The sequence below is a fragment of the Chiroxiphia lanceolata genome, chromosome 8 (genome assembly GCF_009829145.1).
Source record: "Chiroxiphia lanceolata isolate bChiLan1 chromosome 8, bChiLan1.pri, whole genome shotgun sequence".
NCBI lineage: Eukaryota > Metazoa > Chordata > Aves > Passeriformes > Pipridae > Chiroxiphia > Chiroxiphia lanceolata.
In genome coordinates, this window is record NC_045644.1 from 10,295,164 (window position 1) to 10,367,252 (window position 72,089).

Here is a 72,089-nt window from a genome sequence, read left to right on the forward strand (position 1 = left end):
TGCATTCTTTAAATATTTAGTACAAGTGTGTCTTTACATCACTCTGACTGAGCTTTACTTCCTCCCAGGAGCTCTGGATAGTGGCAACGGAGGTGAGCCGGAGGTGAGCCAGAGAGAAGGCCAGAGAGCGGGAAAGGTCCCTGTACAGCTGGGGGCACACCAGGGAGGACGGTCTGCTGAAAAGAACAAAAACCAGCAAAGGCAGAGGGAGAGCACAGGGAAACAGAGTAATTGGGCAAACAGGGGACTTAGGTTGAGATGAGATGGAGAAAGTGCCTGGCTGGGGAAGATTTTATATGGCGCTTTCAGAAGGCTGAGAAGATAGCCTGGATGGAGACAGAGAAAAGCCAGTGGGGACAGACAGCTTGCCCAGTTCAGTCACAAATTAAGAGAAAAAGGGAAGTAAGGACATATCTAGAGGGACAGGAGTGGGTAATAACAGTTAATAATAATTACAGAGTGAACCACTGAGATGTGTTCACTTCAACTTCAGCACCAGATGATGGCAATCACTCTCAGTCTGTACAGTGGGAGCTGCCTGCTAAGAACCACAACTTGTAGAAATTATACTTAAAAGCAAACCTTTTGTCCCCTTGCTTCCTTCTTACCCCCCAAACTATCTTTAATTCATTTACAATTTTTAATAGATCCCTTGGGAAGCTAGAAGTTGTTGCTGGGACAACTGCCCACCAATGTATATGCTTTATTATTCTCTTTATTAAAATCTTTCTTTTTAAGAAACACAAACTGAAACACTTTGCAATCAGTTACACAGATCAGTTAATACTGGTGACAGTTCCTACATAATTAAACAAGTACTAACAAATTCCAACTGTTTACAAGCCAAAACTTAAATTAACAAGATTATATAAGCTCAATAAATAGTACATCTGGTCCAGTTCAAGTATAATTCAACAAATCACAGCCTTAATCCTTAGAGAATAGAAAAAACCCTGAATATAACCAGCCTAACACTAATTTAGTGTTAAAGCCAATATGAAACTTTGTCTAATCTTATGGGGCAAATGTTAAATTCTTTCAATTTTTACTTCAAAGAAAGTAAGTTGCAGATTGACATTAAAGACTATTTGAGATCAATACAGATTTCACAAAGTTGAAAAACACAGTCCCTATTAAAAAAGTGCAATCTTTGGTTGAGATGTGTTGAAATGGTTTGTATATATTAAGGAAGCTCCTTATTAAATATCAATATTTGTTTGGCTAGACCTGAGCCTTCTTTGTGCTATATATATAGATATATAGATATATAAATAAACAGCGTGGATTATAGTGATGAAGAATTATGCCAACTAAAAAAAGTCAAGATTTTAAATATAATAAACCAAAAGAAACAACACATTTTTACACAAGCTGAGGAAGGTAAGGGGCTGCCTACAGCAGCCTTCTTCCTCAGCAAAATAGGTAGTAGAGAGAAGTTGAGGAGTTGAGTGCCTGTCAGCATTGCATGATGGCCTGTTGGAGAGGGAAGGAGATTATCTCCACGTTCTCAAAGTGCATCGGGCTGAAAACTGAACATGGGGATCGTTAGAAGCTCGTTGAGATTTGGGATTGCTTTTAACTGCTTTCAAATGCTGAGGTTTAGGGGGAGAAAGGACCTTCTCAGAAAGAAGAATTGCCTGTTTGGCCATTCCCAGGATTTTAAAGATTGCTGTTGTATCAGGGCAGAACTCAAAGGGACAGGGTGTCCAATCTATTTCTACAAATGTCTGGGTCTGATCACGTCTTCAGGACTGGGCTCTGCTTCTGCATCACTCATCTGAGTCATCTACCTCCAGCAGAGGAAACTGCACAGGGCGTAGATGCCATCTAGAGCCTCCTCCTTCCTCAGTGACAAGCAAGGGCCTGTACCCGTGACCCCAGCAGGGGATCTGGAGACCTGACAGTTCCTGGTGAGCTTGGTCAAGACTCCAGCTTTTGGAGCTCCAGATGGAGACCAAAACTGAAGTGACCCTAACAGCAACTCTAACCCTAAGGATAGGGAAGGTTTCTAAGACCCACTATATCAAGATGGGATTTTGCACTTCTAATGCAACTGTCCAGGAAAAAAAAGGAGGTTAAATGCAAGCTGTGAATAATGGGAATGAACCTGGTTCAGAACTAGAGAAGGGGAAAAGTAGTTTGAATCATCTCTTGTAAATCCAAAAATAAGCCCCTGGGTAAACACTCATTTTAATTATTCTTCTGCTGCCAGTCAAAATCTCATGGTTACCTGCTGCTTTCCCTGCCTGCCTGTATCCACCTGTTGTCTGCTTTCAGAAAGTGTGATTTAAAGCTCTTTGGCCTGGGAAAGTCTTTGTTGTGGATTTGTGCCTTGCCTATAATAAAGGCAGTGGACCTGTAGCTTCTACTGCAATACAAATAAAGAATAATAACAGTGATACTTTTCTCATTTGAGGTTACCTGGGGATAAAGTTGCTGGAGGCATATGACTTTGATATACAGTCAGCTATGTCTCACGTCCAATTAAGCTTAACCACATGGTCTAACAAGCTCCCATTAGGCCGGTGAGAGCCCCAGTTTGATAGCAGGGTTAGCTTCAAAGTTTTGATGCTTGCATTTGTAGTGATTTCCTTCCCTGGTGCTCAGTTTGTGCTGAAGGGCATGAAGGGAACTTCATATTCAGATGATACATGAGAGCTGCACTTTAGAAGACAATTGCACAATCTTTACTGCCATTTTCATCATCTTACAGCCTGCAATACAAGCTCTTGTCCTAACAGCCCTGCGCTCAAGTTTCACTGCAATGTGAAAAACAAACAGTCAAACTAAAACCCAACCCTTGAAGGAAAAATACCTGGTTTGCAATATTGGTTTGGTTTGGTTTGTTATTTTTTTTTTCCCCCATGGGGGAAACAACAAAAAATGTAGGTTGTTTTAAATGACAGATGGACCCAAGTCTTCACATACTTTGAGTTGGGACAAAGGAGGATTTAGGCTGTAACGTTTTTCATTTCCCCTTTTCTTTTGGATTGGCCCTGTCTGAATCTGGGATGCAAAGAATCCCTCAACTTGCAAGAAGCAGGAATTCCAAATATGAAATCTGAACCTACCTCTGGTAAAAACGAGTGGAAAGCACAGGCCATGAAATGGAGCAGGGCTTCAGGCAACAACACCAGGCACCTCTGAGACACACTGCCTGGCTACAGGGTACCTCAGAGAACGAGCATGGCACAAGATATAAGGGCACAAATACTTTGGTGAAAGCAGTTTTGGCAATTTAGCCACTTTGCAATATTTTGCAACATCCATGTCATTCTTAGGGATAGAATGATTAGAGAGGGATAGAATTTGTTTCCTCTGCACAACATCTAAACAGGACATCCAGCACCAGCAAATTTTACAGAACATACTGTGATGATTATTAGAGTAAGGCAGAGAATGGAAATGCGCCTGCAAATCCCCATCTGCCCAGATTGCATGGGACATTTTATAAACTCTGAGATCAATTCTGGCAATGGTTTGCATGAGTATTCACTTTAGTACACAAAGCCCTATTGAAATGAACCAGAAACTTGTACAGTGCATTTCAAAGGGACTTCGCAAAATACTAAGCAACAACTGTGCAGGAACAATAGCTCATAATAATGCCAGAGCTGCTGGTGCATCCTGTGTTCTCAGTGCAGCACTCTGTGAGCCATCAGTAGTTGTATTCACCTTAAAAAATTCAGGGAAATAAAATACAAAAACAATATTAAAATTCTGGCATCTTTCCATGAAAATCAGGAAAATTCAGTGTTGCCAAGCTGAGGAAAAGCAAGCTTTAAAGAAAACAAAAAGACCCCAAAAGCAAGGATCTTGAGTAAAATGTCTAAAAGAGACATGGTCCAAACATGTGGCACTTTAAAAAGCCTCTCATGAGAGTTTCAAGTCTGTAAGACTCAAAGTTGGCACCCTTTAGAATTATCAAAAACAAGAGTTTCAAACACAGTGGTACCTGGAGAACATCCTGACCACACTATGGAAAATGCTGAAACCAGAGCAGGCTGGCTGTCAGCATGTGCATTCAAACTGCGTGGTACTGGGTTCAGGCTGTGAGGTCCCTGGGACAGACTGTGGCTCCCTCAGTGTTCACAATACCTGCATTGTACAGTCAATACTTAACAACACAAACATTTTATCATTTCACCAAGCTCTAAGACATGGAGGTGGATGCTGATGGGGTTTACATTATGCCATCTACTGACTAGTTTTAACACAATGGCTTTAAATGTCCTATGCAAATCCTACTTCTCACTGGAGCAATGAGTGAAATGGCTGAAGATATTTTAAGCAACATTAAAGCCTATTTATTTCACATCTCCTTTCCTTCCAGCGTCCACTGGAGGATGCTGAGTGCTTCTAAGTACTCCGCCTGACCTGATGTGTTACATCAGAATTAAAACTTTAAGAATCCCTGAGAATTCTGATTTAATCTAGGAAACCACTCCCAGCACACAGAGTGTGAGAAAGAATTGCTCCACTTCTTACAGATATGCCAGCATTGCTTCACCGTGGGAAACAGTTTCAGGCATTTTGGTTTTTAATGGCACTCTGGGCATAGATGCATGGAAACATGCTTTATTTCCCCTCCTCTGTACAGTGCAAATTGACAGTTATATCATAGAAATTAAAAAAAAATAAAACATCAGCATTCACTCATTATAGCTCTTCCAGTTCATCTGCATCATAGTTTTTTCTTTGCAAAGTGAGGAACAATGCCAGTGTCGTCCTGAGGCAGATGGCTGCCTTCTTCCTTCATTTTCAGGCTCTCTTCTGCAAGTTGGGATAGATACTTCTGCAATCACAAAAAAAAAAAAACCAAAGCATTGTTACCAAAACTGAAAATATTCAACGTGGAATTCTTTATGCCTTTTCAGAGCTCTCCCTCTTCCAGCATGTCAAAAGGGAAGAAAGCACACAGAAGCCCCACTTTGGTGAAAGCTCAAGCCAGGAAATATGGCTGTGTCAAGCAAACTACGTGAATACACTCAGAGCCTCAGAAATTCAGTGGTTCACTCTGCGCCACAAGGGGAAGTAGTGACAGAACTAGGAGGACCTCTGCTCCCATCAGTCTGTGTAACTTGACCTTACCTATTCTGTACTCCCATGTGCTATAGAGCAGGAACTAACTCCACTGAGTCAACTGAATTATGCTAGGAAAGTACTGGTATGTCAGAAAACGGATGCAATTTCAGTCACAATTTAAAGCATATATATTACATTTTCAGTGTGTCCAGTTCAGAAATACGCCTTTTGTACATTTTGTTTTAAGGGAATAATCACACTCAGTAATAACTAACACAATTTAGCAGCTTGGCTGGAGTATTTACATTTATTGTGTTTTCAAAGATAAAGCCTTTCACTGCTTTAAGTACTCAGTGAGGTTTAAAAAGCAGACATGGCCAGTGAGGCTTTCAGCCTTTTGGCAGTGCTCTTAGTTGGCAGAGCTGCACACAAAATGGATGATGAATGGGTGTGGGTCTGAAAATGGTGCTCAAAGTATTTATTCATGGTCAGCAGACATAGAAATGGATGGAAAGAAGCTTCTTCAGCAGCAGCTAGTGTAGGGACACGTGGGAAATTCCCGCATAATCATGCAGAGATATTCTTATTAATGACTTACACATTTATCACATGCAAGAATAACTGACCTGCACATTATTAGGATCATAAACTCCCTTTTCTGCTAATTACCCATTCTGATTTGTTTTGAAAAGACCATCCCACATCACTGCAAAATTTTATCTACTTGTAGGATTCCCCCAGACTACAGTTTGCTTTTTGGCATTCAAGGGGAAGAGGTGAAATGTAAAATGGATGTAAAAACACTAAAAGCTGTGTTAGGACTGCCAGGTTCTGTCACGTAAATACAAGTTTTGAAGGTAAGAGGTACATCTGAAAGGGTCTCAGTGCTGTTAATGAATGGACATATCCGTGACAAAGTGACAACTGCGTCCTTGTTATTCAGTATGTAGAGGTTTGGCTGTGGAAACTACACAACCCTCATTCTTGATCTCTGGGTGCAAAATTCCATGTGGCAGAAAGCCAGAGTAAATATTACAATATTCTGCAGAGATATAGGGTCCATAAAGGCGGGAAGACATGTTCTGTACACCATGAACTGTAATAAATCACTAACGCTTGTCATTGGATTAGATAACCCATGCATTTTTGGTTTTTAATGATTACCAATCAAAATAAGACTGAGTTTTATACACCATGTTTATCTATCATGAGTACTACAAACACCAGTTTTGAAGTTTACAGATTCAGATTAATTTGTAGCAAAATGGCAGTCAAGCAAAAATTGTGCCTTTTTTTTCACTGAAATACAAGTTCTGATGAATGCCTGGAAAACAGGATAAAATGCTGCACTGAGTTGTCAAGGTAGCTTCCACCAGATGAATCTGACAGCTTTTTGTGGTAGTGATGGCCAATGATGGATTTTTTTGTACATGGAAACACAGTGGATCTATGAATATAAACACTGACTGGGAAAATCATTTATTAAGCTGAAGAGAACTGAAAATTGCAAAAAGTCTGCAAGGCTGACAAAGAAACATTTGATTTTTTGTCAGCAATTGCTATTCTTCAAGGGACATTATACTCAGATCAAGACAAAATTGTCATCATATAAAAAAGACTTTTAGAAGAAAACTGACAAACCAGCTGTTTAGTTTTGCATTCAAATCCAAACACTGAATATACGTTTTGCATGTGGCTCAAGGAGATCACATGAAAGACAACAAGTAGCAAATCAGCTATAAAAGACTCAAAGCCGTGACAGCATTTGTAACGTTGTTGTCACTGGAAGGGGTATTTGGATGAAGGCAAGAGAACAGAAACACAGTCTGCAGCAGCACTCTCATAGCTTCACATACAGTCATAGTTCCGAGTTCCTATATTGGTGGATACACTCATTAACTTGCATCATCACAGGAGAAGACTGACATTTCTTGCAAAGTGCATAAGTGAGCATTATTGCAACTAAAAGGGTTCTAGTAACACAGAACAATTATTTAAATTTGCTAAGTTTCCACTTGAGCAGGCAAAAGTTGGCCGACATATTTACTTCCTGTATTTAGTAAGATAAGAGGTAGGCCTCGACAGAACAGTCTGTTTTCATTACCACATTTGACAGATTTATTTTTAACAGCTTTTACAGTCTTTGTTTTTTTATCTCCACTCAGTGTTAGTTATCAACCACAGCACTCAAGGGAAATGTCATAACAGGGAGAAAAAGAGGTTATTTTCACACTAAGTCAGTTTTAGTTGGACTTTTTTCTTATGACTTAAACGAAATAACTTAGAAAATTAAAAAAAAATTCCTCTTCTTCCATGGAACCGGTTTCCAGGGGAAGGGGCTGGAGTTGCTACCTTTGCTTTATTATGAGTTTCTTCAGGACAAACTTGCATGGGATGCACAGCCTGCACTGAGTGGTGCCACCTCTGGTGCATCCCTCTGGATTTTTTTGTATGAAGCATCAAAAAGGCATGCAAACCGGGCACCTGCTTTTCAAGCTTGCACTTGGAGGATCCATTATGAGCAAGCATCACAGCGCTGCAGGCCCAGTCTTTGTAAGCTAGAGGCATTTGTATGATTACAGTTATGGAACTTCTGGAAAGTCATGAAGAAAATTCTCCCAGAGAAATTATTTGACTCTGAGCATCACTGGAAAACTCAATGCCTACTAGCCAGCTAAGGAAAGAGAGCTATTACTTGAAGAGAAGCAGAGTTACAGCATTTACTGTGGGCAGAGGGAAGGAACAGAGAAAGGAGGAGCAGCTGTGCTTTGCTCTTCATGACTTTTTGCTAAGAGTATGAAAATGCCAACACAAGTGAGAATGCCAACACAAGTGTCTTCTGCACTGTACACCTCCTGCTCACAGGCAGGGACTGGAGTTGAGAGGCAGAGCCACCTTCTCTGAGGAGTCCTCAGCATGGGGCAGTGAATGCTCATGACTGATCCTATACACAGTGCATCAGAAAGCGATAAAGGCAGGGTCTTTTCATTGAACTGCAGGCACACGTGGTCTCTGTGTGCTAGTGTCAACTGCTGACGTGCTCATGTTATTCTTATGGAAACCGTACAAGTAATGACATGCTTGTGCATGTCTTTATAGAAATTATTCAGCAGTGGTGCTCTGTGTGGCTGCTCTGCAGCGCAGGGGGGTGATTTCAGCGGGTCACAGGAAATGCCTGTGCGTCACGGAGCACTGCGTGCTGAAACACGCTGCACAAATTCACACCAGGGCAAAAATAAGTCTGGCAACACTATTGAACAAGTGACATGTTTAGTGCTCCTGAAATTAAGACATAATAAAGATTGCTGCAGGGCTCATCCTGGCGACAGAAACGTCTGGGACCTCCAAGAACAGAGAATTAAAGATCTGAGTTGCATGCTGTGCTAGTGACAAGGGTCAAATGTAGATAGAAGACCAAACTATCACCTGACCCCATTTTACTTATGATTCAGAAGTTCATTTCAAGGATCTGTGAGTGAGAAATTAGTGTGCTAACGTTTGGAACTACTGAAAAGTTTGCTTATTTGAATTTCACTTCATCTGAATTCTGTCCACAGAGTAAAAGCTAGTTTTTTGTTGCATCCTCTACCTTACACACAATCCACTCCATGAGCTTGTTGTAGTAGCTTCAAGTCTGTTTTTACCTGAAGATTTTTGTAGTGAACAGTACTCCTGCAGTGACTTGTCTTTGCTGTCTCTTCATTTGTGTAGAGAGTCCACAGAGCTTGCAGTAAAAGCCAGTTCTAGGCACCACAAATTCCACACCTATTGAGAAATTCTGAATTACATTAAAGTGTCAGTTGAAACCCTTACCCCTCCCACAATAACTTGTTTTCAAAGAAAAAGGTGCTGTTTAGTTAAATGACAGGGACAGGAAGACTTAATCCTGGATTCACTTCTGTAATTTCCCTAATTTTGCAATACTGAGCTGCAGTTTAAAATCCTGTGCATTGCAAATACAGCTTTCTTTTCTCTCTTAGATATACATTTTAAAATGTGCTTTCTCACACATAATATTGACTGGAAACTTCATTCTGTAACCTCAAGGGCTAGAAAAGCAATAGTATTTATGAGCAGTAAATTCATGCTTAAATTACAAAATTGCTTTTTAGGATGTACTTCTTCCAGATGTTTTACTCATAATCAGTATTTACACAGTAAACCCAATACTTTTGCTTATATTGAAAGGATAGTCAATAATTTTATGACAAAGACTTTTAAATTACTAAGTACTTTTTCATATATTTCATATATCATTCAAAGGAACTTATTTCACCTCACCAGTGACATTAACAGCTACATTTTACCATTCATTTGGAATGAAATTAGCAATGATCTATAATCAAAAGACCCTTTCTTTCAACAGCTATCCCTCTGTCATATACCCTGTTCCTTCACTCTCCTCACATCTGTTCCGAAAATAAATATAGCAAGTAGCCTTAAAGTGACATCTTGTTGTAAGCCCTGGGTATTGCAGTGGGCGGCCCAACGTACCCAGGGGAATGCTGAGCTCGGTGAAGACGTCCTCTTGTTCCCAGCCTGGTGGAGAGTGCCTTTGTTTAGATTCCACCTCCGGGTATTCCAGAGATCTCATTTCCAGGTACCTAGAATTTGCTTAACAATGAATAAATATATTGAATGACAGCAGTTTATTAAAGAGACTTTTGTAAACTTCTTGGGAGCACTTTCTGGGTGGATCCGTAAATGAAGTAAAATTTGGAGAGAAAAAAAATGAAGTAAATTTTGGGAAAAAATTTTCCATTCAAATCAGAGGCCTATTTAGTGCAACTCCAACAGCTGTACTACACTGTGCAGTCACCCCTATTTCTCTGAGTACACCATTTTTCTATTTCTAATTTCTTGTTACGTTTGGGTATTTTTTTCCTATTTTAATCTCTAAGGAGAGCTCTAACATTACACGTGTCTCGGCACAAGCACGGTCTGACTGCAGCTCTGTAACCACATGAGATAGTGCTTGACCAGTGATGGAGCCGGGCTGACAAAGTGGCTCCTGAGATGGTGAGGGCAGCAGGACCTGGTGACAGCAAATTCCCAAACCTGCCTCTTGTAGGATCCCTGCAGCATTGTCATCTTCTCCCTGGATCCATTCTTCTCCCATCCTCAGCCCTCCAAAGGACAGTTTCTGCTGTATGGCTCCTAGCCACTAAAGATTTTGGTTCCTGGCTAGAAGGATTGGGATGGTTGGTCCCTGCTGACCAACATTAATGGATGCAGCAGGAGATTCAAGGTGTGTAAAACACTGGATTGATTTGCTAAGGCAGATATAGCCAGTGAAAAGAACTGATGCTCTCCCTTCCTGTGATTCTCAACATATGAATTACTTTTATTTTAAAAAAGAGAAATTTGTTATCACAGAGCAACAGAATTACAGATAAACTGATCTGATACCTATTCTTCAGTTCTTAGACCAAGAATTAGTTCCCTCACCCTGACAAAATTTCTATTGCATTGCAAATTTCACCTAGATAAGGGATATTTTCTCATAAACAAACATTTTTCCCAAAACAAACCCTTCCTGTCTTTCAGGTCCATAGTTCAAAGATCTGCAGTTTCTGGCTATGAGAAAGAATTTTTCTTCAGTGTTTTAAATATGTCTATTAATGATTTTAAAAGAAAATAATTTAAAATCCCAACTGGTTGGCTTTCAAGTTAATTTTAAGCCCATCCCAGATTTCCAAATCTGCAGCAGAGAACTGGAAAACCTCCAGTAAGCTCTTAAGACATCCAGGGCCTTTGTGGAAACCTAAGTCCCACTTAAGTTGATTTCAGTGCTTCTGAGCCGGCAGCTGCATTTGCAGAGGGCTCAGAGTCTTGGACTGCAGATCCCAGATATCAAGTCCATGTCAGAAACCTGGGAAGCATGAGATGCCCTGGAGCTTCCAGGCTCCCTGCTGACAAGCTGGAAGCTGAGATGCTGAAAACACTAAAGTAACTATGCTCCTGAGATATCCAACTCCTTCATCAGCCGGCTGCCTGGGCAGCCCAGGGTAGCCAGCTTTGCCATGCCCAGTCCCAGGGAGTTTGCATGGCAATGTTATCGCCAAATACACCAAGTCTGGCAAGGTGTCTTCAGGCAAAACAGGTAAGTATTGAAAACCAAGTGAGTTTGAAATTTATCCTGGAGGAAGAAATTCGTTCAAAATCAGACATTCACATTAAATGTTTCCAGCACTGCACCCTCAAAATCTTCCATCAGCTTTTCACAACCCCTTGTCCTCACATGGGCTCTGGCAGCAATAACAAAAGAGCATTCCTGGCCAACACAGTCTGTTGTTTTCTACTTCATGTCACTGTACACAGCCCATTCACTCAAGTATCATTTGAAAGTGTGACGAGGAACTGAACTCACTTTCAGACACTCAAGATCCCTCTTTTCTTGACAGCTAAAACATTAATATGTAGTTACGATTATATTTATTGACACTACCTCACAGCATGTCCTATTAGTTATATTAAAGGTAGAATGCAGTAGATAAGAGATGATAAGGCAAGTCCTGACAAAAGGTATTTATTTGTGTTGAACAGGGCCTGAGAAGTAACAATCTACAGATGATTTCCATGTTACTAATGCTTCAGTACAGTGTGTAAGAATACCCACCTTGTCCAGGAGCCAGCCAGACATTACAGATACTTTTCTGTTGACCTTCAGAGACTGTCACTCATTTCATTGACAATTCAAAATAAATTTAGCAAGGCACTGAAAGACTTCAGCTAAACTCATGTGAACCTTGACATGACAATTATAGCAGCTTATGCCTTTTAGAAAGCTTGCAAGCTGCTTATCATATTTCCTTTACACTATTCAGCTAAGAGGCTCTAATGGTTTAGCTTGGCCAAAGCCACTGGGGTTCTTTTACTGAGCGGCTCCAAGGACAAGTCCTGATACTATTAGCAACACTTATTCTCGTTAGCAATAAATTTCAGTCTACTGTCAGAGAAAATATGCAAGGCTCTCTGCGGGCTGAAGAGAAAAAAAGCAGTAGTTACCCTTGGCCTCTGGACACTCTTGGCTTCCATGTCTTGTTTCTTCACTGGTGTTTTTAACAAGCGTTTCCGTAACTTGTCTGCTCTCATCCTTGTGATCCCATCTGTTTGTAATCATCTATAAATGCATCAGAGAGCTGGAGAGTCTCTTCTTTCAGATGAGCAGAAGGTATATGGTGATCTTCAGGCTCTAAATGTGTGTCAGAGCTCTTATCAATTTTTCCTTCCTTCTGCTGGGGATCAGGCTCCTTAGCAGATTGGTCTTCTTTCCATTCCTCTGGCTTCTGTTCAGGGTCCAGATTTAGGCTTGATGCTTCAGTTACAGCATCATCATTACCATCATCCTCATCATCATCCTGACAGCCGCTAGAAGCTGCACTGCCTTTTGCTGTTCTCAAATTTGTTTCTAAAGCTTTATGGGCAAATTTGTCTTCACTCCTGGATAAGTGGCTGTGATTGTTTTTCAGTTCTAACACAGTTGACATACAGGGGCACATTTCTGAAGCAGCTTTATTTTTTGATCAACTGGTACTATTTCTTCAAGCTCAGTTATATCAGGCTCCATAATTAAATCATCTTCTCCCACTTCATCTACTGTCACTAATTCCTCCATGTTAGCAGGATACCAGGTCTCACCTTCTATTTCACTTCCACTCTCCCAGTCTCGGTCCTGCCACAAAGATGAGAGATTGGTCACAAACATTTGCGAGATTGGTGATTATGGATCAACACTGTTAAAAAGTGGGCTTTGAAATCAGGAAGAAACTTGGTCTGGCCATGCCTAACCCTCCTTGCGTTATTATTTCAAAGAACAATATGCCTGAGTGTTGTAATTTTGAACCTTATGCACAAAGACAAGCAATCTCTACTGAATTATCACATAAACTTCATTTTGTGGAGATTCTGTAACTGCTTTGGGGATTACATTCTCTCCAGTCTCCTGCTTCTTACTTTTCTGTAAGCAGTAGAGCAAGGCACAACCTGTTACATTTTATTATGCAACTGATGCTATTGTGTGATACTCAAGGAAAAGAACCTCTCCCTTTCCTCTACCTCCATATCAGTGCAATGAAAACATACTGAACCCCAGTCAAGTCGCTGAGGTTTTCACTTGGCTGGACTAGGTCCTTTAAATTCCTAGGTGACTGAGAAGATGTGGCTTCCTTCTGCAGTCATTTCCTTCACCAGCAAGAGTCCTCTGCCAGGGACCGTGCTGGTAGAGACTGGTCTAAACCTTCAGAAAAATCAGGTTTACAATTATACTCCAAGGTACATATTCTGAAATAACTCATTCATGCAGTTATGGACTTGTAGGACTCAGACACTAATATTGGACTTCAGAAGTCTTAGAATTAAAAGGTATATGTTACTTCTAAGACACAGTTGCAGCTTAGATTTCAACTCCCAGACTCCTTGTGTACACATAATCTATTAATAATCTGTATTCTCCTCCTGTTTGGCCATTCCCACACTTCCCTCCTAGAACCCTAAAACAGCATGAAAACTGTGAGTTGACACTGTTCTTGCCAGGAGATCAGTTTTCTACAGCAACAGATATCAATAGCTTCCATATCTGACCATCAACCCATGACCCTACAGATATGAAGGAGGAATTCCAAGGACATTGCTCTCCCGACCATGATGCAGTAGCAGGGGTTCTGTAAAGGCATTATTTAATTAAAACCAGAAACAATCAGAAGAGGCTACTATCTATAGTTCATAGGGCCAATGCTCTGAAAAGTATTCATCATTAGTCCCTCTTTCTCCACTAACTGACTCCATCTCCATTTTTGGGCATGGTTTGCAAAGTTCCACGGTTCACATGGGCATTCATTCCTTACAGCTGCCAGTGCCAAGGGCTGTGCATGTGAAGCAATGTACATGGGCAAAGAGTAACTAAAAAAGAGTTCTGGAGACTTCAGGAAAAGCTGTCCCTTAAAGGTCAAGATAAGGCAAGTTAATTTAGACAACCTCCTTCTACAACCCCTTTACATGTTTCTTCATAGGGGGTTAATATTTCATTTTGGAAAATGTGCTACCAAACCTGGGGTTTTACTCATTTGGTCATATAGCTGCACTAACAATGTGTCACCAACCTTCTCTTTTCTTGTGTTTTCCAGAACCTCTCCGGATTCTTTTCCTTGTTTATTATCTGAAGGTGAGCTCTTCTCTGGAACTTCTCTTTTTCAAGCTAAAATAAATACATATACACGTATAGCAACACACAGTGGTGCTCTAGTATGTTTCTATTCTGGGTTTAGAGAATCAAAGTCACTCACAAGGTCATTCTTTATTTCTAAAGTTTATGCAAGTCAACTAGGCTGTGAGAAAAGGCAAATTAGATTCCATTAGCAGAGCTGCACAAATAAGAATTAAGAAAAGAATTTTAAACAAAATTAGAGAGGTGTAATTTATATCACAGAATTGGCTAGAAGACAGGTGGGGGAGAATGTCAATTCATTAAAATTTCCAGCCTCCACTCCTCTGTTCTCTATGTATCTGTTATGTTGGCTCAGACATGGTAAGGAGAGCAGCAGTGTTAAAACTCTGCAGAAGACCTTAATAGCTTTGTTCATTGATGTAGGATCAGTTGAGAATTCAACTGCTTGCTCAGTTCATAACTCGGAAGAACAAAACCACAGTACTATCTGGCAGTTAGTAAAACGGGGCAAAGCAACATGTGAGTTCAAGACATTCAAAACTACTTCTTCCTTATGAAATAAATGACTAGCAGTAGTCCCTGGAGAGGTATGCCTTTAGCAAAGCTACTGTAAAATAACTTGAAAAACATGCAGAGGAGTGTGCAACACTGGTGATTTAGAATGCTGTCTGACTTCTCTCTGACATCTCCTCCCAAGGAATCATACGTCACAGTGAAATGTCAGACAAAGGAGAAAGATGATAAAAGATGGTACAAACACACATATCTGTGGCATGAGGTAGTGCTGCAGCTGGTACGGACCAGCTGAGTTATAAATCTAGAGATTTCCATCAACTTTGCCCTCGCATGAGAAGAACAAACACAAGGTCAGCTGAAAACAACCGACAATGGAGCCCTGGTCAGCCAAGCAGCTCTGCAGCCTCCCGTGCCAGCAGCCCTGGGGGTGGATGGTGGCAATGTATCACGTGGGAGCTGGGGGAGGCAAGGTGGCCAAGAGCCAGTAACCAGATCCCCATAGGGTGGGGATATGAGTATGGGCTGTACTGAGACTGAGCAAATGAGGCATCTTGATCTGTTCCCCCTCCCACTTTTTCCCAGTGGAGAATCAAATCCACAAACATTGCCACCTTACAACTGGAAGTATTTCTCCAGAGATCCCGTAATTTACAGGTAAGCTGATTCAGTGGTTCTGCTATGGGAGAAGATTCCTGCCAGCACATTGAAAGGAGTGGTGTGAATTGTCCCTACCACAGTTGAGAGTAGGGACATATGATTAATGGAAACCAATTACTCTTTTGAGTTATCCAGAAAGAAAATGTCCTCATATAAAGTTCATTCCCCATTTAGTAGTGAAACAACCATTTCCACGTATCGTCCTACAAATATTGTGCACCTATGTAAAATATCACTTAATTCTCAGATAACTCAATCCTCATTGAGTGGAAAGAGGTTATGCAGAGCAGCTATGGGGTATTCTGCACAGACTTAGAGAGCAGGAGGGCAATTGCCCCTGCACATACAACCTGCATACAAACAGCACACTGTCACTTGGTTTTGTTTTCAGCTGTCTGTCCTACCCCCTCAGTGGTTACCCAAAGATTCTGTGCTTGACACAGAATGATAGTATACCCAACACTGCAATGTGTTAACAGATCTGCATGATCTGGGCAAAGACATGGACAAGAGGACCTCCAAAGGTCTCTTCTAGGACTATATTCTGTGATTTTATCATGGCAAAACATTTCATGTCAGTGGCACAACACCTACAACATATGCTCTAAGATATTTCAGAAAATACATTACTTCAGCATTTACTTTCTTTTAAATACACTTTTAGATCTCTATTTACCTCATTCTCTGGTGGTTTGATTTCCTTCACATCACTGCCTTCAGCAGTAGCATCTTCTTCTTGGTCTTTTTCGGCTTTCTTCACCTTATTCTTCTCACTTTGTTTTTGCCTGGAGCCCTCAGATGCTTTGCTGTGCTTCTGTTCAGCCACCTCCTCCCTGGCAGTGTCGTCGCTGTAAGAATGCCTGCGTTCCCTTAACTTTGCCTCTTCCTTTCTCTTAGATCTCCCAGGTGCATCCTGCTGCTGCCTCTGAAACTTGTCAGATTTTGACTTAGAGGATTTTCGGTAATAGTCACTCCCTGTTCTTGTAGCCAGATAAAGGGTGAAGGGAGCCAGGGGAACCAGTCCTTAAGTATTTCTCTCGGTGTCCTCTGCCTCCTTCAAGCCGTTCATCCAAATCAAACTTGTCCAGCTGTCGGGAATAATGTTTCCTCTCGTGTACCCACATGTCAGTCCTGTCCCTCTTCTCATCCCCATTCTCTCGCCATTCTCTGCTATCTCTTTCTCTTCCCGTCGAGAATATGGGGACTGATCCCATGCCTCTCTCCCATTTCCCCAGTCAGTCCTGCTGGTCCCCATTGGGCTGTGTGGTGAACTGCAGGAAGTAAAGCTGGGAGTGTGGGATCGGGGTGACAGAGAGCGGCTGATGGGACTGCGAGAGCGAGGCCTGTCCATTCCATACCTGCTGCAGAGGGAAAAGGCAGCTGTTAACTGGCTGACCCACTGTTGACTACCAAGTTCTTGTACACTGGAAGCTCATGGGGACTGCCCTGGAGACTGTGAACCTGAGATCCCAGGCCTTTCACAGACATGCACTGCACAGCTGCAAACACAGTGAATAGGAGAAAAGGCATATCCACAGAGCTTAACTAAATCCCCACAGAACTGTCAAGAATATATTCATTCATTCTTAAAAGCATCTCATAGGGGTTTAGCATTAAAAGCTTATAATATGTTAATACCTTTACAATGACCCTAATGTCTGCACCCTGAATACTCACTCAGCTAGGGCATCTCTGAGACAAAGTGACAATGGCCACCTGTTTAAAAGAGATGTTTCAGGACTGTAATTTCTTTCCAATTTTGCTAGAAGGTCCAGAAGTCAGGCAGATCAGAAATGTACCCAAATACATTTTAATCTGAATCCACTCCTTCCCAGCAGGTCTCACAGCACCCCCACCCTTTATGCTTTTCACTCAACACGGAGGAGAGTGGAACAGCTTCATTTCTGCGTTCTTCACATGCCAGGCGTACTTTCTGAGTCATCATCAGTAGGAAAGAAATCTTTTATTTTCATAACATGCACAGTTTCAATCTGATCTCATTATACAGGTCCTGTACCTACCATTGGACTATATAAAAATACGCACTACTCTATAAGTGAAATCCAAATTAGGAAAGCAAATGAAATAAGAGAGGGAAGCACAGGGATAATGCTTCTTCTACCTACAGGTTTACAGACTTCCAGTTCCAAACTGTGGAGAAACTTTACCTGTCACTTCACGCAGCAGGTCCCTCTCCCTCTGCGAATGGATGTCCTGGATGATAGCAGCCACATTCTTACCTGGTTTCTAACAAAAACAAAGAAACTGCTTAGCATGCTGCACTACTCTCCAAGCTAATATAGGTTATTTGTCCTTCAAGAAACAGTATCCATGCATTCAATTATACTATTGCTCAGAAATATTTAGTTTCAGTGTTGTGGTTACACTCTTTTCTGCAGCTGGTTTCTCAATAACACGATCAAAGCGGTAAAATGATACAAATGGAAAGTTTGCTCCATTACGTTGTAGCACTGTCTCCTCATACTTGGCTGCTATGACAGGCTTTGAAAACTGGCTCGTCCTTCCTTGTTACACAATCACTACAGAGAATTTTCTAGGAACTGGATCTAAGAGGAAACAAAACAGACAATTTTTCTAGTATGGAATTAAATATGTATAGCAGCCTATCTCTCATCCTCTGGGAATGAACTGCCTTATCTTCATCTCAGAGTCAGTTCATTCTGCAGTATAGCTCTAGAAGACCATGCTTAGATAGGAGAGCTTCAGAAAAGCCAAGTGCAAGAAAGATGTGTACTGGAGTGTTGATTACTCGAGATTCAAGATCATTTACGTAGAATGCACTACACAGGCTGGAGTGCATGCAATTTGTCAAACACTTGGAGCATGCACAGCTGAGCAACATAATCATGCAGGAACTCAGCAGTTTGTAGTGGTAAATAGCTCATGCATATTCCCCCTTCCACATTGTGCTTTTATTTGTTGGCTTGCTCATGTAGAGCAAAGTAATTCCATAACCTGAAAAAACTGCCATTGAAAAAGCAGAAAAATCTTCCTGAAATCTTGGCAAACCACCACCTCTCCTCGGTAACTCCTGCCTCTGCGTCAAGATGCACAGCCTCCACTACCTAACATCTGAATCCCTCAATGTACCACACCTGGAAAGACTGCCCTGGTTTATGAACTTCTGGCAACTCCTTTAAGTCTCCTTAAACCATTACACAGGTACAAGAGAAAAGAGACTTTCCCAAAGGTTAGACCAAACCATCTGAGTTACTTGTTTTTCCTCAAGGCTCATAAAAGGCCTCTTAAATTGGAACATTACAGAGCTGTTTTATAAAATAACTTCGTGCCATGTTAGTAAATACAATATGGAGCTTTTAAGCTCTGCATTACCAGTTCTGGTCCAAGTTACCATGAAATAGAAATACCCTCTTAGCATTACACATGGCAGTAGATAAGCCTTCATAAATACTCTCACAAGAGCAGTGATTTTTGGACATCACCCAGATGTCTACAACAGAACTGTCACACACTCTACAGATAAAGTCTAAAGGCTATTGCTCTGTTCTGACTCTATTTAAAAAAAAAAAATTGTGTTTTTTAATTTAGGTCATTCACAAGAAGGAAATAAAAAGAAATCGATGTGCTGTTTAGCCATTACTGCTTGGTATCAAGATTGTACTATGGCTCAAGCATGTAAGCAGTGAAAAAGACATTGCTTCAGGCTTAATGCCTGACTAAAAGGACCAGACAACCTTTTTTGCTGACATCTTGTATCTTACACATGGCTGTGTTTTAGACCTTTTTAGACCAAGCAATGTGAGGAGAGAAGCTCAGAAGGGATTTTTGAAATGGTTTGAGTGGACTAGAGAAAATGGGGTCTCTTCTAAGAGTTAAAATTTAGAACAAAACCAAGCAGCTAAGTATAAAATATCATTCAAATATTTGTTAATTTATCTTTCTTAGTTTCTTTTCCATAATAATAAAACTTCAATTAGAAGTCAGTAATCAGCAAAGACTTTTTTTAGATGTATTCTCCAGGACATGCCACAGAAACTCAGAAATTTGATCAGGAATAACTATCTTACCTTCAGCTGCAATTCCTTGTATCTTTTAGACATCCTAATAAGTAACTTGTCATCATTTATCATAGCAGGTTTTCTTTGTAGTACTGCACCATGGCTTGAGCTGCTTCACTGTAAGCCATTTCCAGAAAGGCCTAGCACAAATGGGGAGAACTTTACAATCCATTACATTATTAAAAATATGAAGTATAGAGGGAGAAAAGGCAGCAAAATAAGTTTCCTTTAGATTTCTCCTATGCAAAACGTCTTGATAGTACAAAACTGGGTAGCTTTCCAGGCCTGAAGCTGAAACAGTAACATTTGGTCCCTTTCTCAGCCTTCTTTTAACTGCAAGAAATGTTTTCAAACCAGCTCTTAAAGCCAATATGCGACTTTAAAGCCAGTTTAGTTAAAAACTGAATGACTGGTATCTAATCTTTCTTGACTGTCAGTGTTCAAGGCCAGGCTGGATGGGGCTCTGAGCAACCTGGTCTGGTGGAAGGTGTCCCTGCCCATGGCAGGGGAGTTAGAACCAGATGGTCTTTAAAACCCTTTCAACCCAAACCATTCTGTGATTCAGTTATTTTGAAACACTACAATTTCAAACACTGACCACTGGCGTGGATTCTACCTCCAACCATATTGTTTGCTGCAGGTTTGTGAGAGAAGATATTTTACTCTTACCAGCTTACACCACTGGTACACTTAAGTTACTTAGGGCAGACTTAAGCTACCATGAAGAATAAGACAAGTCTGAAAGTAACCCTACTAAATGGCTAAGAGAAGGCAGTCAAGTTATTCCCTTTAAAAATATTATTAAAAGCACAGTTTTACAACACTTCTTCATTGAGATTTCTGGTTTTTTTTTAACAAGAACTATGAGGCAGTGGCCATGTTGTGTCTGTTGTCATCTCATTCTGTGAACACCAACTGTTTTTTTTTTTTAGGAGTAGGCTTTATATATAACTTTCTATTATAAAATAAGAGATTTTCCCCAAACACTCTGTCTTCAAGACAATAGATGTCAATACTGGTGCCCTAAATGCACAGTACCTGATTAGTGGATTTCATGAGGATATAGTTGGTGACCTTTCCAAATGGGAGGCCCAGGTTAATGACATCATTCTCTGTGCAGCTTCCCTCAGGGAGGTTGCAGATGTGAACAACTCGACCCAGTGTAGATTTCCTCTGGGTGAACTGGGAAAAAAACCAACTCAAACCAATGCTTTTATCTTAGATATTCAATCCACTAGATTAGATATTACATTTTTGCAAAAAATGCTCTGCTCTGTGTACCTGTTATTAAGGACAAATATTCTTCTTTAAAAACTTGCATTTTAACATCCTGGTTTAGAAATACAAATGTTTAGAAATACATGTTTAACTGCAGTGCAGGTTGCAATGGAGTCTCCATCCCTGAATATTACAAAGTCTAGAGAGGATTTCTAGAGGAGATGCTCCCCTTCAAACAGGATTAATGATATTGCTGTAAAAACTAACTGCTCACTGCAGTCCCTGCTGAATTTATGGATGTCAGAAATCAGTTTAGGCGACTACAGAGGTGTTCAGGATGGCAGGGGCTGAATTTAAATCTTTCTTCCAGCACAGTGGAAAAGACTGGGTCAGGGGTAAAAGTGATCTCACTTAACTCGTGAGAGGACACACAGCTCTACCTCGAGTCAGCAAACCTTCTACTTGCCCCTCTCACTGCAACAACATGCAGTAGGAGGGACTTCTGCCCTGGGGGCACAGTCACCACTGGACACGTCTCCCAAATTGGTCACTGACAAGTGACCACATCTCCCAGATTGGGCTGGCACAGGCCCATAGCACCGGAGTGGTAATTGCTTTCCAAGGGTGGAAGTCTATTTTAGAGTGCTGGGGCAGTTCCCAAAGAACTGCCCATCTCCCTGACATGGAAAGCAACCTCTACACTCTCTATGCAAAGAGGCATCAGGGTATACCCAGACAGAAAGTTAATTTACCCCAGCTAATGACAAGCAACAGATCAGTCACACGGGATTAAATCTTTCCAGACTACTTCTATGTTTATGACCTCTGCTGTTAGGATTTTGCTGGAGAAGTAACTCTACCTTCAATTAAAATTGTGCCATTCAAGGGAAGATGCAAATCACGTAATCTTGTGGGATCAAGTTCACCAGAGCCATCACAAATGTTTGGCTTGTCAGCAAGTTCACAAGTTACAGAGCTAATGTTATCTTATTTACACCTTCATCTCATTGCCTTCCTTCCAGGCTTCACCACTTAACCATTTGTGTATTTTTGCTGCAGCAAGACCCTGCATTATACAGTGGTCTGCTACTCAGCTTGCATCTCACAGAGCCTGCCCAGGTGTGTAAGGTAAGTCAAAGAAGTGCAGAAGTCCATAAGTAAGATATTTTCTCTAGCAGAAAAATAACAAAGATCTGATCCTGAGAAAAAGATGAAGCAACTCAACTCCACTTGAACAGAAGTGATGTCTGTATGTATCTGGCATGGCAGTATGTAGCACAGAACAGAAGAACACAACCATAGCTAGCAGAGGAAAAGGAAACAGCAAACGCAGTCCCAGTGCACAAACACCCCAGGTTACTGGGCATCTTCTGTTTATTTTGTTAGATCTGGTAAAAGATGGTGTGTAAGACTCTATGGGACTAGACTTGGCTGTTCTCTACGTTGGCTCCAGAGCCCATGTTCCAACACATGCTCCTCAGTACGTTAAATCAAACAACTGTAAGTTGCTACCACTTCCCCACAATTGGCAATGGCTTAAATTAAAATGCTATGCCATAAACCTGCTGTAATTCATGATTAAGAAGTAGTCACATACTCATGCCAGAAGTCAACAGGCTATATCAAGCAATGATCTTGTCAGCTGATTGCAGTTAAATTGGATCTATTCATTAAATAGGGCTGTAAATCACAGCCAGAAAAGGAATATACAGCTTCCAAATCCACAATCAGGAAGTTAAAGGAGCTGTCGCGTGACAGGTGTTGAATGCATTTTTCAATAAGATTCTAAGTTAACTTGCTTTGTAACTGATGTCTATGGGGGTTTACCAATGCAGCTTTTACCAATGATATTAAAAAAAAAAAAAAAGATGCACAGTAGTGAAATGCACCTCATATAATTTGTAATATTATTTCACCAAATTATTACAGTTTTTTGTTTGTTTACTTCTTGTTTTTCAAGTTCTTTATCCCTTTCTTAAGCTTCACATGAATTTTTTTAAAGACAATAAGAAATGGCCAATCTCATCTCCCCAGTGCTGTCTCTCCATGCCCGAGTCAAGACTGGCAGCATTTGCCTTTTAAAGACAGATAGAGTTATTTGCAGATGGACAGCACAGAGCAAGCCCTTCCAGAAATCTGAACACTTTGTTTATGATTACATGCAGGGTCAAGTATAATCTCCCACTGCTCAGTTAAATGGCAGCAGCTTAGCTGAAAGTGAATACTACCGTGCAAAGGTGCAATAAATTATAAGCCACCTGGGTTGCAGAGTGAATGACAGCTGGCAAACTCGGTCTTAACACCTCTAATATAGCTCCCTGTTCATCTGATGAGCTTCTGAAGAAAAAGAGGATTTACAGGAAAATCAAAGTTATTGTTTCTTTTATCTCTCATAATACTGCAGGTCATTCGGGAAGAGGATTTCTGCAGGCAGCTTAAATGATAAATAGTGACAGATTCTAAGAGAAATGACACTGGTATTAGCAGTAATTTCATTTGTTGAGAAGTTGACAGACATGATGAAAAGGAACATTCCTCTGCACCCGCTGCTACTCCACCTCTGACCTTGGAGGCAGCTGTCATGAGCAGCTCTGCTCTTTGCTCCCCTGCACACACAGTGTCTGTGACAGGCAGAAACTAAAACCCCTTCAAATAACCTCTTGCACAGTAAAACTGCACGGTAGAAAATTGGTTGGATTAAGGAAATCTGGGTGACCTTCCTGTAAGCAATGCCTGTTGCAAACCGGAGTGGCACAGGGACACAACTCAGCCTTGCTTTTCAGTGTCTGAGACCACATCAGGATATATACACAAAAGCTAACAAGGTGAAAACTTGAACCCCTGGATTACTGCTGCTATTCCATGAACGCCCTAACATAAGTTCTTGGTGTCTCCAGCTTTAGCTGCAGCTTTCTGATATGTGATGAGTTTAATTTTAACCTAACTTTGTATTTTCATTATGAATATGATTCGCCTTTTTTTTTTCCCCTTCTAAAATCTTTCTGTTTTGTTAGTGTAAGAACCAATTCTAATGTTGGGGGGTTTTTTTCTGGCATTTTTTGATTAGAGCTAGGAATTCAAGTGTGCATTAGAGCAATATAACTGGGGACCTGTACTGAATGCAGGGTGGGGACCAGTACACCTAAACCATGGAAGGCTCTACACCAAAGCAAACTTTCTGATAGGCCAGCAGTGGCAGCAGATGATAAATACTACACTAAAGAAACTAAGGAAAATTAGTCCAGTATAATGAACTGATCTGGAACCTCCAGGTGAATAACAGTGAAGCTGCAGCCACTGTCTTTGCCACTACTGCAACCCAGGAGAAGGACCCCAGCGTGGGAGAGGCAGAGAGTAATTGATATAAATAAATAACCAGAGAAATAGAAGGCTGCTTGATGGGATAGATACTGAGAGTAACTAAAGACTAATCCAATATTCATTCCAAGCTGAAGCTGACCTCCCTGGTTGAAACGACTCAGAAAATGAGGGAGAAAGGTCAATGGGATACCAACAGAACTATTTACCCAGCTGCCCAAATATCCCTGATTAAGAAAACAACTTTTAGCACTGGAAAACAAACAAAACAAAACAAAAACTACAATCAAGCTCATATTTGGCCAAAATCAAAAGCATAAAAGAGCTGCAGGGAAGTTGAAATAACAGACTGAATATTCATTATTGTTTGAAAGGAAGCCCTCGGGGTTTAAATTCCAGTAAGCAGAAGTGACTTCTACAAGAACCTTGACACAGAGATCAGTTTGCTTAGGTACTCACTCTTACCCCTGATGGAGGAGAAGAAAATGTAGGACCTGGCTGGCCAAAGGATCTTGCTGGCGTAGTGATAAAAGATGTGCCGACATTTGGTGGATAATCTAAATAATGGATTACACACATGAAAATCTTGACTAATATCAACTGCATTAATGTGCTCATTAGCAGTGCCCCATTTACATAAGTAATTTCATAGCCTCTACACCAAATTATACACTGTTTTGTTGTACTGTAAAAACCAGTCACTGTTTGAAAGAAAAATAAATTCATACTTAGAAAGGCACAGTATTGGCTTTTAGCCTTTCTGTGCACAACCTCTCAAAATTTTTCCTTGGAAACTTTTATCACTTTTCATTTAAAAAGCCCACTTCTCCCCAGAAAGTGAATTCCCTTTCAATTAAAAGAACTGGTTTTAACTATTGCAACAACCATTTACCTTCGATACTAGGTGGATTGAAAACTGCTGCATTATTTGGTGATAAATGCAATGTTCCATCTGCTGAGCTTAACATACACCGGATACCAGTGCTGGAAAAGAAAGAAAAGAACTTTAGAAGCATGCATAATGTGCCATAAATATTCAAGCTTAATTATTAGGCAGCAAATTCCAGTGTAAAGCCACTGAAGTAAGCAACGCTCTGTTAGCAGTTCAGTTTGAAGAGTGACTCTAAAATAATACTTACTTATCTGAAAAAGCCATACATTTTTGGATGTGAAGACTTCCCTTAATGTGCTGATCCCAGTCCTATGTTGAAACAAAGAAATGATGAGCACAGGAAAAATCCTGAGACAAATTTAAAAGAGATTATTCCTCTGTTCAGTTTACCTTATTCTAAAACCAATACTGAGATGCTGAAGATCAAACCATGTGATGCTGGAGCCAAGCATCCAATGCATTATTATTTATCCAATGCATTATTCACATGCATTTTCATTATTTGTAGGTTAAATTATAGGTTATTTTACAAAAGCAGAGCTTCTCTGTATTTACTTTTAAATTCAGTATATTTCAAATAATTAAGTTACTTCACTCTAGCTGAAGAGCTCATCCTGCAAGGTGCTAAGCACCCTCAATTCCTGCAATGTCCATAAAGAAGGTGTTCAGTACTCAGGGCAGCCACAACGCTGCTTATTATTTCAATAGATTAGCAGCATTTGTCAAGGTACATTCAGCTATTTACACTTCTATGATCCAACTGAGGCAGTGCATTAAACACCATCTAACAGACCCACTGAACTCACTGTAATAACATTTTCCCTGCTCTTTCTAAATGTTTAATGAAAAGAAATGCCCAGCATGCCCTACACAGGGGCTACTTCAGCCCAGCCCTGTAGCTGCAGTAATCACAGCAAACCCTTTTGCAAGCAGTTGCTAAAAGAGTAAAAGGGAAAGTTGAAAGCAAATATATTCAAATATCCCAAAGCCCCAGGGTGTGTAAGTATCAGGTACTATTTCATTTGCTGTCCATTTTCCTTTCTACATACATGCTGTTGTCATTTTATTGTCAGGCCACCATGAGCATGAGAATACATGCCTTTGTGGTTAGGTGCTGGTCCTGTGATATGATAGAAAAGGTCACAGGGACTTGTACAGGGCTCACCAGCAGAAACAACACCAGTCAAAGCCCATGGATAGCTGTGGGGCTCAGAGGGCCACAAAAGCGGTCATCTCCAGACCTGATCTATATAACATGACTTAGCACACAGGCTCTCTGGGGATCTGGGAAGCTGCTTCTCGAGGGTGAGGTTGAACTTAGAGCTCCCTTGGCAGTGTAACAGAGAAGTAGGAACACGGTGTGCACACATGTTCTGAGCAGCTTCTTTGCTTCCAGGTCAAAGTTGCTGCGGACCTTGAGCCCTAAATTTTCCTGAGACATACTAGGAGGAAGAGATCCCAACAGAGGAATTATTAAAATAGTTTTATCAAAAAATGTGCTGATCTGTGTAAGCAAGCTGCTTCCACAAAGCTCTTAGGGAGAAGCCCTTGGGATCAGAAAGGGAGAAGCAGATGAAACTGCAGACGTGGGGTTACAACACTGGTTTGAGAATTGGGGGATCAGCTTCAAGCTCCTCCCCGCCTCGCTCTGGGCCCATGAGGTGAGCTGTGACCTCAGCCCAGACCTCATGCCAGTGCTGTAATCTCATCTTTCACGGCAAGATGTGGAACAAAACCAGATCTCAAAACCCCAGTAACTGCCATGAAACAGATGCACAACACCCGAAGCCGAATTATGACTCTGTCTCTGCTTCTCTCAGGGCACCTCAGCTGTGATGGACACTGGCAGCAAGGGGTGGCAGGAGCTGACAGCCAGATCAGCCACCCTGTAGCCTGTTCAAGGGTCTGAGCTGTGCCCCAGGGATGCCCTAAAACTACCCACCTTCAGATCGAAAATCTTCTTGTCGCACAGGGTACAGACGTGGGGAAGTGGAGAGGGGCCACGCCACGGAGGTCGCCCAGCTGGTGTGGCGGCAGGGAGCGAGTGGTCAGGTCGGGCACGCCGCTGCTCCGCTCCTCCTTCTGCCTCATGCGAGGGCTGCCGAAGCTCTGTGTGCTGTGGTTGAGGCGGCCGAAGGCGGGGGGGGCGGCCGCGCTGAACTTTGTGTCAGGTGTCGGCTCTTCGGGGTTGTACAGCTCGTTTCTTATTTCATACTGCTGCTGACTCGCTGACGGCCACAGGCTGTCGCTGGGCATGAGGTCAGGCTTGTTTTGGCTGGGGAAATTAGGGATATTTTCCCACTGGTTGCTTGTACCACTGCCATGCAAGACGGGGCCGGGATCTCCTTTCGAATGGGAGCTGGTGTGCGGGTCGCTGGGGAAGGCCCGTGCTGCCCCATGCTGCGCTGCCGCCCCATAGGACTCCTTGGGAAATGCTGCCGACGCCTCGTGCTGCAGCTGGCTGGGAGCCCCGAAGTGACCCTCGTAGTGTGGCCCTCCTGCCGAGGCAGCGGTGTGGGTCCCACCAGCGAGGAAGCTGTGCTGGCTGGACTGGTCGCCCTCTGAGGTGTACGCCTGAGGGGTAGCCGTGGTGGTATTTTGCTTGTTGTACTCATAAAAGCCCCCTGCAGCGGCGGACGTGGAGGCACCCGCCTTGTTGAGGCCCACCACCACGGGTTGCTGGCCAGACGTTGGAGCCATGACACCTCCAAAGGGGCTCATGACGATGGCATTGGGGGCCTGGGCCTGGACAGGCCCCAGGCCACTCCCCGGTGTGGCTAAGGCCGGGTTCTGGGCAGGAAAGGCAATGCCGCTGGAGGGGAACCTCGTGCCGGCGATGCCGGGCCCCTGTGGCGGCCCCGCGGCGTGGCCCTGTGGGGTGTTCATCACGGTGGGGTGCCTCAGCTGGTTGAAGAGTGGGGGGACATGGCCACTTTGGAGAGAACCTGGTTAAGGACGGTGGCAGCAGCTGGGTTGTTGGTAACAGCCGTCTGAGCCAACTTCAGCCTGTGGAGCGTGAGCTGTGCCTGGAGCTGGGCCAGCTGCAGGCTCGCTGGCGAGGGGAGCAGGGGGTTGGGGCGCCAACAGAGAACGGGCTCTTTTCCAGGAGCTTGGCAGCACTGCAAGGGATAAGGATTTGGGTTAGCCGAATTCACCCCCACATCTACCTACACTTGTCTCATCTTAAAGCCCAGCATGGGATACACAGCTGCTTCCAGAGATAGCTTACCTAAACTCAGGGAAAGCAAGAGGGTGATGAGAACGTATCCATAACAAGCCATCTTCCCTTCCACATCTGCTGCTGCATCCCTTTCAATGAAAAAGCTACGAAGCTCATAGGGGAGAAAACTACGCCGAAGATCTCACTTTAAAGCCCTCATTGCATCCCTCATCAACCTCTGGATCAGGCCTTCAGCTCATTTTAAGTACCCATGGGGCTTATGCTTTTAATGCAGACCAGGAACAGAGCCACACAGACCCTCCCACACCATCCTCCAATCAACAATTTTTCCCCTTTTTGCACTTCATGCAACCTCCTTGCTGAGACATCACTGCTCCTGACTGGTTTTGTGATGTTACCATTTTTCCCTTTTCCCACAGAACAGGAGGTTGTGAAGAAAAGGACATCAAATGGGACTATAAAGCCAGTCCTGTAGGTACTTCACACCTAGCACATCTGGCTGCATAAAGCAAAATAAAATATACCACAGGCATTTATTTTGTTTACAGTTCTCATGGAATTAATCTCCACAGCAGCCTGTTCTATAACAAAGTATATAGATCCCCTGTTGAGCAGATGCAAATATAGAAGAGGAAAAAAAAGTGAATTATCTGCCAGAAACTGAAGCAACTAGGAACAGACTGTCCTGAAGAGTTTTCCCTGTTCAGCTGGAATGTAAGGCAAAATTTCTGCAGTGTCAGCTGGTGAAAATCAAGGTCTTTATACTTTCTAGAAATGAGAGGTGCACTCAGTGTTCTCCTTCAAGTCCCATACATGGGATGAATGAATGATTACTAAATTGCCTGCTTGAATTCCAGAGCTGAGAAAATAGGAGATGACATTTTCAGGCACATGGTGGTTCCTTGCTTTGGGAAGCACCTTTGGAACACCTCACCACTTCACAGCACCACCACCAAATTTTCCTCCTCCCACCTTGTCAAACCTTGCAAACATAAACCAGGAAAAAAAAAATCAATAGGGTAAAGCGAGTGGTGAGACACTGGCACAGGTTGCCCTGAGAAGCTGTGGATGCTCCATCCCTGGAGGTGTTCAAGGTCAGGTTGGAGAGGGTTCTGAACAAGCTGGTCTAGTGAAGGTGTCCCTGCCCATGGCAGGGAGGGTTGGAACTAGATGATCTTTAAGTCCCTTCCAACCCAAGCCATTCTATGATTCTATGAAAGTCTAGCAAAGTTACAAGCAAGTGAAACGGAAAATACTAGGCAGCACTAACTTCCAGGCAGCTGCACCCACCCTGCTTTTATCACTCTCCCTGCACTCCTTCAGGTTGCCTCCTGCATCACCTGTGGTAAAGCAAGCCTGGTCTCCATGCACCTACACCACCCCATGGCCACACTTCCTCCGCATGGCATGCTGCCTACATATGGATACCATCAGCCATGTCCATGCCCCTACCAGAAAAATGTTATCTTTCCCTTTCCACCACTCTGCTCACAGACAGCACAGCTACTCAGTGCATTACAAATGGCTGTTCGTTCTGACAATGAGAGCAGAGAGCACTTACACAACAGGGATGCGGTCCAAAGCTCAATTAATTATATTGTAAAAATGTATTGGGTTTCAACTGAGGCCTTTCAAAGTAGCAGGAGCTATGCATCACGCAACCCTCACTGTTAATAATTGGCCAATTTGCTAAACTGCATGGATGAAGTTGTAGTTAATGATAAATGTCTTGTCAGCATGCTACATTTGAAAACCACAAATTAGGAAAACATCTGCTTAAATCCAAAGTATGACTAAGAGAAAATGAATGGGTTTCATATTTAACTTCCACTAGCAACTGCAAGGCACATCTGTCTCCCAAAATACAAACCGCCGTTTGGATAAGTGCATCCTTATGTAATGACACCACTCCCTGCCAGCACAAGCTGACACAGTGCTCAGCTTCAGAGCTGAGGTGCCTTTTGTTTTCCCATGTGGTTTCCATCGCTTACCCTCTGACTTGCACTTAGAACACAGTTTGCTGTAAATCTGATTATGGATGAGAGTCAGGGTTCAAGGACAGTCAAAACAACATGGAAGCTCTCAGAAACCCCAGCCCAAAAAACCTGTGAGATCCTGAGGACCCATAAAAGCTACCAAGGAGTCAGTGGTGTGAGGGGCTCAGCAAGCAGGGGATGTCACATTGTGACACATACTGTCATCGCTGAAGGGGACATGGTCTGACCCTGTGCCTGGGCTCTATTGTGCCACCAGCATGAGTGTCCTGACTTATGTTGTACTGTGCAGGATTTGCCACAGTCCTGACGATTGTTCCATTTTGTAGCTGGCTATACGTTTTGTTCTTTAAGTAAGTTGCAAAACTCTTCTAAAAAGTTTTATAGAGCATGCAAATAAAAACTGCCTGGTGGTCTTAAAATAAAAGAAAAGCCAGCAGCATATATTGTTTTCAGGCTGAGGAGCCACAGATGACTCCTGTTACCAGCAATACAATTCCACTGTGCTGCAAGCCTACGCAGCAGTGAGCGTATCTCAACAGCTGCAGCCACTTCCCAACTCTGGCGACTACCTGCTGGATGGAGGCACAGGCTCCTTCTCTCCAGAGGAACATCTCACTTGACACTGCCACAAGCCTGAAGCTGCCTCAGCCTCATATTTTGACCAGATATGGAGTGCTGTCTTTAAGAACCTCCCAGCACACAAGTAGTGCCCCCAGAGCACCCGGGCCAGGCAGGCCTGGGCACTTGCTGCTTCCCAGCTCTCACTCCTGGGATCTGCTGCCAGGCATGGGGAAGGCAAGGCCAGGAATGCCCTGCACAGCCACACCAGCCACCTCAGACAAACGGTCTGTGGGCCCTGCTGCGGAGCAGCACCCATCGGCTTCATCCCTGGATTGCAAGCCAATAGTGAGAAGGTCTGGGACAGCAGGAAACCTCACCTGCAGGAAAATGAATGCTACAGCCTCCAATCCACTCACAGAGGGACAGAATTAATGAGGAGAGTGGCTCCCGTGCACCAGTAGGTTTGGGAACAGCCACAGCTTCAAAATCCATGTCTGTTATGAATTTCCAGATTTCAGGGTGTTTCAGGTTGCAGAGTTAGCTTCCCACAGCAGAAACAGAATATTTTATCATCTAATCAAGGCAAAGAAGGAAGGGCTTGTTCATGGGTCACGGGGAAAAGCAGATATGCAGATGGGAGGTTGGGAGAAGACTGTGTTAAAGCATCTTTCAGAGAGACACCCAGATTTGAGGTTTTCTGTTCTGCTACGAAATACACAACATAAGAGATGCACAAGGCCAGCATGCACAGGTTTGAAAGTTTCTTTCCCTCTTTCAGTTCTACAAAGATAATGCTTATGTATTTGATAGCACAATTTTGTAAATAACCCTGCCAGAGATTTACTAAACTACTGGAAAGTGCAAACACAAAGTGAAGATAGCACAAAACATTTTGTGGGGGCCGTTCACCACTCATACACACACACTTCCCACTCCAGCTCGTCCTCAGGTTACCAAAACGCAGCCCCCACCTGCTCGTGGGGGGTCTCTGCTGTAAGATGATTGAAAGCAGCTGAATGAAGCTCTCATTCTCCGTCCAGTGCTCAGGGAATTGGCCTGCGTCAGACAAAGTCAGCTCTATCCCGTGCAAAACATTCCTGATTATAAGGTCAGCAATGTAAAAAGTAAACAGAAGTTGTCCTCTGCAATTATTTATTTAACATCCACTGTACAGCTGGCCTGCACCAGCAATCTCTTGCACAACTAGGAAAGCCAGAAATGGTCTTTCTTTGCTAAAATACTCACAGGCAGGAGTGCTGCCGTACAGTTTCCACACAGAAATCCATAATCCAGGTGGGTTTTCACACTGCTCTGGGAGATAGGAGTTGAAGTGGTACATCGACTACTACAATACTCACAATGAGATTGCAAACATTGGCAAGGTCATATTGCTATAAATCAATTCAGCCCATCTGCTATCCCTGTAATCCTTATTATGTTTTTAGCATCCAGAAACAGAGAGCAACACAGCATCAGAGGTAAGGTATCTAGATGTCTCGATTATTTGAGCCATCCTGTCTACAAGAGTGATGAAAAGGCTGACCACAAAACGTCTATCAGAACAGACCAACAACCTGGAGCTTGATTTTCAAGTATTAAAACTAAGGGGTTTCAAGTGCTGCTCAGCACCTTTCAAAATTAAGAAATAAATAAAAAAATCTGAATTAATAAAGTGATGATCTGAGCTGGAACTATTTATTTAGGAATTTAGACCCAAAGATTTCTGAAATATTGCATAGAGTGTGAATTTGAATACTTAAAAAAATCCCATAAAAAGTAATTTGTTGCAGTGCGAATTTTTCTTGCTTTTCCATGAATCTTGCATATCTTCTAAGATTTTTACGTTCCCTCCCCTATGTCATATTTGCTTTTATATATAATTACATCTACCTGTCAAATTTTTGCAAGAAAAATTTTTAATATTTTTTTTCCAAAATGTACACTTTTTTTCCCAAGCTGTTAAAATTTCAGAATTAAAGTGGCCAACGACATTAAGACACCCAAGAATTCTACATGCATCATCACCTGCACTAGCACAGTACTACATCTGAAACCACGTTTGCAGTAGTGTGCTGGTTTCTAAAGCTGTTTCTGAATCAATTTTCTAACAGGTAGCAAACTATAAATTTGTAATCCAGGAGTCTTGAATACATTCCACAGAACCATTTCCTAATTATCCAAGCACAAAATAAATTATATTCTGTTATGCAGAAATGTGAATATCCCTTCCCTGCAATGTATCATTTATGCAAAACACACGAGGCTGCCTTCTCTAAACTCACCCAAAACAATTGGCGCTGCACAAAAAAGCAAATAAAAAAGCTTTAAAAATATACAGATCAACTGTCAGACAAAGTTGGTAAGACAGTTTTCAAAGAAAAATGCAGTATGTGACAGTACTTCACTGAAATGATATATTGTATGTGAGGACAGAATTCAGCCTCTTGAGTACAAGGAAACTGCAGAGTCATGTTTCAAACACCAGTAGGAGCAAAGACAAAGTTCAGCAATCTCAACAACATATATTAATTATAATAGTAATTAGTCATTATACTAATAATTATTGTTATTATAATTACATTTTATGTTATGTTGTTTTGCTGATCCCATTAAGAACACAGGGTTTTTTTCATTTTGCTTGTTGAATAAACCCAGCACTTATGTAACAAAGACTGGAACACTGGTTATAAAATGGATACATAAACTTTTTCCTATACTTCTAGACTGTTTCTGACCGATACTAAATGAATGTTCACTTTCTCTTCAGCTCTACAGAAGTATTTTCTTTTGGTTTTAGTAAAATTGCTTTCTTGGTCAGAAAAGCTTGGAAAGACTGCTGAAAGAAGAAAAACCCTCCACCTTTATAATTTAAGCTCTGAAATCATTTATTACTAAACTTTTTTGTGCTGAGTTACGGTTAGAAAATATTAAAAAAAAGAGATCATGTTTCCCAGTTAATTATGGGGAGCACTAAAAACCTTAAGCTACTTTAATACATGTATAAGCTGCAAGTAAAACCCTTCTTATCCCAAATAACGATTTCTAAAGCCCTCCATTATACTACTGAGAGAGGAAAATAAAACACCAGCCAATGTACATGTGCTTTGCCAAGTGAGTTTTGCATACATTTGGCAATGCTAAACTTTTATCATCTGGACAATTACCCAGCCTAACAGTTAGCAGGAAGATGAAATGTAAAATGTTATCACAGAGCTGCTAACCTCGATGTTTACAAAGCTGATAGGAGTTAAGTGCTTGGCTCCTACCAAGAGTAGGAGTTTCTACTCTTGAAACTTTCAATCCAAGATGTTCTCTGCCAAGCAATTTTCACCAAGAAAGGGACAAGATAAAAGGGCAGAACATATGGCTCTATCTTGGATAACAGTTCATTGTGATCACAGAAATAAAATAGGAAATGATCTTAGGAGGATGGTTAGATGGCTCACTGCTGACAGCATAAACCAGTCTGCCCACGCACGCAGAGAAGGGCTTCTCTCACCTTCCTGTAGCTGCTATCATATCTTCTCTACAATCACCCCAGCTCCTTTCTCTGCACATTTTGTATTGTGTATTGTGTTTGTTTGTAATGCCCAGTCTGATTGCTTTGCTTCATAACAGCACAGCCCCTTCTGTGGTTCCCTGTTACACTCAGCCACTTTCCTGAAAGGATATTGCCCAGAGATGCTGGTTAGGAAGAATCCCTGGAGCTCAGCTGGTCTGACTTCCCACACAATAAAGAACAGCTCAGTCCTTGCTTCTTTTGACTATCCAACAGATTAATTGTATCACCATTTCATTTTGTCCTCGTCAGTACTGCATCCGGGTTACGTCGGATCCAGTTTGTCAAGATTACTCTGGATTCCCATGCTGCCTCCAGAGCACTTGTAAATCCTTCCTCTTGGCACCAGCTGCAGATTTAATGGATGCTTTGCTCATCCAAGTTATCAATGAAAGCATCAAATAGACTGAGGAGTGTTCCCAGTAAGGGAACTGTGGTGTACTTTCCGTTTGCTCTCCAAACATCAGTAATTCAAGGATTGCAGCTTTGCTTTGCATGCTGAAGAGACCATGCTCTTTCCTCCCTCACAGTCACTTCTGTTCAAAAAAAGCTACTATTCTACATGCATTTGCAAGAATTAAAGGGTGGATCGTCTGGTGAGACTGATTTCTTATTAACAACTCTTGCTCTATAGTTCTGGGAGAGTCGTTTTGGATTGTTGTTTAAAACCAATCCTGGCTTCTTTACAACAACATTTGCTTCTATTGCATTTAGCTGCTTTCAAATGCTGAATATAGTGCCATAAAAAACAGTTGGCACTTTCACCAGAACAACAATGCCAGGTACCATCGAAGTCTGTGCTGGCCATCACACTTCCTGTGTATGTTACCCAGTATACACTTCATACTGAAAATACGTCTTTTATATTGCGTATAACTCCAGATTGTATAGTAGGCTTATTCTGCCTTACCCCATGCAACACATCTCTCCATAAATATTTAAATCTGTGCAGTCCAGCTCTTTTCAATTAAGGGATATAGTCTAGCAAATGTACCACCTAAACCTAAGGCTACATGAAATGATTTGCAGAAGTTGCAAAAATTACTATTGTTTCATGATATTTAAATGTTGTTTGGTTTGATGATGTGCCACAGTATGTCAAAGGTGTCTCTGAGAATTAGTGTGCACATCAGAACACTGGTCTACATTTTAAATTTCAATAGGCAGCCATAACAATTCCTTTAGTTATACTGCAACCATCTAGCTGCAAGTTCTTCCTAAGGAGATTAAATTCTTTATTTACGGAAGTTAAAATAAATGTATTTTTTGAAAATTGTTTTTAAATGTATGCTAAAACCTGCCAGAAACAGCTATAGCACCAGATCAGTGTTGCGAAGTTCTAAATTAGCAGAGAAATCATGCCACAGTTTTGTGGAGCTTTCGGGGCGTGCTGTGACATTCTGGCAGTGCCACACTGCCAGCGCTGCCTCCCCAGCGCCCTTCCAGCTCTTATCAGCCAGGCTTCAAATACCCCTTTACCATATGAACTCCACAGGTCGGATTATCCCTGCCAACCAGCATCCCAGCAGGGCTCCTGTAAGGAAGGGTCCTCAATAACCTCATCCCGAAGAGCCACAGGCCCTGTGCAGATGATGGTGTCTGGGTGCTGTGTGTCCGCGCCCCAAGACCTCCTGCTCCTGCCTCAGGTTGCAAACTGACGGCGACTTGCCAGGAGGCTGAGGAGCACAGAAGACCTTTTGGGGGGTGAGAAGCATGAGAAAAGGTGGTATGGACTGTAATGCAAACTCACAGGGCGAGCAAAGAGACAGGGACAAGGATCAGTGTTGGAAGAGCCAGGGAACTCCGGCTGGAACAGGGCAAGCAGCTCCACCAAATACACCCCTGCTTCGGGGACGGTGCAAAGCAGCATGCTTTGCCACACAGCCTGGAGTTTGCTGTGCTGCTCCAAGCCTCCCTTTGAAAATGAAAGAAATCTGGGCAGAAATTATCTGAAAAGCTTATGTTCATAAAAAAAAAAAGAGAACACAGCCTTTAAAAAGAAGAAAACAAGTCAGAAACCCTTCAAAGGCTTTTTACATGAGCACGTAGGCAAATGCCCAACAGAAAAATAATCCTTGACATATAGTATTTACTAGAAAAGACATTACAGTAATATCCCACCATACCTCCTGCTAATGTGTTTTCTGCATAGTATTGTTAACCACTACAAAAATAATAAGTTTGAATGTATCAATATCTCACAGTGCCTGGAGGCACAGCTGTTTTCATTTGTATGTTTAAAGTAGGAACTATAATGTGGTAGGTGGATAATTCCTCATTTGAATAAGCCATTTCTATTTCACAGTAACATAAGACAATATAAAAGCCCTTTTACCAAGGTAATATCTTCAGTTTGTAGACAGGAAAATGACATATAACTGTGGAAGGGGTAAAGTACTAAGAAGGATTTTTATTTCTAAAGTATTTCATTTGTGCTCAAAGGATTGTCATTTGTGGAAAAAAAACCCCAAAAATATTAAACTCGTTTTGATTTTTAACTATTAGTCCCAATGATACACTTGGAAAGATTAATGAAAAAGCATATTAGTAAATTAAATCTCTAGGAGAACATGAGTGGCACAGGCTACAGAAATCGCATGCAAACCTGAGCTCTTCTGTTTGTACCCCAGGTCAGCTGAAAACTGACAGCTTGGGACTACAAGTCACCCAGGAGCATCACAATCATTTCATAATTAATCCAGGATCCCCATCTCCTCTAAAAGCTGTTTCTATGCTGTTTGTTACTGACCAACATACACAAGAGTGCATGAAGAGAAAGGCTGAAATAGCTCCTATCTGAAGGGGCCAATAAGAGTTGCTTTCTCTTTATCGCTAATACTGAAAAGTAGGCAACTTAAAACAATAAATCTAAAAAAAAAAAACCCAACCCAAACAAAAAAAAAAAAAACCAACCAAACAAAAAACAAACCAAAAAAACCCTATAAAAATCCCCTCAAAGCTTCAGCTATTTTTCAATCAGATTTATGATTAGAAAAACAGAACCTCTGAACCTCTGTGGATTTCGTAAGATATATATATTACATGACTATATACTTAGGCCTATTTTTTGGTTTTCCTTTTATGTATATTTTAAAACAATATAAATGTTATAAATTCCTATTGTTTAGGTACCCACATGTATTACTGACATACATAAATTATACATGAGCCTTATGAAGCCCAGACCTAAATCAGCTCTTACTGAAGCGTGCTGCTAAGCTTTCCTGATTTCATTGTAGCAAGAGCAATACTCCTGTATCCCGTTTTGGTTATTTAATTTAAACATAAAACATCAAAGAAGTTTGCTCTCTTCAGAATACTCTGTAACTCTAATAAACTTTTCATGATCTCTTTGAAATCAGCCTTTAATACTAGGCCATAATACACTGTTACGCAGAAGTAATATGCAGCGTATTGTAGCCTAGAAGCTTTCATTATCTGTTTTGCAATGAATGTTGCTCACTTTTTTCTTTAATGTACCCTAATTTCTATGCTAAAGAAATTTTAATGTGAATCTTAAAATATATATAGGAGGTTTTCTGTATTTTTCTTGCGTTAAAGGGCAACAGTTGTATGAATCAGACCTGAACACGTTCCTTCTGGCAGAAAACAGCCTGTGCCAGAACTGCTGCAACTCTTTGGCTTTGAGAAGTTTAATTTATTGTCTTGAATAATAAACTGCCATTCAATCAACCTTGTGAAACAAAACATAAAACAGGACCATGCTTAAATTTTGAACAGTGACCAAAGAGTTTTCCACAAAGGAAACAAAATTGGGAGAGGCATTTTATATTAAATAATGCCAATTATTTTGTTCTCCCTTTCTGTCTGCCTCCAGTATTAATTAGGACTAACTGACAGTTAATATGCTCTAAGCTCTGCATGGTAAAATTGATTAGTATACTACGATGGAAAATAAGATTCAGTTTTTGATGAAAAATATCAGGTTTCAGAGCACTGCATGTGGCAGCAGTGAGCAAGGAAAAAGTGTGAAGATATTAACCCATCCACGACACTCAGCTGGGCATTTGCCCAGTCCTGCTGACAGAACTGTCAATGGAGATGGCCGGCCACTACTTTTTGGTTAAGCACTGCACTATTTCCTCTAATTTTCTTGATGGTTTTGTCCAGTTTTACTATAACGAGCATGCCCTGCTCAGTAGCTGTTGTCCAACTGTCTAAGAAGCTTACACTACAAAACGCTCTGGGACTCAGATTCATTTTTTGTGTGAAAAGATATCTAAAAAGGTATGAGCGCTACTGGTTTTTTAAAAAAAAATAATTCTTTTAAATTATCGTATTTATTTACCAGGCCTTATTTCTGAAAAAAAAGCTATCTCGAAGTATAAAGTAAAAGTCATTAAAACCCCCAAACAATAAGATGATAAACCAAACAAAAAAATAGCATGTTGCTCTGGTTCTTCTTTTTTTTATACCAAGGAACTCTATTCACAGTCTAATGAAGGCATTTCCAAATTCAAACGTCTTTGAAATGTTTTGGTGGTTTGACTTCTTTCACGTTTTGTAAATAATAATTTGCCCACCAGTTGTAAACAACATTAATATAGTTCTGCTTTGTGCCTTCTCACACAGACTATGAAGTTTATTACAGGGCGGTTAACCATGGCAAATCAATAGGATACAATAGGGTGTGGAATGTGTTTTAAAGTCTAAAAGCCCTGTATTACAAAAAGCTAAGCACGATAAGAAGCTACTGCACAAACCAGATCGTATCGTTAATTTGAAATCCCAGTTAGCCGTTGCCGCCAGAGCTGCACTTGCATGTCTTTTCCCTTTGCTATGGAAAGAGCTGTATTTAAAATTAAACTTTAAACATCGCTAAGATACTCTGGCAGATCGGCGTCCCTCCTTGCTGGAGACGGGGGACGCGGGCATTTCGGTGTGTGGTGGGAGGACACGGATGACACGACATGATCTTACCTTCTAGCAACATGTAGGGCTGTCGGGAGCAGCGAGCGGGTGCGGAGCAAGCGCGGTCAGGAGCCGATGTCAGCGTGGCGCACATGCTCCTGGTAACATCCCACTGGCATTCTACCTGCTCTCTATGCCCCGGCTATTTACAAGCTTCCTTCCAGAAAGTCACAACTTTAGGAATGAAAAAAAACCCACCCCAAATGGAGGACTGGAAGGCGGATCACGTGACGCCAGGAGCCGGTCTTGTTGCATTACACGCAGCAAGTGTGGATGGCAAACAATATCAGTTGATGTTTATGCCATATGTTCTTGGCCTCTTCATGTATCGGCACCAAAATCCTGTTTCCGTACAGTGCAGCAGGGATCCTACTGGGAAGAGGGTCACAGTCTAATTAGGCAAACTGCGGAAAAAACACGGCTCACTAACGAAGACCAAGAGGGACTGACTTTCACAAAGCAAGTCCTTGCTCTGGAAGGCAAGAAGCATTACCCAGCCGAAGTTTTAAAAATTTCTTAAAACACGCGCTCAAATACATCGCATCTTATCCCCTGAGCAACCTGTCCACGTTCAGGCTGGCTTCTTCCTAAGGACAGTTGAGGTTTTGAGCAGAGACAGTGCTGATTTGGGCTATTGCTCGAGTCAGCTGTCTGCCTGCTCGGAAACGTTCGGCGAGAAGGAAACTCCTCATCCAGTGCTAATCCACTGCCCCAAAAGTGCACGAGTGTTGACCTGTGCCACACATTCTGCTGAGACTCAAAAGTAAGGGCAAGAGGCAACACAGAGCCTGCACATCCATAATGCAGTCTTCGATGAGTTATCTCAGCAGGTCTTTTCTTGTTGCAATCCACCTTTTCCTTGTAAACCGAAGCTTTTCAGAATAAGTTTTGCACTTTTCTAAACCAAAATATGTTGTGCCTTACATCTGGGTGACAAAATTAATGATCCTTCCCATATTTCACACTATTCAGAAATTAACATAGACGGAAAACCTGATATTTTCCTGTTTCTAACACGCAAAAGTATATATGTGAATTAAGAAATAAATCTGTTATTAGGAAATAAATGAGCTGTTCTCTCATATCCAAAGAACAAAATAAGGCCAATATTCCTATTTTTGCCAAGGGTACATTAGCCTCTTTAGTCCTCAGATGATGCTCCTTACAGCAAGAGCTTGTTAAACTTCCTTTTCCAGCATTAGTCTGGAAATTAGTCTTTTGTAATAGCAGTGGCATTCTGTATGTGACATGAGCCTTCTATGGAAGACGCCATTTCCAAAATTACCTTGCAGTAAGGCAAACTAAATCAGCCTGTGAATATGCACCTCTTAGGGGTCTCCATCCATGTTTTCTAATTTTTTCCTTGCCTTCTTTCTTCCTTCCCGTGCCATGTCAGAGAGTTCTCCCCATCCTCCAAAGGAGCAAACTACTGTTCAAGTTTCTGGCTTTTCTCCAAATAAAAAACCACAATGTTTGAGAGATGGCAAGGACCGTGACTGAAAGGGGAAAGGCGTTTAACAGGTGGTCCAAGGGGGTTCCTTCCACATTCAACTCCCATCAGGAAACAGCAGAAAAAAAAAAAAAAAAAAAAAAAAAAAAAAAAAAAAAAAAAAATTCAGGCGAAGAAAGTAGAAGGCTTAGTAAAAGCTACAGGGCTTTTCTACAGCCTGTCACATCACTCCCCAGCACAGACGCCCTCATGCTCTGCTCTGCATCTGCATTTCATTAAACGGGGCGAAGAAACACAAACCAACTTTCACTTGAATCTCACTCTCCATTTCATGTCAACCTCAGGACAGTCATGCGAAACACATGTGGTGAGTTCAGCCTGGGAACTGTGTCGGGACCTTTCCGGCTGGGAGCAGAGCTAATCCTCCCCACTGCCCGCATATGGCTCGTGACGAGCACTGCAGGTTCCTCCCTGCCCGCAGCTGCCGGCCCAATCGGCGGCACGGGCAGTGCCGGCCAACTGCACTGTGTCAGCAGATGGAATTGCACTTTTTCCACCGAGTCAAAGCAGGCCAATGACGGAAAGCAAGGCGAGTAACATGGGCGATTTGATTTCAGAAAACGCTACCTAACTCATGGGCTGCGTGGTCGCTGATCTTTCTGGAGAGGGAAAAAATTCACTCTCTCAGTTCTCTGTGTTCCCTAACCTGCATTTTCATCTGTCACCAGATACTCGAGTTTCCCTTCACACCAGGGAAAGATCTTGCCCCGAAACAACGGCGTTCCAGGCAATCTGGCAAGTCTCATCCCTGTGGCATGTCCCTGCCTCATCTATTTGCTGAGGGAGGATAAAAAAAAAAACCAAAACAAAAAAAGAAAGAAACCAGCAGCTAGTCCTTTCCCTGCTTCCTCACAAGGAAAGACCTGCCATTCAGATTAAATGACTTAACATTCACTATTATGTGCTTTTTCAGCTCTTTTTGCAACCTTAAAAGTGATCAAAAATAAATATTACTTTTGAAACCTAACGCACTTCAGGAAGAGACAGTGAAGTCTCTCAGCTGGTTAAATTTCAGCTGGGAGCATCTTCATTGTTCTCAGATAGTCTCAATACCCACCTTGTCGGCACATGCAAAGTCTCCCAACTGCCTGACACCCTCTGCTAAGGTAATATGATGCTCCCAGGGGCTGGTGAGATGAGAAAGGCTCACTGGCAGTCTTTGAATATAGTATGGGTAAGGAAAAAAATAATTCAGACTACTTGGATCGAAAAAAACCCCCAAACCATAGATGAAGTAATGCAGCCGAGAACAGATTTTAGCTGAGCAGTTGAGAAATCATTGAGTCAAAGGCAGTAACATATTTGATGAGGAGCTCTAAGTCCTGTGACGCAGCTTTTCAGGAAATTTGCTCTCTAACACTCTAATTTGAGATTGTTTAAGAATGGCTTTCTACTTGAGAGGTTAATCTTTTCATATAAATTGCCCAGCACAATTTCTGGACTCTGACGTCTCTTCATGCTTTTAAAAATCTTGTTTATTACAGCAAGCACAAAAAAATATCAGATTCTGCCTCTATCTCCAGAGCTTCTGCATCATAGTATTACTGTTACAAAAAACATCAGTACGTCATTTAGAAAACATCCTGAGAAGTCAGATGCATCAATGCAAGCCAAGCAGGAATGTGACGGATCAATTTGAATATTTAAACAGTGGAATTCAGAAGAAAAAACAGACCAAGATCTCCAGATATGGGAGAATCCCCACTCAGAGAATATTACTGAATAATGACACATTCTGATATTTGGATGGAACATGAGCCTGAAGATCTCTTGGCATAAACACCATCTACAGGGTGGAGTTTTGAAGAAGCTTATCTCCATATTCCACAAAAATGAGCTTTAGAGTCATGCTTCTATAATACCCAAGAAATGAGATGCTGAAGACAGAACTGCGGTTGGATCTGCTATAAGAATTCCTGTATTTCAGTAATAATCAAATAAGTTCTTTTAAAAGGAGTTTGCTTCATCCACCTCAACCTCTATAATGTAATGCACAGTAAAACAGTGCAATATCTTCTTCAGCCAATAAAGAAGAGCTTAAGAAGCTGTCTTCACACTGCATGCAGAAAACTTCACATATATTTTTTGCTCTTACTTGCAGCCAGTCACTCTCCTGAGCTCTCATCCTGCTCCATATAGCATATTCAAACAAATGATCTTAAAAAAAGGCAGCTGCAATTCTTTTTGCAGCAGCATTACAGTCTGATTTGGCCAGGACACGAAACCAGCTTCTTTACTGGGACTGGAATCAGACAACTTCATCTACAACTTCTTTATGATAGACAGGAAAACTGAACATCTGCCTCACATGTCTATATCTCAACTAATAAACTGAAGGTCAGAAATACTCAGAGATCTGTGATTCCAAAATTCTGGGGTGCCTGGACATTGACGTTTTTTGACAACCACTAGCAAACCCATTCAAAGTTCATAAATACTTTTTTAACACGACATCAAGAAACAGTGACAAACCTTATCATAGCCTTCTAGGGTTATGGGTGTAACTACTGTTAAATACTAAAACAGGCCCACATCAGTTTCTAACTTTTTTTTAATTGCTCAAGTGCCTGTAGAGTAAGTCTTCAGAGACTGGTAGCATCAAATCTAACTGCCCATATAATAGTAAGATTACAGTGTAGTGCTGCTGCCAGGGTCAGGGTCACTCCAGCTCCCTGGTATCAGACCCGCTAGGATGAGTTGTGAAACCTGATTTGGGGAAGGCAAAGGACCCTCTGGGTGACCAAGGATGAGACACCTTGTGTTACACCTAAGGACAGAGTCAATTGCTTAGTGGCCTTTTCTAGCCAAGAAAACCTCTACTGAGCTGAGATTTCCTCATGTGTCCAGCATTCACACTTCTGTAGCTGGTTCAATACTGTGCTAATCAAATACTCTAACACAAGTATTTTAGTTCCACAGAAAATATGATTTACCAGAGAAAATAGTTAAATTTTAAGCAGGAACAGCAAACTCGCAGTCGCCCGTATGTATAACACAAGCTGAAGACCTTTCACTGCAGAGAAACACTGGGCTTCTGCACTACTGCCAGCTGCTTCCCATCTGAGGGCAGAGGACAGTCACCTGCTTTAATGGTGTTCTTCATACCTTTCTGTTAGTGGGTTTTGTATTGTAGTCCACAGTGAATGCAGTGGTTCATTATCACACAGGAAAATAATCTGGTGGATGGGACAGCAGCTGAAGACAGTGTAAGCGTTCAGCAAAATTATAAAGGGATCTTGAGCAGTTTCCATAGGTGCGTTGGTTTTCAATTACTTAATTGAATTACCTAAAATCCTCCAGCACAACGGATCAGTCTCGAAGTCTCTCATCAGATTAATTAACCCTTCAGTCAGGTCTTAAAACTGTGATCTGGCCCGTGGTCTCTGTGTCCGTAATACTTTCAGAAGCTTTCACCCTCTGACTTGTCTACTGAAAGCAAAGTCTTTGTTCATCACTGGAGCTTTAAAGAGAATAATACACACAAGAAGTTCTGCTGCCTACTCCATCATTAGCATAAGGATAACTTACAGAGGGCTACCTAGATGTCATTGATGAAAACTCAGTAACAAAGCATTTAGTTTTGTCATCTGACCATACCTCTGGAAAAGGACACAGTCAGCGAGGCTTTCACTAATACAGAACGGTGTTTACTGCAGGTCATCTTGTCCTGCTCAGTTATTTTCATCTAATGCAATGCACAGATGTTGTAGAAATTAAAAGTACTGCAGAGTTGCCATTAATTTGCAGCACAGGAAAGACTCATTCATTTCTCCTCTCGGAATGAGTGTGGCTCAGTACATGGGTCTAGGACAGCCCAGCTCTTCAGCAGCTCTGTCTGGAGTATGCAGAGGTACGCAAAAAAGCTCCTTCCCTGTCTTATATGTCAGTCTTGAGGGGTGTGATGGAGACAGCCAGTCCCAAGTGCCATCTGCCATGCTACATGTGAGCATCACGCTCTGCTGCCCCTTCACATGCCTGGCTGGATTAGCTGATGTCAACAAGATAGTTACACCCTTCCCTACATGGGCACATGCGGGGCGTCCAACTCCATGTGCATCACAGGGGAGGGACTGTGGGGATGGGATGGACAAAACACGGGCCTGAAGCCTTGGGAAGCAAAGCCAATCAACTCCTGACTCTTGAAACAGGATCAGAGGCCCTGGGAACAGAGCCCTGGGGCGGAGTCAGACACACTGAGCAGATTTTGTCCTGAATAAAAGTCCCTGATAGCAAGGTGTAAGACAGTCCAGTGTTTCATGCTTCCAGCCTTTTTTGGTTCCTCATCTCTCACTCTCCAGAGTCGGCACAGTTGGTATGGTGAGTACAGTGGCCCTTGAGCATCCGAAACTGATGCTGAAGAGTAAAGGCTCCATGATCTGCCAAGTTTGGAGCATCTCCAGGTGTGGGGCATTTCTCACCAGTGCCACAAAGGCAGGAGACAGCAGGGAACAAACCCAGATTGTATCGGGTGCTTCCCCTGTCCCTTGCATGCTGTGTTTGCTCTGGAGAAGATTGTTGATCTGTAGCATGAGCAAGGATGTGCCAACGACCCTTTTGTCCTCCTGATCTCCAAGGAGGTAAAGAAGACAAGCAATACCAGGTCTATAAACAGATCGTGGAAATGACACAAGTGTTTCAAATTAATCTACAGATGGGCTCAAAGCTGCCCCAAGGTGGTAAGTCTGGGTGGCGAGCAGAAAATGAAATTGTCAACAAGAATGGAAACAGGACAATGAGTTAGAATGTGTTCTTTCATTTGATGCATATACCTTAAGGAAAGAAAGATACTAAAGTGTTTTCACATAAAGCAGCTGAATGTAAACGTGAAATACTGCATGAAAATGAACAGGAATAAACCTGAGACTTAAATATTAATACTAACATCTAGGATGAGCCATTTTAGTAACATCACCACTCTACTTCTACCCAGCAAAACATGCTGATGCAGGTTGGGAAATCTGAGGAGCAGCTCATGTGATGTAAACTCCTGACATTCCCCCAGACATGACTAAGCTTAAACAAGTGGCATTATGTGGTGCATTTGAAAGCAAGATGTGAAGAACATGATCGGGGGGCTTTTTATGGTACCACTCAAAATGTTCCTGTTCAGATGGGGTTTATGTAGTGAAAGATATTACAAACAAGTTAAGATTTGCCTGCAGCTTTCAAAGTCTTGCCAGCCTTGAACTTTGGAGAGAGTGCTGAGAGCTACCAGCACGAACAAAAGAACAGTAGTTCTGTGAAAACGCCTATAATCAAGCTGACACCATACCTATGACAAATATAACTACAACTCCTATCACAGAAAACACAGCCTTAGCTACAAATAGAGCCTAAAGCAGGCATCTTAGTCAGTTTTGCAAGTTTTACATCATTACAAATACACTGATATTTAAAGTCTGCCGCTTCCAAATGTACAATTATATAGTAGGTCACAAATGCTGTTTTCCAAACATGAAGCTGAACACATATATGAGCTTTTTATTAGCTGAAAAGTGAACAAAAGGAAAATGAAAATAAATGTATGACATGAATCCCAGATGCTGTTTCCCTGAAGTGTGTGCACAGCTCAAGACCACCAAGCTCAAACAGCACTTAAGCCCCTATGCAAGCACATCCTAAAGGCGCACAGTGCATGGCCCAGAGCTCCTGCTTAATTTTATTCTACAGTCATAGGTATTTATTTAAAAAAAATTGTGATATTACAAATGAAGACTTCTGCTTTTGAAGAAATTAAAGCAAAGAGATTACACTTAATTTTAAAAGATTTTCAAAACTTATATGGCATGGAGTTAAACTCAGCCTCTTCAAATACAAACTGATGCATGTTTTCGATCTAAAGAAACTTGTCATTTCTAATCTTTCCTACCTAGACTTCTGCATTTAGCTCAACTAATGGAGGTGCTTGCTGGTTGATACTGCCACCCAATGGCTTTTTAGTCATTAACAGCTTACAATAAAATAAAATAAAATAAAATCAGATGTAATGTAGAACCAGTTCTGCTTCTGTTATGGGAACAGAAAGTGCCTGGTTAGGACATTTCCAGTAAAGAGACCTTCTGAAAAATAACTACATAAACTACATGTTAAAAATACTCATTTGAGCAAGGTGGAAATAGAAAATTCTCAGAGTTCCAGGTGAATATTCTTACTATCATTTCCAGCAATAAATATGAGTGAACAATTCAGCTGATGTGGACACCAGCTCCTGCACCCAGTACTGAGCCAGGCATTTCTGAATATGTTCCCCCACCGCAGGAGAAGTGATAAACAGCCACTTTCTCCTTCCCCTTGAACCACAGTTCCTGATCAGTAATGGGAGCTGCCTCTGGGCAATTTTTTTCCCCCAGACATTTAAAAACCAACACAGATTTTAAAAGGGAGAAACTCAGCACTCAGTTTACACAGTAAAAAAATATTTTTCCCAGGTGCAGTGAGCAGCACTGGGTCTCAGACAGGGGAAGCTGTGTGGGTAGTACCCAAGAAAACCCTGCAGGCAGCTGTAAGCCTTGGCTACACTTTAGCCCTTCCGGACATAAAGCAAATACTGAATGGCTCTCGAGAGGTTTTAATTCAGGAGAGGGTGAAGGATCCAATAAATTGTCTTGTGATCTCTGAATATGTATCTCTGTAGAAAAAGGGCCTCCAAGAAGAGAAACAAAATTAATTAAAAGATTGAGGAGAAAGAAAACTCTGGCTCCATTCCTGAAATCAAGTCCATGAGAGATTTCTTTGCCCACACGGGGAGGTGACCCCATGGTGGAGAAAGCAATATGAAGTTTCCTGTGAGGAATAAGCTGGGGGTTTGCCATCACCAACCTGATGCACACCTTGAGTTTGCCTTTGTATAACAGGGGGGATTCCCTCTGTTTCTTTCTCCCATCCCAAGTGGTCCTGAAAACGTCTCCCCATTTCAGGTTGTGAAAGCCTGACATTTTTTGTTTGTTGGCACCATTTCTCTTGCAGCCAGGGAGGGTCATAAGGCTGCACTACACCCTGGCCTGGGCAACTCTGAGACAAACACCAGCCTTGTACTGCTCCTGACTCACAGCCAGCCAGCAACGCTCATCAGCAACATAACAGTGACCTGCGGGGAAACTTGCAGGGAGCAGGGCTCCAGCAAGAAAAACAAGGATTATATTTTTCTCTGAAGGCCACAAAGGGCTATGCGCAGCAGAAATATGATTCTGCATTATTATACACACTATGAGGTCCCAAAGATTTTACTTTAATGCAACAATTTAATTCAGAGAGTAGTGTCTAGTAACTAGTTCTTTTTGTAATTTTCTTGTTAACAAATAAGACTGATCCTGCTTTACTTTCTATATGATTATAACAACAAACATCCTCGTGTATTTGCTGTGCTAGAAACAGTAGTAAAACAATTCCCTTCCACATAGCAGTAAATTATTTCCCACATGCAAATTATAAATAGTAAAAAACCCCTTCCTTTTGGAAAAAAAAATGTCAAGTACTTTATTCTGTACTCACAGTAGTTAAGACATCCACAAGGAAAACACTAAGGGGCTACAACTGATCTTACTGCTGGCATTCGTCTCCCCAAACTGGTACTCGGTGAGTGAAGGTGGAATAACCACTAGATGGGGATGTCCGGCTTCAGAATGTAACACGCAAGAGTGGGAAACAGCGTAACAAACTGCGATAAAGCCTTTTCAGAGTATTACAAAGTAAATAGGAAAGAAAAAAGGAGAAAAAAGAGGAGCAAAGAGCCCATGCACTTGCCTTCTCCATGTCTTTTTCTGGATTGAGCGAAAGACCAATGAATTGATTCATATTGTGCAAGGGATAAACAGTACAAGAGAAAATGGGTAGAAAAAGCTATCAGATCAATCTATATTCATTCCCAAACTGACTTGAAAATAGTTTCAACAAATATCCAAACAAGGGAAAACTGCTGATGCATCTCCCCTGACCTCCTGGCAGGTTCTCACACTTCAGACCATCTCTCTTCTCTGACAAGGGATCTTCTGTAGTTTCACCTGCTCTTTGTCCTCCTCTTATCTGCTTGTCCTCTTTTCCACCCTGATAACCTTATGGGTCCTCTCCTCTTCCCTCCAGCAGCTGGTGGCCAAATTCTGCTGATCCTCTATCCATGCCTTTTTCTTTCCAGTTACAGCTAGAACTTCGACATGCATCTCCTGTCTAAATTAATGCAACCTACCCCTTCATAACATGTGCATGGCCCTCACCTCTTGAGTCCATGACAGAGCTCCTGCACCTACATTCTTCCTCTTCAAATGGTTCTGCAGGTCCTGGGGCATGAAGGCTTTGTTATTAGTCCTCACCCTCTTCACAGCACTGGCAACACTCTTTTCCTTCCCACTTAATCAGCTTTGTGGACCACTGGCTCACTTGTCCCTCTTCCTCCTCAAGAGTGCAAAATCCAAGGCCCCTTTTCCTTCCATCTTCAAAACCCCCTCTTCTAACACTACCATTCTCCCCAGACCCTAAAAGCAAGTGGCCAAACAATCACAGAGAAGCAGAGCAGTGAGCAGTGGGGAACTATTCAGAGATACCTAAAAAATTTCATACATCACTTTAAAATTCTAGTATATGTCAAGAGAAGGAGGCACACCAAAGTCAGACTTTTATGTTTGGTCTTGGCTCATAATTGCAAGAGAATTTGATTATACCTTCCTGTAGATGCAGACAATCATATGTAGGAATGACACATATCTGAATGTAAGTACTTTCTTTGAAGGAGTATGTGAGAGATTCACAACAGCTTTCACATTAAGAACAAACCCACAGAAGATACCTGGGGAACCCTTTTAGGAATACAGATGGATTTGGGGATATTTCAAACAAACTGGATCTTCCTTTTTCCACAGCTGAAAACTATTTACTCACATAAAAACTTTCTAACCCATACTTGTTCACACTGAAGAAGACATGAAGTCTTTTAAACTTTTCATTGATTGCTTTTCCTTGTCCAAAGGAAGAAGATTACAAACAAAACACACTGTGTATTGCTTTGAAAGTAGCTGGGCATCTCCTTTTTAAACACCATTGTGTAAGAGTAAAAAATGGTAAAAAACTAAGGAAAAGGGGTATTAGAAAAGTTTTCTTCAACTTAATGTGAAAAACTTTAACTTATTTCTAAAACTGCATTTCAGAGATGACATATATTTGATCAGGTTTTCAAACTCTGAGAAAACAAACAAAAGAAACAGTTAATGTCCAGCATGTTTTGTCATAACTTTCAACTTACTGAAAAGTAAAGGTAAATACAAAAAGCACTGCAGGCTGTATTCCTGATCTACCATTCATTTCAGCCAAAGATAAAATATTTACTGATTTCAGCAGTACAGACTCAGCCCCCCCTGGGCATTTTATGTAACATATTTGAGATCTGAGAAGATGCTGTTAATGGTCACATGGGAGCCTCAGTGCATTTACAATACAATTCTATCACACCACAGTGACAGAATAAAATTTTTCCATGTAATTCTAAAACTTCCATACCTTCTCACTGGTAAAGGTTCAGTCAGGCTCATTACAGACTCTGACATGCTCCACATCTGACTGGAAAGGGGCATTTTGCCATTTGCAAGGCACAGTGTTCCCCATGTTCTGGTCCTGCTCAGTGCTCTGTGCAGCCAATTAGGCTGTGGAATTCCCTCCCATCAGGCATGAAGAAAGTAATTCATTGCATTATGCTCAAGCATACCAGTGTGGGTGGGCACTCCCATTTACTAAAAGAATAACTATATGTGCACATCAGAAAAGACTTTAACTACAGCTCCATGAAAGATCCTGTGCAAAGATCTTGAGGAGCTGCGGACAATACTCCCAAAAGGAAACCTGAGACCATCCTCGGAATTACAACATCATCCACTACATCAAGGAAGCATAAAACAGCTCATTAGCAGCCCTAAAGTGACAGACCTAAAGCCAGCTCCAAAGTTGTCCACACCTGTCTGCCTATAGTGACTGCCAAAAAGCCAAATTCCTCTGGGGAAAGAATCCTTGTCCCTCTTCTACATCTGGATATTGTGACCCCAATATGCTCCAGGGAATCACAGGTTTTAGAGCAGCAGGGTGCATAGAGAGGGTGAAAAGATAAGTAGATGCTGTAAGATCCCTCCCCCAAATGAATGAATTCCACACTACTGTGTTTCAAACATGAAAACCCAAAATGCCATTAAAATATCTGTCAGTTTTAAGTACCACTATTTTAAGTAGCAGAATATTAAGTAGTCTAGCAAAAAATACATATTGGCATTTCTAACACATCTGGGTCACACATGTTTATAAGTGAAAATGCACAAGCCCTACTGCGATCTTAGGAACTCATTTACAGTAGGCACCCTGAGGTGTTCTTCTGATGCAGTAAGAGCAAACTGTACCAATAATACAATAGTTATTGTACAGTTTCACACCAAACTCCAATATCATAGCAAAAAAGCCTTAATTATGATAAAGCTGAGTAGAACTCTTAAAAGCAAGCAGAAAAATCTATCTTTCCACTTCATCCTTCACAGCAATCTGAATTAGTGTCCCAGGATCTGTTTTCTATAGGCAGTGGGATTTTTTTTAACATGCTTTATATATGCTTTATAACGCTTTATATACAGGCCTCAGGAAAGACCTATCAAGAAATTTGACAATGAGTTCATAGAAATTAAACTAACAACTGACATGCAAATATCCATCAGATATTCAGTGACTGGACTACAAAGATCACACCCACATCATATGACATTCTATAGAAAGATGGGAACAGCCTCAGCTAGAAACCAGACATATCTATCCTTGTGGAAATCTTCTCCAATTGTTGCAAACTACAAGAAAAACTATGATAAACAGATGATTACACAACATGGTAGAAAGGGTGAGAGAAGAGAGATGCAATTTTTTTCAGACAATTCAGTAAGAAATTTCATCTCTGTAATGATGTCTTGAAAGTGTGTAAAAGGACTACTCATTAATGCCAGTGCTGTTTGTTTTCCTTCCTGATATAATTACTGTTATTACTATCAGAATTTACTGCAGCTTTACAGTAAAAGACATAAAACTAGATGCAATAGAGCTGTGGTGGTACATGGCTGTAATAAAACCAGCACCACAGATCCTGTACAGTAGAAGAATATTAGACAGTAGAAAATTAGAACTCCTCACACTGCCAAAACACTACAAGGTACTGCACTGAGTCACTTGCAATCCTATGTATAAGAATTTTTCAGAAGAAATTACAATCTTGCAAGAAGCAAAAGGTAGAAGAAGCCTTCCCCGTACTTTCCTAAATGATTCCTGTGCTTCCACTGCAGAAACATAAACCTACAAGGCTTTTTTTCCAAAATATTAAATTTGGTTTTAAGTTTTGATCCCAAATAACATTGAACTTATATAGGTGAAAACATGTGAAAAGAAGGCCTTGGACTTCTGTATTTGGGAGAGAAAAGGATTTAGCAACAGCCTGAGTTCCTTAATTATTTCACTATAGCTTCCCCATTGTCTAGAACTGCCTTAAATTCTAATTCTAATTCTAGGCTTAATTAATTATTAAAATAAATGCATGGGTTTGATGTAAAGAAAAGATGCAATAATACTGGAAGACCATTTAATCTCTCTTAGATTACAAAGACTTGTCTAGCAAAAGTCTGAAGCACAATAAAGATCCCAAAAGGAAAGTCTCAGTGGTAGCATCCACATCTGAACACCAGTTGCTTCTCTCCACTGGCCAAGCTGCTATGGATTCAGCAGTCAGCACAGGCACCCTAACCAGCCACTGCATCTTCCACATTTTGGAACAAACCTGCAGTAATAGGAGGCAGGGCAGAGCCTGAAGCAAGTTTAAGGAGGCAGACAGGAATTCAGTAATCCAAAGGGCTGCGTTCCTGGCCCTTGTGAAAGGACCTACTGCCCCAGCTGCAGGATGCAAGTGCTCAGAAGCCCACTCAGTTATGTACCAAGCAGAGATTTACACTGCTGTAAAAAGTCACTATCATGGCAAAACATGTGAGAGAAGTTCAGAGGGGTCCTCGTTACAGGTAGGAGGGCAGTAACAAGAATCTACTTACTAAGTTTCCCCTCCCTGCCATGGTACTGAGACACTTTTTAAATATTTCTCACTCAGTGTTTTGCCTTTTACCTTAACAAAACAGGTAGAAATTTTAAGAAATCCCTGCCTCTGGAAAGGAGTCCTTTTAGTACAAATCTGCTGAGAGGTACCACCGGTAGTAGGGTTTTTAAAATTAATTACCTACCTTATGAAGATAATAAAAATCAGATCCATTACAAACAGCTGCATGTTCTTCTAGCACTTGAAGGACGCCTTTAAAGAAACCCTTGTCATCTGTAGCTAAAGGCCCTGTGGGACAGCCCAGGGTTGTACTCGGCCACTTGGTCACACATGGTCCAAAAGATGAAAACTGGCTTCTGCTCTGGACCATCGCCCTGCCATTGCTCAAGTAGAACTTCAAACCCCTGGTTGGGATAACTCAAATCCTAACCCATACCCCCCCTTCAAAACAACATACACTGACCCAATTCATCATTTTTTTAAAAATGTGTTATATATAACCAGTGTTCAGCTGCACAGTAGATGGCAGTAAATCTTCACTTGCCATGTTAGAAACCCTCTGGCCTCCCTTCAGAATTTAAACAATCTGCGAATACATTTATGACATTTTTCAACATGCTGTAGAAGTAAACTCCCAATTACACGCCCAACTACACGTCTTCAGCTTTCTCACCAACCGTTTCCCTAGGTGTGCACACATGATTCTATTTCACCCGTGGTTCATTCTCAGAGTTCTTTTATTCTGGAAAAGCAGTGTGAGGTACATGCTCTTTAGCACCCTCACGTGAAAACTGGCTTATTTCAGTGTAATGTAATCCAAAAACATATGAAACATAAAACAGAGGATTCTTAATCACAGCTGTAAATATGTTGACACATACAGGGTGAGGAAGGGAAAAAACACACTCAGTGTTGCTGACAGTATGTCAAACAGCATTACCAGAAAGACAAGCAAGCCGCAGCATGTGATTTGGATGACACTTTGGGATACAGAAATATATCTTGATTTAGATTTTCTGTCACAGAAAAGCATCCTCTTCCTGCCAAGCCTTTGCAAAGCCCTGAATCCGCCTTAAATTCTCAAATGCTCATCATTTAACCTCTTCTACCAAAGACGCCATTTCAAGCCTTAAAACACTCCATGTCCCAATTTGCAAAAGGTGCATTTGCTAAATAATGTTACATCTACAGATGTCAGCTCCCAGTAATTTATAGGGTACAAGAAGCCATGAAAATTGAGCCAAGAAATGGTTTTCACAGAGAGTTTGTCCCAGAACACCAACTGGTAGAAATGTTTCTAATTCCCTGCCTTGGTTCTTGGATATTCATCAAAATGAACAAAGGTTTGCCAGATCAGCTTTTGATCAGGTTTACTGTTGGTTAATTGGCCATAATTCCAGTGAAATTGTAAAATTCACACCATTGAGGAAAGCAGCCCTTTAAGTGCCTTCTTTATGTGCTATCCTGTGTACAAATAAAACTTATCTCAAAAATACTATTATGCCTTGTTGTGTTTCAGAAACTTTCATAAAAGCAATGAGGAAACACAAAACAATCTCTCTTTACATTGGATGATACTAATTAAGCCCCAATATTGTAGCAACTTGTAACAGTGCACAGAAATCTGTTTTACATCACATCTTTCCGACGGACGGCATTCCAAAATAATTTTGGTGCCAACTCTCACATTCCCAAAAGTGTTTTAAAAAACCACCTGCAACCATCTGTAGAGGTCTCATAACTTGCATCCAGCACTTGAACACTGACTCTCAGGGAATTTTGGGCCAGCATTCAAGATCAGTTCCCTGGCACCTGCACAGGGCAGTGGGGAAGTGTGAAATCTTTGGGACTCAAAACCCCACCAGAAACATCTTCTGACCACATTTATATGCAAGTCAATCAAACCAACACTCCTGCAGTTCTATTTCTCATGAGCAGCTGAATTGCTTACAAAAGTCATTTGCTGCTGCACTAAAGCAATTGCCTCTGCATTGCTCCAGGGTGCTGGGGCAGCAAGGACAGAGATTTACGCCAGGACTCACAGACAATACCGCCCTTGTGCCCCTCTGTTCCAGCAGGACATGCTTGCAGGGAGTGGAAAATGCTTATAAACAATACAACTTTTCTTCAAGGGATAATGTTGTGGATTCATTTCTACTGTAATTTTGAAGTACTCTGTACACATATTTGACCTTTTCTAGTTTTTAAAAGACTCATAAGGGAGGCCCAGCAGCCATTTACTGCAGAAATAAAAGGGAAAAAGAAAGCTACTTATGAATACTAGTTGCCATGCAGATGAGCTGGATGCAATGAAGTATCTGCTCAAGCTGGATTTGCTTGAACCCAGTAAAAAAGTTAAGAGGAAATTATTAAGTGCTAGGGAAAACCTGTAAATTTGACAACCCCCTGATATCAGCCAGAATGACATAATGCTGAGATTCTCATAAGAAGTCTTTGGAGCAGTGAAAAGGAAAAAGCCCACTTAAAGATGGTATCAGTAGTATGTGTGCAGGTAAACACTAAAAATGTTCGATATATGTAGTTTTAAATAATGGAAGTTATTTTAGAGGTCTTTCTTTTTTTTCTTAATACTTTCTGATGTACAGAAAAATGTGTAAGTGAAATTAGAACAAATACCTCTTAGAAATTGTAGAAATGAAATAGAAATGAAAAGTCTCTGTGGTGAAATACACACATATGTGGATGCCCTTGTGTGAATATAAACAGCTACACATATCATACACACATTAAGAGACACATACACCAAATTCATGAAGACAACTAGATTCTCCAAATTATTTTTATGACTTGGCGCAGCTGCAAACCACATCTCACGGGCAACCTTGGGCCTCCTAGATAGCTCCACCCACTGCAATTTACCCAGGGGCAATGATTTGTAGAACTGTCATGTTCTCTGAAGGTCAGGGATCTTGCACCTTCACCATCAAACCTGCCCAACTCAGGCTCTAAGCCACTCCACCACTATGGTAGATCCCTGTGTCTTCTTTTCTTCCTTTAGATGTTCATAGCATTGTTAAAAAAAGAAAGAGGAAGAACTTGCTAGAAGTGTATCAGTTTAGTCCTCATTAAGAAGTGCAGTATGAAAAAAATCTCAATGTTTTCAAGAAGCCTAACAAGAATATGGAGGTTGTACCTGTGAGAGGTCTCAGAACTCTAAATTAAAACTCACCTCACTGGTCAACCAATAGCAAACACTTCACCTTTGGGCCCAGGGCAAAGCCCACCGGCTTCACACTGGCTTCACAACATCTATATCCATGTAAAAGCACAGGTTCCTCTACACCACCAGAGCAATTCCAACCCAAGACTCCCATTCAGCTCAAACGTAACTTGCTTTAGGTGAAGCTCAGAGGAACCTTCCCAATTGTAATCTGATGTTTCACATCTTATGAACAATTATCTCCCTTCTCAAACACTGAGTTAAACACCCCAATAGGGCCACAAACTTAAGATTTCCTTGTCAAAGTTTTATAAACTTCCCTCAAAAGATACTCCAGTATCTTCAAAGCGGCATTACCACCCATGTTCAGAGCTGAAAACTTGCCAAAAAGCTGCAATACTTTAATTAAAAAAACCCAAAAAAACAAAACTAAATCACATAATTATTTTCTTTCCCACTAATTCCTCCAGGCCACTGAAGCCCGTGTTTAACATTCAGTGGCTTATTGATGGGTTTAAGGCAGAAGAATAAATCAAATAACCACTTCTGTTGCTTCCAATATAAGAAATACCGAAATTCTTTGGTGAATTTAGGCCCCGGACACTACAAGTCAATGAAGCTCTGTAATATGGTGTTATACCTACATATTTACTCCAGGGCAGCATTTGCTGCACCCTCACTGTAGGATAAAATGTTCAGCAAAAGAAAGCAAAAATCCTTGCTGTGACATGTACACACTCACTTTGGAGGAGCTAATCTTTCAGTATGAGCAAAATGACCTAGATAAACATCTCTTCACACTCCATTAAATTATGAGTCTCCTCTACATCAAAGACAACACACAACAGCTGAGTCATATACAGTATTTGCGTGACGTCCACTTGTCCAGTACAAATGCCCTACAGAACCTAAATATCTTCAGCTTGAGAGAAAACTAAAGACAAGCCTCTGATACTGCAACAGCAAACCACAAGATCCAGACACTCACAGACTTGTGACCTTTATTACACCCCATTACAGGCTGCTCACTAGTGTGTGGACAGCCCTATTTATGGTAACATGGAACCACTGCAAGTTATCCCCTGTCTGAGAGCTTGGAGACTGGCATACCTGAACCATCAAATATCTCAGCATTCCTCACACAGGGCTTGTTTTGCTCTAGCAAGAGACAAATTGGGGTCATCCCCAGCCCGTCTCGGTTTTAGCTCTAACATGGCTGTGGGCAACACAGCAGGATATGATGACATGGCATGAGGAGGCAGTACCCAGTGCTGACTACTGGTGATCAAGCTGTTTCCATGACTCTAAAAGGAACACAAACAGGAATTCAGAAAAAAATTTTTGCTCATGAGCCAGAGATCAAAGTCAATGAGAGCAAAGCAGTTGGGGATGATGAGAGATTTATACCACTTTTTACCACTTCTCTCCTTTTACTCTTTTCCTTGTCTCCTCGCTGGATAAATGCAATTTGAGTTCCCTGTCTCTATCTGGAAACAGCTTCTTCAAGCTTTTTTTCCTTTTACATGCTTTGGTTCAATCCTGACACTGCCTCATCTGCCTTTTCCACTCCTTCTCTCATAATGCTGCGTAAAACCAGTTTTGTAAAGCTGATGTCTGGACACACCACGGGGTCACCCTGCATTGCTCTGTGTGCCACAGCCTGGGATGCTTCACCTTGTTAATCCAGTTACATGCATTCGCTTGGAAGCAAGACTTCCTGCAAAACACCACTGTCTTGATCTAGGTTAGTCATGAGAGGGACAATTGATTGGATTTGTCTCCTTTTGTGCTGTGCAGTGGGTAATTACTCTTACTATTGAAATGGAATTTTATTGCAACTTAAATACACATTTCTGAACTTATTACTTGGATTTGGCTTCAAAATATGTTGTGTTAACAAGGACTCGGCTTGCTGCACTAACTGAGGTTACAGTCTTATTCAAAACTGTGGTAATCTTTATGCCTCCATAGTGAACAACAACTAGATTTACTCCAAACTGTTGGTGAAAATGCTGAATAAGACCGTTTCCAAGTCTCTACAGTATCACACTGAATAGATCCCTTTCTGAAGGAAATTTACTACTGGCAATGGTTCATGGACATAGCTCTAAGTTTGTTTTTTTTAAAAAACAGTCAGAAGTTGTTGTACAGATAACGTGTTTCTTCCCTAGAAATAAAAAGACTGGGAGGTATGAAGCAAAATACATTGCAAACATGAAATCATTATCTATTTATCTACCTTTTATCAAACAAAACTAAAAATCTTTGGAAAAAAAAGTTCAGCTAACTCCTTTTAATAGATTACACTGACTGAAATAATTACACTTCTACCCTCTAAACTTTTGTTATTTCAATTGTCTTTATCAATTGTATTCACCTTAAAAATTCCTATAATTTTTCCTTACTTGTATTAGACTAACCCCACTACAGCTACACAGACCACCCCACTCATCATTTTTCAGTAGTTAGCCCTTCTTCCTCAGTTTGAATTTATTCCCGCATTCCATGATTTTTTTAATTACGTTCTCAGGGTGAAAATCTCTAGGAACTTCAGGATCCAACTTCTCAGATCTTTGGTGCAGCTAACCAGATGGGCTGATTTTCAGTGCAGTTCTACTAGGAAAAACATTACCATATCCTTACTAAATATTGACTTAAGTGTGTACTGCATCCTCCTCATTCAACACAACAAGGTTATCCTGCTCTTTTCCAAATAGAAAATGAAGTATTTGTTGAGAAGTGAGGTATTTATTGAGCAGTTCTGCTTTTTTTTTGCATTAATTCTGGCTCATTTACAGGTCTCTTTAGCTGGTACTGGGTCTCATTTCTTTCTAGTGTCTTTCTCCTGAAACATCTAATTCTTTCATCAACCATGGATTTTTTTAACTTCCCAACCAGAATGCCCCTGTTGGTTTTTCAGTTTTTGAGTGGGAAGAGTGCAGTAGATATTTTGCAAGTATTTCTTAACAAAACTCCAATTTAATTTATTCACTTCTATTTTTTCTTCCTGATCAACTCTGCTCAAAAGATTTTCCTGAGAGTGATGAATTCAGCATTTCAGAAACACCAAATCAGCATGTTACCCGTACAAACCAGCATAAGCCTCTTCACTGGGAAGTAGGTCATGCTCACTGGTCCCTAGGCAACCACAAAATCTCACTCCCTTGATCAATTCATCTGCATCCCTTTTCATGACGTCTGAAAAGGGTTCAGCTGGTACTGTGTGCTGTGGTTTTTGCATTAAAAGATTATTATCTGTTTTTAGCAATGCTACTATTGGCTGCATCAGATCTCTGGCATATTGAATGGCCCATTTTTAAATATTCCGTATCTGTTTTCCTTCTCCTCCCACACGATGCCATACAATAGACTAGTTCCCATCAGTCTCTGGTTTTATTTAATGGATTCTTTTCCAGAACTTGATTATCAAATTAATCCTTATGTAGTCAAAACTCAGTGGATATGAGTTACTCATCAATTCTTTAATACTATAACATCCACCATTATTTCTTTTTTTTTTTCAAGGACTCTGGATGACCACGTGAACAGAGAGGGAAGTGAATGGGCACCACATAGCAAGGCAAGGACCAGAAAGTAAAATGGCAGAGCCCTGGCTCAGGCAGATGTAAACTTGCTTCCACTGGGGCTGGGTGAGTGCCCTTGTAGAGCTATATCTAATGCTCAAAGCCACTGCTCAGTCACAATAACCTGACCTGGCACTGGTTTGACCATTGAAATATCTCGAGCTTTATGACCCTAGTCACACAAATAGCTCCCCAAGGGTTTAGCAGCATTTCTTAAAATGACTGAGAATATCAGTTCCCTCCTGCTGGTCTCCCACAACCCACCAATGCCATGTGAGCAATTTCTCTCTAATGTATTCTGTAATAGGGATCAGTCTCTCCGCAGCAATCTGAGCTCAGTTCGTACATTTGACTTAGCAACAGCATCCAATCTTGTAAATGAAATGTTAATTCAGTGCCTTCATATCTGCTTCTTATAATGTCCAGACATGCTTTGCCTTCCACAGTTTGTGAGGTACGAGCTGCTGCATGCAGGGAGCTCTGCAGCTCCCTGGAACCTGGCCCAAAGTTGTGCTTGGGCTCTACTAATAGGATGAATTTGTGTTGGCTTATAAGGAAACAGTTCATAGGATGCTGCATATCTTTCTTCTCTGGCAATTATCTTCTGGTTATAGATCAGAACCAAGATGAACAACAGAATATTTTCTTAGCTACATCTAGAGACATTTCGTGCAGGTAAGAGTAGAAAGATAAAAAGGTCCAAGCTGTAAACTCAAAATTAGATGATGATGGAGAGACTAAAGCCAGCTATCAGAACATGGATGTTATTTTGTAAGGGTAAATAATTGTATCCCACTGTAACATACTTACAGTGACTGTATCTGTATGGTAAAAAAAAGGAGGCAAATATAAAGAAATTAAACATACATTTTCCTATTGAAATGGTCCATACTTTGATTTAAAACTGGTGCAAAGGAAAAAATAAAAACAAAAATATGTGAAATGTAAAGGAAAATGAGAACCATGTATTTTTTTAAATGTTCTTGCAGATGAGCAATGGGCATGAAACAAAATTTTTCCTATTCTTGTCTGGAAAAAAAAGTGTCGCTTCTGGTTATCTGTCTTAAGAGACACAGAGGAATAAGGGAAAATTTCTTCATATTGATTAAAACCAGCATTCAGATCCCTGTGCCTCAGAAGAGTCAATCACAACACACCACCAAACACAACCAATAACCTGCTCATCACCTGACCTGGCCAAGCTCACCAGAGGAGGTAACAATCATCACACAAGCAATGTCAAGTGACAGCAGTTTTTCCTGACACATACTCAGCAAATGCATCAACAACACAAGTGAAATAGAGGTAGCCTGGGTTCTCACTGAGGAAAGCAGGAGAAATATATCTAGACTTGACTCCTGACCTCAACGAGATTGCTGCTTGTCTTGCCACCAGCATCTTGCGTTAACTCTCCAAAGCAGCAAGCCAGGAAGCCTAACAATAAAAGGCATTTAGGAAAAGCTGTTTTCATTCCTCCATATCCCACCAGTTCCAAGGACCAGAAGTTTGGGGCCTGGACTTCACTGTGTGACTGGTGTTCACATAACTGCAGCCTTAAAACCTGCTGGGCATGACTGCCTGCAGACACAGCAGATTTCCATCTGTCTTCATCATCAAGCTGTGGCTGTCAATCCCACCAGCTTCACGGGAAACCTTGGTGTTACCAATCAGCTTAGCCTACTGTGCACACGCCACACAGCTATAAACCATAAAATTATTGTTTTTACAGGGGCAGTGGATTTAAAATTGCGTAAGCCTGTCAGATGAAGAACTGGGAGGCTATTGGACCAGCTGAAATACATATGCAAACAGATAAAACCATAGGCACCAGTGTCTTGGGATATATATGAACCCTGAGCCTACAACGTGTATATATAAGCACAAGACAGAAAAGGTATTTTGTATTTCTCACAGACTGGCACATACAAGAACTGCCCTTGGAGGAGCAGTTTGCCACAATGATCTCTAAAGGCAGCAATGGCAGCAGCATTTCTACAGATACAGATGAGACAACAGGTGGGAGAAGCAGATGAGACAAGATTTCTTTTAGGTGTACAAAGTTGGTATTTCATTCATGCTATTTGTGAAATAGAATAACATCAGCAAGTAGTCATGAGGCCACAAGTTAGGAAATTACATCATATATTGGCAATGACTGCAGGATATAAAATAACCTGGAACATCAAACCTGCCATAGAAACAGATGCAAAAAGGAATTCACTTGCCCTTGTGCAATTTGCAGTTTGTAACATCTACGTGTGGATGGGCAAGTTGTTTTTTGTTTCTAAGGAGTCAAGAACAGGCCTAGCAGAACTGCATTGCACATTCCCACACAAAGGGCAGCAAGTGAGTTGTTACAAGCTGCAGAGCACAGCACAGAAGCTAATTTGGTACACTGAAAAAAACATAATCCAAGGAAGAATGTAAGGAATCCGTTTCTGTCTCTCCATTTACCCCCATTCAGAGTAGTTATAGAAGAGAAATTACTCTGAGTGCTATAACCTTAGTATGAGTACCCTTATAAAAAATTCTCTGTACCAACCTTACACAGAAACAATATACGCTCCCATCTTCCCTTTAGGTTATTTAAAACCCAACTGTGAGTAGTTCAATGCCTAGAGCCAGACCCTCCATGAAAGAGCACAGGAATAATTTTATTCCCATAACCTGTCTTAAGGGTCCTTCCTGGGGCAAATGTGCACACATGCTTTCAGAACAGGGTATAGTGAATCATCTGTGATTAATTAAACTAAATTAATTCTATACAAACTAATATTTATTGTCCTCATCTTTTTATAATATAATGACTTAGCTCTCTGGATAAAGGTAGGCATAGATAACTGAGATCCACAGGACAGTGGACCACACCTATCCAAAAACTACGGTATCCTATATCATTCGTTAAGGGGACAGCATGGATGAACTCCTGGGCATTGGAATGAACACACATCAATTTAAACAGCTAGAGGGTCCTTCAGAGTAAGGAACTGTAAGTAGCCAAACCTGCCTGTGAGGCCAAACAATTTGGTCAATCATAATTCATAATAATGCAAATAAAATAAAAACACTGTTTGGAAATACTGTCAGCACTTCACCACACTGATCTTTAGTAACTTTCCTTCTTCCTTCCCACTCTCAACAGGGGATAAAAAACCAGCCTCAGTGTTTTGCTGAGGAAAGATGCAGTGAATCCCATCCCTTCCGCTAATATCCTTGCTTGCATAGGGATAGCACTTTCCAGGGAAATTATAAAACAGATTCCAGGCAAAATACTTTGTGTCAGTGCCTACAAGTCACAGCAAAATGTAGAGGTTTTTGGTATGTACTGTGCAAACATACACAGAACTAATTCTTGCTGTTCAAATTCCTCCCCATCTTGCAACACTGTAAGAGCTTGAGAAATCACCTCAATCTGGATTTACTGCATTAAAGATTGTATTGCTCGCCTTACCCTCCCCCAAAATTAGTCTTTGGTGTTTCAATCTGCAGAGTCTTTCTTTTTTCAAGAACACCAAGGTGCTTTAGTAATTCTGCTTAGTTATGTTTTGCAGTTTTGGATTGTTGATTGTTTGAGTGTAATGTACTTTTTACATGTGAGCAAAAGAGAGGGAAGGCAGAGAAATTGAGCAAACCCACCATAAGCAGGACCACGACACTGGCATTTTCTTAAACGAACCGGGTTAGCACACATGCTTAACTAGCAGGAGTGTACCCATGTGACTTCAGTAAGCCTTCAACAAGTTAAATCAATAGTGCTCTAAAGCACACGTGTGTCACTGCTCATTTAAGCTTATCTAGATTGGTTGAAACACTGCACAGGTTAAATAACTGCAATTTCCAGAAACGTGCCAGGAAAGGAGGACTACTTGTCTATTCTAAGGGCTTGATGCATTTCTTGTCTTGCAGCTATAAATCCATAACCATATGCAGAAGTCCTAAGATTCCTAATATTAACTGGAATCATGATCAATAAAAATAATTATCCTGCAGCATAAAAATAATCTAAACACTGAGAACAATTTCAAGCAAATGGCAGTCGTGTTGATTGAGATTTTAGAGATGTTGCAGGGATATTGCTTCCTTGCTTCTAGCACTGACATAATTTTAAGATACAATATAAACAAATCTTTATAGTTTTACCCATCAGCCTTCACACTCCTGCTGCAATCACTCCTCCCCTAGACTTTTCTTATTTTCCATAAGGATTTAAACTATTCTGATCATGCCCTCTTATTCAGACCCTCTTGCAGTGCAGATAGTAAAACACAAATGTTACTTAAGCACAGAAATCCTTAAAGTAGATTTCACTGGGGTTAGGGCCTATTTTTAGCCCAGCCAGCACAGAGATGCACTGGAGTGTTTACTAGCTTGAACATAGGTCATAAAGTCTGCATTTGTGGTTACCAAAGACCACCTGCAGTTGAGATAATTTATGATCAGTGACAACTGTTTATTACTCTCCAACAGGCAAATAATTAACCCTTCTCTATCAGCCATAAAGTTTCTGAGTGAACACTACAGCAATGACCTTTGTGGTGTCTTTCCAGCGTGTCTTTCAACCCTTGTGCCTACAGAAACATACAGGGGACTTGCTGTCCTTAGAGTTACAGGCTTTCTGTGCTGCTCAGGTCTTCAAGTGGGAAGTGCCAATTAGACATGCAAAGCCAAACCCCCCAGAAACCTCACAGAAACAGCAGGTAATTAAGTTATCTGGAAAACATAAGAAGCCCTTCTGGAGAAAGAAAGAAGAAAGAATTCAGGAACCCAGACCTGAGATTGGATACATTACTGAATACAACCACTTCACATTTTATCCATTTCAATATTATTTCACCTCAAATTAAGCCTGCATGTGTTTGTAAATCCCTGTGAAATATTCAGATATGAAGATGCAAAGCCATTTTTTGCACAGTATTTTCAAATATCTCCTCTTCTGCTTCTATCACCTATTATGTTTGTATTAGTTTCCTGTTGTCTATCATCTTCTTTCTATGTCCCAACTGCAAATTCATGAGAAGTTTTAGAAGAGTCACCCTGCCCACCTCTCCCTTGCTGACTGCCTTGGGTAGGAGACTGAGGGACGCTGCAAAAGGCAACAAGATCTTAACTGACGAGGTTTGGGCAAACACAAGAATTTTATCACAGGTAATGACCTACAGGATCAGGACTCAAATGCTCTGTGATGGGTCTTTTCTGCTCTATTAAACAGTGACTGCAGCTCAGCCCAGAAAAGCTGCTCTACCTGGTAATAGAGCTCTACCTGCTCTACTGTTCTACCTGGTAATAATACAAAGGATGGAGGAAGGAACTGCATGTTTTTCCAAATCAAAGCAACTCTCCCTTGGAATACTGCATTATTATATTTGCCTACCACAACATAAAGACAATAAGCCTAGATTTTAAGTCACCTTTGATTGATGTCCTGTACAGTCAATAGATAAAACTCACAGTAAACAAATGAAGTCACATGATGGTTATAATTTGGATTTTGGACTGCCTAGATTGGGAACAATGCAACATTTCTCTGGCTACTTACCGCAAGAAACTAAAACAAGTTTGGCCCTTTTTTATAAGCCTAACTAATAGAATTTGAGCTTCCTAAGTCAAAACAGACACCCATTTTTCTTCTCTTCATAATGAATTAATGTTAAATAATGCATAGATCATCTTACATCTAAATCAGGTAAACAGCCCCACCTGGAATCCATTCTCTAAGCACAGAAAACAATTCTGAAATCTGACTTTCAAAACAGAATGATCACTCCATTCCTCACCAATTCCAGTTTACCATACAAATTATTCTGGATGAATTCTTGTTTTGTTATTTGTGTGAACACAAGTCTTCTAGCAATTAATGTCCATGAGAACCCAAGCTCAGTCTGCATCACTTGTCATTCTTAGATAAATACTAATGTAAATGATTTTACACAGCGAATTAATATCTACTACATAAATAGCTACCATGACCACCTCAACTTCATTCCCTAGGATACTCAGGGCAACTAAAAACAACCATCCTGATGTTATTCTGAATTTTGCTGAAGTCAAGAAAAAGATTTCTACTTATTTCCACAGAAAAGAATGAATTCTCTTAGCCATACACTTATGCCTTTAAAAGTGTTGTCTCTGAGTCCTTAATATATTTGCCATCAAAATATTCTGTGCAACAGTACTGGGCAAGACAACACGGGCAGGTCTCCTGGGGTTCCTGACAGATTACTATAGTCTGCAGTCTCCAAGGTTGAGCTACTTGTTCTCCATCATCCAGCTGCCAACCTGGCAGGCCCTGGGAGAACTGGCTGTGGACAGGGCTGTCAGGGCTGGTCTGCTGGATCGTCAGCAAGGTGCTGGGCAATGCATGACTGAGTTTCGCATTTATGGAGGCAGGAACCTGAAGTACTGGTTGCAGCTGAGGCTCAGCTCCTGCCCTCCATCCAGGCTGGGTGCCCTGGGAACCCAGGCATATGCTGCTGAAACCATCAGAAACTCCAGCTCAGCCTCCTGAGCCAAAGGGCCAAAGCAACTCAAAAATCTCAGCTGTGAATGATGCAGAGGCACTGCCCCTCAAGCAGGGAGCTCCTGCTTGGATCATCTGAGAGGAAAAAAAACATGAGCCAGAAATTTTATATCTTAAATGCTTGCAAGAAAAAGCCCATTAGTTCAGATCACACAATACATACAGTGTTTTTTCATAGAGGGACACTGCTCTAAAAAGCAAGCCGACACATTCTGCACTGACTTTATCTTCCAAATGATTTCACATTTTGTGCCAAAACCAGCACATTATAATAAACTTGTCCTGGAATGGAATACGGGACAAATTATTTATTACATATATTCACATACATATGTACTTCTCAAAATAATCAGATGTTTGCTCATATTAGTAGCTGGGACAATAAATAGATTAACACCTTATTATCTCCCACATCTGTGAAGATTATAGTTATCTACTCCTTGGCAAGCACTTTGGGTTGTGCAACAACATAATTATGCATCATTCTCACATACTTTTGTTCAATGGAGCTCTTGTGTGAGGTGTCAAATTTTCTTTTAAAAAAATCTTACAAGGGAAATAAATTTTAGGCTGCTTCATTCAACTGCTTATTGATGCAGCTCAATATCTCCAAAATCTGTGTTCCTGACAATGCAGCTTGAACTGCAGACAATTTTGAAAAGTAAGATCTCTTCATAGTCCTCGAATTAGCTTACACTGCTGAGCCAAATGGAGCCCAACTTCAGCCTAGTTGCACAAGTGATTTAGAAAAATACATGTAATTGAAATTAAGGATGCCAGATTTACTGCTGGGATATGCTGCTGCATTCCCACTGATCTCCATAGCATTAGTTAAGAGCGGAGGTCACTTTGCATTCCAGCACGCTTGAACAACCCCCTGAAGAGCAATGCCCTGTGCTCTAGAGAGCTTCTGAAGACTAACAGAGCACAGGAGAGGTGAACAAGGGCAAGATGTCTGATGTCTTGAGGTATGTCTTTACAGACAAACAGGGAGACTCTTAAGAAGGAGATTGAGTTCTAATAGGTTTTCAGAGATCTGATTCATCAAGAGAAAAAACAGGGCACTTGGTGCTAATTTTATTAGAACTTACTGATTGCAACTACTATTTAATCAGCATACTTAATGTCATTCAGTACAATGAATATACCTTACTGATGAACAAACCTATTGTATTTGCAGCAATAGTCAGTTCTTCAGAGGAAGGCTAAAAGCCTCACAGCCCTCTGATGAACATGCTAAAACACATCAAGATAACCATCAGTAGGAAACTGAAATTGGCTGGTTAAAAAGCATGTTCAACTGGCTGATGTATGTCTCTTTGGACTCATGATATCCGAGAGACTAAAAACCCTTTTGGAAGTATGACCCTTACAAGTGTAGGGCAATCTGGATCTCCTGTACATCAGATTCCTGCCTCTCTTGTCCCCCCAACTCATTTCAAGCTTTCAGTTTTGCTCTGCTAAGATAAAGGGAGTTCAATGCTATGCAGGTGAACATGCAGGGCTCCTGCTGCTTTTGGGATGTGATCAGAACAACAGTGCTAGTCTCACATGTTCATATTAAAAAAAACACACTAAAACTTGAAAGAAAAACTACGGTAGAGGGATGCTGTATCTCAGGAAACAAAACAGCAGATGATCCCCAAATTTAGAAGGTTTATCCTGTCATGCAATGAGGCTCCAAATTTCAGGACAGACCAAGAAAAGCTGCTACTAACCCAGCAGAAAGGAGTTCTACAGCTCAAGTGCTGCAGAGCTAGGGCTCTGATATAATACAGGATTAAGCATTGGGCTTATAGTACTCTTTCTGAAGATTAGTGTAAAATTTCTTCCTTAGATAATGCAACCATGTCAAGAGTCAGTCCCACTTCTTCTAGTCATCAATATCTTATGTACTGTGATTAATGTATTTCTAATTTTCTGATTCCTAGGGAAAAGATCCCATTAGGTTTTGGTGTAACCCCTTTTCCTCACACAAGATTACTGTGTAACTTGCTGGCTAATGTATCCACCAGGGAATGAAACACAGAATTTATCTGACGTTCCTACATTACTGCCCTGGAGCAGATGCTCCAGCACAGAAGATTTTCAGATTATCAAGATGGGGTAAGAGGAATGTCACGGCCTCTGGTAGTCTATGTAGGGACACTTATCAGAAAGACAGCTGGTGTAAGATTGCTATGTTCTCTTCTTCCAGTGCAACAAAAGGTACTTTAAAAACGTTTAGATAATTAAGTTGAAGCTTATTTCCAAAATACAACAGACTGAGGAATTCATTGCCCCAGCTGAAGAATTTGTTTCCTTGATGCTGAAATAGCCTCAGTAACATAGTATTATCCTTCCTCTCAGTCTCCATATGTGTCAGCAGACATTTCCACTAGGTACACTGCTCTCTCAGACAAGAGGCCAGAATCATGGTTTACTGTCCCAATAAGACATCAGGCTGTTCTTGAGTACCTACTCTGGTAGGGTGGAAACATCTGGGGTATCTTACTTTGACAAGCTACAGAACAATTAAACACTTTAAAGGAAAGTAATATGTTACCTTGTGGAGTGGAAGAGATTCACATTCTGTATCTCAAAAATGCAATGGTGGCAGAAAGTTGTGCAAACAATAATGAAACTTCAGACTGCAGTCCTGTGGTTGCGAGTAAGAAATCACACCTTTTATCTAACAACAAACAAATGCAACTTGTGCAAGAAAAAGGACTAAAGATCACATGAGAACACAAGGAACAAGGAAAATTAGTCTGTAAAAGCCCAATTTCTAAGATACTTTTGTATCTGGCATAGATCAAGCACTAGAAAAGAAGCATGAAAGACAAAGGTTGTGATGGGCATCCATATCGCCACAGCTCTGGAATGCTGCAGTGAATGTTTAAAGAAAGCCTCTCTGAGAGTTGCAGGATCCACATGGCACGGTGCACACATGGTGCATAGTACAGCATTAACTGAGCAGAGGATCTGAACAAGGAAAACATCTGCATCTCCTCCTTTTTACACGACTACAATTTCTCCTTCACAAGGGAATTAGGTGCCCCATCTGCATCAGAGCTAGTGCTGGCCAGCACACAACTTTCCTCTGGAAGGGATTTTTGTCTAAGGACAAAAGCGGCTTTGAGAGCTGAACTTGAAGCTATTCTACTCACAATGCACTTCAGTGACATTAAAAAAAAAAAAAGAACACCAGACAGAGAAAAAAAAAAAGAAAAAAAATCTGTTCTGCTATGGTTTTCCTGACTGTGAGCTTATTAAGGTAACCTTTGCATTTTTTCAATGTGTTTTCAGCGTTGAAAAGCCACAAGAAGGTGGACAAAATTGATCATGCATATAAGTACCATGACAGACCTGACCAAAATAACATTTAACCAATGAGGAGGTGCCCGCAGGGCACATGCACATGGGGTTTACCCATTTCACTGTGCATGACTTGGCTGTGTAATACATATTTTGCATCATCCTCTGTCCCAATTTTTTTCACATCAAACCCTTGTAAAAAGATCAACAAGCTCTTAGGAGGATATGAAATTACTCACACAACAGAACACACATAAGCCATGGCTTAATTCAGCAGTGTCCTTAGCTGGCCACCTTTTCCTAGAGTATTTCCAGCTTCCACAAAATTTCTGGAAAGCAAGAGACCAATATTTAAGAGTCAGCAACAGTTTAGCTTGAGTTTTACACCATTTACATCTATTTATCTTTTTTTCCTTGCAAGGTTTCCATGTGACAGAAGAGCAATTTGCAACTGATAGCACTGAGATGCACGACTTTGCATACACTACCCACTATGGTGCAGCATAGAGATATTTCAAGATAGCTTAAAATAAACTGGCTTGAGCACAAAAAATGGGTCTAGATGTAACAACACAGACCTCTGCCATAGCTTCATCTCTCCCAATAAGGATCAAAAGCAACTGGCACAGCTTGTAGATACGTTAGGCTTGGATCAGTGCCCACCTCTGAGCTCAGCTTTGTGAGCGGGCTCTGCCACTCCTACCCCATTTTGAGCAGGCATTTTATTCCATTTTAACAGCACTTCTGCACAGAAAGTTTAGCCTCCTGCTACCCATGTCCTCATTGCACAGCCACTTGTCACCAGCCCTTGCAGCAACACCCACATCAACATCAAACAGGCAAACTGGCTCTGCCACATATCCCAACAGCAGCTGTGGCATCCACAGAGAACAAGAGCCTAAACATTCCCCCTCCTAACCCTATGGAGACATTGGAGACACTGCACTGGAACACACAGCATCCTGCATTGCTGCCACACTGAGCAGGGGCCTCTGCAAAAGTAAGGAATAAAATTTTCATGCACCTCAAAGGTGATTTACAATGAATGGAGATGGGGACATGGGAGAAAAAAATATGTTATTTTCCTCCACATTTGTATGGCACATGAAATTGCTTTCTTAGCATATTTGGTCCTTCCAGGATACAAAAACTGTGGCAACTGAAGGAAATAACAAAATGATGACATAAGAATCAAAACAAAAATTAGGCATCTGAGACATAAGAGGGTTTTCAAAACTATATTAATAGTTTTGAATTTAAAAAAAGGTTTGTAAAATATTCAGCATCCTCTCCTTTTTGGTGAGAGTAATTATATGCTAAATGTTCTTAAAACTGAGAACATCGAACAAAGAGAATCAGACATGAAATTCCTGATTACGTAGGAAGAAAGTACCTAAATCCCAACAAATTAAAAGATCAAACATCTAATATTCTTTTAAAGATCAAGCTTCTACTCAATCATTCCTCAAGTTTAGCTCTTCTCATATTCAGGGATCTATTTTTTTCTGGCTTTAAAGCACTTCCTAAACATCACTTCCACACCATCAGATGACCTAAACAGATGACGCACTTGTATGCATAGTGCATATTTTATGATCTGCTAGACTAGGTTTTCCTGAAGTATGTTCAGAAAAAAGGCCACATGGAAGATAATTTCTTTCCACATACACAACCTAATTTAATTTTCATTTGCTTCTGTATTTTATTTTTTTTTTATGCTTCAGTTCAATTCCTGTTCTATTCCGTCCTCCACTCAAGAAAGGAATCTAGAAATTTAAAGGGTAAGTCCAGGAAAAACTCACAATTTATTACAGAGGCTTACTTAAAAGAAAAAACAGCCACAGTGGATTAATGTATTTCCTTTCCCACAGCTTTTTCATTTAAACCATAACTCTGCATATTTACTGCAACTCTTCCATCTGCCAGCAGTATTGTGCTGACACATCCAGCACACAGGCTGGGCACTGATGGTGAAGAGACAAGTCCCACCACTGCTCTCAAACTGTGATTAATATGGCATGAAGCCTGGTGAAAAGCCACACTTATGGACGTTGCTATCAACAGTGACCCAAATCCTTGTTATTTCAGCCCTTTATCCTAAATGTGAGTCCAGTCTTTAACAACATAAAATGCTTAAGAACAAAAACGAAACCAGATTGTCATCAAAAGCTTAAGGGCTATAATTGGACTTGCTCCTTTTTCTTACAAGTCCTGCATTGCCTGTGTAGGGGGGAGAAGAAACGGCTAAGGCAGGCATTTGCTTTTTCTTTTATGAAAAGCATTACAGCCAAGGAGGAGGTACTTACCTTTTTACAAGGTCAAATAGAGTCCACATCACTGTCACAGTTTATCCTTTGAACCCGATCCTTTCAGCAGGCATATATATAAACACACACACTTGACAATATGGGAAGTGTTACTGATAGATAAGTTATGTAAATGATACAGCATTACTATAATCACCTCTAAACTTATTCTCGGAGTTCAGAGGTTTCTGGAAGAGATCAACCAGCCACGTTGTCACTCCAGTGCCCCAACATGACAAACTCACTAACTGCAGCAATGTCACAGTAATTCTTCCAACAGCTTGGTAACCTCTTTGCAAACCTCTCTCTCCAGCCTAATACTGGCCTGAATAAACCTAGCTCCTCCCCAAATTGAAAAAAGTGTGTAAAAGCCTGTATGTTGCTTCCATGTAGTGAGCTTCAAGAAAAGGTGATGTTTCTTTTCTTGTCTGTTTTGGGGGAAGGTTATTTCTCAAATGTCACTCCTAATTACTAATAAGCAAGTTGACTGCAATTCTGACACTAACTTCAGAGGTCCACTGGTTTCAAATGCAGGCTTCATCCCTCTTCCATACACTCATAATTTCTACAGGAGTAATGGAGAAGT

General features: G+C 41.1%; 1 protein-coding gene across 1 annotated transcript; it reads right to left on the minus strand.

Annotated features, from left to right (window-relative positions):
• Positions 1-699: 699 nt before the first annotated feature.
• Positions 700-27,983, minus strand: RBM20 (RNA binding motif protein 20; the record flags this gene model as incomplete). Its single annotated transcript, XM_032694994.1, is given in 22 exon segments — positions 700-4,795; positions 8,670-8,737; positions 8,740-8,790; positions 9,520-9,639; positions 12,034-12,119; positions 12,121-12,550; positions 12,553-12,700; positions 14,127-14,213; positions 16,041-16,335; positions 16,337-16,547; positions 16,550-16,744; positions 17,533-17,611; positions 19,414-19,487; positions 19,490-19,544; positions 20,443-20,586; positions 24,406-24,497; positions 24,833-24,924; positions 25,080-25,141; positions 26,775-26,821; positions 26,824-27,753; positions 27,756-27,905; positions 27,908-27,983. Coding segments are annotated over 22 exon segments (3,603 nt in total), but the record flags the coding sequence as incomplete, so codon positions are not given.
• Positions 27,984-72,089: the final 44,106 nt, after the last annotated feature.